Source organism: Harpia harpyja, chromosome 2 (assembly GCF_026419915.1).
Source record: "Harpia harpyja isolate bHarHar1 chromosome 2, bHarHar1 primary haplotype, whole genome shotgun sequence".
Classification (NCBI taxonomy): Eukaryota; Metazoa; Chordata; class Aves; order Accipitriformes; family Accipitridae; genus Harpia; species Harpia harpyja.
The window spans coordinates 63,183,662-63,241,259 of NC_068941.1; the positions used below are offsets into that span (position 1 = coordinate 63,183,662).

General features: G+C 37.8%; 1 protein-coding gene across 3 annotated transcripts; it reads right to left on the bottom strand.

Moving 5' to 3' along the window:
* Nucleotides 1–3,987: 3,987 nt before the first annotated feature.
* Nucleotides 3,988–47,182, bottom strand: SLC30A9 (solute carrier family 30 member 9). Of its 3 annotated transcripts, XM_052780163.1 has the most exons (18): nucleotides 46,916–47,179; nucleotides 44,840–45,016; nucleotides 41,270–41,332; nucleotides 37,626–37,725; nucleotides 36,136–36,228; nucleotides 35,669–35,751; nucleotides 34,196–34,254; nucleotides 33,313–33,380; nucleotides 28,491–28,593; nucleotides 25,048–25,103; nucleotides 23,314–23,449; nucleotides 22,864–22,903; nucleotides 22,353–22,424; nucleotides 21,786–21,893; nucleotides 20,327–20,492; nucleotides 14,574–14,703; nucleotides 11,954–12,067; nucleotides 3,988–10,422 (listed from the first exon to the last, which is right to left on the bottom strand). In XM_052780163.1, exons 1-18 carry the CDS (start codon nucleotides 47,010–47,012, stop codon nucleotides 10,378–10,380), a joined length of 1,710 nt encoding a protein of 569 aa, XP_052636123.1. In that variant the 5' UTR covers nucleotides 47,013–47,179; the 3' UTR covers nucleotides 3,988–10,377. The 3 variants fall into 3 exon arrangements, 1 of the variants encoding a protein (XP_052636123.1); XR_008234143.1 differs by lacking the exon at nucleotides 14,574–14,703 and having other exon boundaries at nucleotides 46,916–47,182; XR_008234144.1 differs by lacking the exons at nucleotides 3,988–10,422; nucleotides 11,954–12,067 and adding an exon at nucleotides 19,321–19,597 and having other exon boundaries at nucleotides 46,916–47,182.
* Nucleotides 47,183–57,598: the final 10,416 nt, after the last annotated feature.

Sequence of the window (57,598 nt, forward strand, 5' to 3'; positions counted from 1 at the left end):
GAAAAACTGAAAAGTCTTCTTGCAAAAGGATGTGAACCTGAAGAGCCAACAACTGAACTATTTATTGAACTGATGGAAAGATGCATTTTTTCCTAAAGGATAATCCAAAACAAGAAGCAGAGCAGCAAGCAGTTCTAACAGTCTCTTGACAAAAGGACTGTGAAGGAAACACCCAGGCTACCTTTCCTATCCACAGCATCAGGAAGACAGTTCCAGGGCAAGACTGATCTCCAAGAAACTAACCTTGGCACATTTTTAAACCCACCAAACGCTAGCCAGAGCATCGCTGCACATCTCCCCCAATGATCCAGAAGTGTTCAGTTGTCTACTGAGCAGATGGAGCTCTTGGAACATAGACTTTGGAATTCGTCTCCTCCACCCAAAACCCTTGTTTTCAACCACCTGGAGACTGAAGCTACATATTGAAGGTCAGAACCAAGGAAATCAGTGCAAGGCATAAAGCGGGACGAGCAGAATAGGTCCAAGTCCACAAGCTTCGCATAGGCCTAGCTAAAAGTAGCAGTCTTGTCCTTTGCCATGTTCTCTGTGATGAGATGATACAAGTATTTACCTATTTCCTTTGATCAAAACCTAAGCTCTTAGTGCAAGCAACAGATCTGAGCTGTTTAGAGAAGCTGGGGACAATTAGGTTCTAAGAAAGCTTGGCTTTCTTCAATGGCAGAAGAACAAACAAATGCCTGCATATTTATGCTCGGAGAGAATTAAGAAATGTGAACAGCATATCCATTCAGGAGCTTCACTCCAGCAATAGACATAAGTGTTTGGGGTCATAAATAGGCATATCATGGAAATTTTGCACAACCATAACTTGCAAGAGGAACATTTCCTCATTCAAATTCAAAAATTACCAAAGCAAATATTATTTCATGTCTATCACCATGGGACCAAATCTTAGAAGGCAGAGATCTTATTCAACATTGAGAAACAAACCACCACCACAAACGTGGCTCCTCCTCTCTCATCCCTCTCTGATTTTTAGCTCTTGTATTTGATAGACAAATACCTGCTGAAGGAAATGAAAGGCAGCAAAAAGACTTCTCCCATAAGAAACTTGTCCCCATGACTAGACTTGGCATGCTTTGCCAGTGCCTCAACCTTAAGCTAAGGCTCAAAGAAGACCATGCAAGAGGGAGGTATATGATTTTCATTGTTCTCTGCTCACTTTTGCTCTGCTGGGGATACATTATTTTGATCCTTTCTCCAGGTGGAGTGGGGCTAGAAAAAGGGCCGTCAGGAGAAACTGAGAGCTGCCAAAAGTATTCTCCCACCAAGGAATTCACCTGAGTTCAGCCCTGGATGTCTTGCTCAGGCATCAGATTTTGGTAAGGATTAGCACTGACATACCTTTAATTTAGCATACAGATGTCAAAATTATGCATCCTTGGCAAACAAAAGTGAGCCAAGAATGTGAAAAAAATCATACATCTCTGTCCAAGTCACTTGAAAATTGTTTATGTACGTTGGAGATTGAGGATATCAAAGCAATAAACTTTGTCATAAAACTATTCAAACTTCTCCCTCTTGTGAAGAGCATCCCTTCCATTTCTGTTAACTTCTTTAGCTTCCACAGTAACACGATGGTATACCTCAGGTATCCCCTTTGTAAGGTGTCTTGCTTAATATACTTCTGAAGTTAACTGTTTCATTGCTCAGTCTTCCCTACCTTCTTCCTCTAATGTCCATCAGTCTGAGTGGCTAAAGACGTAAGAGCAACCACAGTCTGTTAAACCTCTCTATGCTGTCTCTTGACAGCAGCCAGATGAAAACATAGGGCAGAACACAGAAAGTTTGGTCATCTCAAAGCCACAGCCTCACTGAAATGTCATCTTTTCATCAAGGTTTCCAAATTGTCCAAATTCATTAGAATCTTCTTCCACAGTATTTATTTTTTGCTAAGGTATCTGTTCTCTTTCATGAGAAACACCATCGGTGAGGTACAAATCTACAACCAAAGACACCTACATAGAATTATAACATGCAGAGACACAAGTTCCCATATGAATGTATTTGTGTGTGCATCAAATGCAAGATGCATTTTCTTTATTACTGCAGCTTGCTTTGGAAAAAACATTTCAACCCTAAACTTAATGCTTTGTGTATTCAGAGTGGCCTGATTTATTTCAATGGTAGACTGCTGTTCCATCAGTATTTCTGGAAAAAGAAAAAATTCTCTAACACTGAATATCAGTTTACACTAGAACACTGAATAACATTTAAGCCACCTTGTTTGTAGGAAAGAGGACCTAGAAAAGATCCTACTAAGCCCCAATTCAGCACCAGAAGAACTGAAGAAGTCTAAATTAAAAAACAAAACAAAACAAAAAAAAACCCAAAAAGCACCCAAAACCCCACAGTACAGAACTTGGGTCAGTCAATATAGGTAATTTACTAGAGGCTGAGCTGTGAAGGCAGAAATTATATCCCTTTGCTAAGGTTTTCAAAAAGTTTAACTCAAATGGTAAAGGAAGGTTTACTTTCCATGATCTTTTAATAAAGTCCTCCATAAAATATTTGGAAAGACAGACAAAACTGATTCTTGAACAGATTGCCTCCAACCAGCTGACTGCAAGGTCCCACTTCAACCCATTACCAACCATTTAACACAATTAAAGAATGGCCCTTCAACAAATGCCACAAATGGCAAATAAAGAAAGGATTTTGAAGATTCCAGGTTACATTATGCAAAAAGACAGAGCTCTCTCCCTCTTTCAAAGTGGCCGAGACCATCTGCCTGGTTATTCAGATAGCCCAAAAGACAGTCCAGTATTTGGACTTGACCTCAAACACACAAGGCCCTGAAGTCTGTCACTTACCTGCTCAAGCAGATTTTGTGCCATTTGGTTTATTAAAAAAAAAAAAACAAACCAACAAACAAAACCAAAACCCAAACCAAAACTGTTGGCAATGGTATCACCACCCAAAAATAATGTTGCTGAACGTGGGAGATGAGTTTGTGACACACAGCCTTTTGCAATCTGAACACCACACATTACTGCCCAGTGTCCCTCCAAGAAAATCCCTTGAGAAAGGGAGTCTCTTGACTACGAAATGAAACATCTTTAGCAATCAGGACACATGCTGCATATCCAAAATCTTTCCTGAAATATGTTACTTGATGTATGCAGCTTTCTGATAACTGGTACCATACAGACAAAAACTCCACAGTTTTTCAAGTTTCTCCACTTTATCACCCAGGCTTCTGGCATTTTTGTCTCTTCTTTCAAACCACATACAGATTTTTTTTTTAGCCAAATCAGTAGTTCTTTCCATAACTGGATAAATCACCAGTTTTCATCAATGTTTGTCACAAAAAGTGGCACTTTAATGAATCAGTATGTTAAATCCTTTCTGAGCTGACCAATTTCAAGTGAACGATACCTAGCTTTTTCTTAAGAGGCTTGGACAGCTTTGCTGGGATTGTCAAACTACAGTTATTATGTAAGTCTAATACATAAATCCAACCTCTTCAAGAAATTCTCCATACCCTTGACTATACACAGACATGCAACCCATCTGCCTTACTACCTTTCTTCACGTCATCCTTAGATGTGGATCAGGACTGGTAGTCCAAACTGGAGACAGTGCCAGCGGGTCGTCTGAGCAAGGCAGAAAGAGCTTACTCTGTACTGGGCAAGGAAGTGCACTCTTTGGGGGTGGGGGTGAATAGGATGAAAAGCACAGTTGCCAGTGAAGTATGGAGTATACATAAATACAGCTTGGCTACCCTAGGCAGGTTGCTCACGTACCAAGTGCATGCTATTTAACAGAGTGTGTACTGTCAACATCACAAAGGCAGATTGAATAACTAGTACAAGTAGATGGATATAACCTTTGGTTTGCATCCATAAAGTACTATTATATGCATTTTGAATTCAGAAACGTAGCAAATCATCAACTGCCTAAAGCCAGTGTTATTGGTTACCTTTACTGTATATATGCAATTGCTTGAATTAACAGAACACAACCTTTACCAGCGATGTAACGTTTTACTCAGTAATTACAACTTCCAGACATTTTACAGGATGTACCGAACTCAACTGTAATTACAAAAGAAAGAACACATGCAGAGAAATATTTAAATGTCTACACCTCACAAATCAAAATGACTTCCCCATACTAATATGGGGTAACCAAGACACAGAATGAAAAAGCCAATACACCAAAAAGCATGGCAGGGGACAGGGAGGGGGGCAAATACGTTTGATTAAAAGGCTGCATGGAAAAACATGTTTCAACTTTGAGATTGCCCTTTGAAAGTTCTACCACCGGTGAAAATCCTCACCGTTGACTTTCAGGTTTAATACAATTTGACAATAGCCAAAATGGTTTCAGCATTTTTCAAATGCTTCTGACATAGTTCTTCAGCATCTTTAATTTGAAGAGAAACTTACAAAAACCCCTTTATATTACATCACTTATACAACATTGCATATTTTTTTCTTCTATCTTCAGATCTGAAGCAGCTGCTCACAACATCAAAAGTTTTAAATATAGTCTAAATTTACATTACAAAAATCAAACATATGCTAGAGTGTGGAGCCGTATTCCACTATTTTAACAGACACCTTCTCCCCGTAACAGGCTATGAACACTGGCAATACAAGAATTTGACCAGGCTTACTGTTAGTATAACACTTATAAAAAGTAAATCGAGACCTTTTATTTTAATTGGTGGCTTTGATTTACATAGAAAAAAAAGCAATTGTCCTCAAGAGCCTCATGTAATATAGAACAATGTTCTGCCTATCTACTATAATCTGTTATAGTATCTGTCTGTGGTATTTAAAAAATGTACATCCTTTTCACATCATGCTTTGAATGTTTTCTTTAACTCCTTTTCAGAATGTGATGATTTAACTGGAAATTTTGCTTATCCACAGACATTTAAGCACCTTGAAGAATACGGACTAACATATTCACCAATGATTACAGTCCATTGCAAGAATTCTGTAGACCTTAGAACACACTTTTTTTTTTTTCCCCCATAACATTTTCAGTATGGTGCTTCAATCATTTTGTGGCTGAAAGAATCAATTCATTTTCTCTTTAACTCACGGCAGCTTCCTGTTTCCACATTTAAAATTACTCACCCTCCACTCACGAAATATATACCTCAAGAACAAAGTTCCAGACTGAGATTACACCATCACCCTTAGCAATAAGACTAAGTTTTCAGAGGGCAAATAGGTTTATAACTGCAAGACTGAACACTGTATTAGGAAACAGTTAAATGGAGGCACTGATTTTTCATTACAGGAAAAAAAAGATGAGTTTTTGCTGGGGGTGGGAGGGAAGAATCACCCAACTATCTGAATATTGCTAAAAGAAAGAGAATGTCATACTACATCATTTTATGCGTTCCAATCAAATATCACTTCTTACTGTTCTTTTCCTCTCCAATCACCGTTTCTTATTTCTGGCCACATTTTTCAGATTGTGTTCATCTTTTCCTATTGCCAAGTGCTCAACACCTTAGGTTTTTTTTCTTTCCTTGTATTCTTTTCTTTTTACCACACACTTTGTTATAGTTTCTTTTCTTTTGCTTCAGCAAAGCCTGATTGAATGCAGTTTCTATAGTCCATACAACCACTTAGAGCTCCTGGCACATTTTATTTTCCTCAAAGGACATGCATTTCAGAAATCTGACTATTGTGCTTTAAAGCCTGGATTCCCATTTCTTTTTATATGTAATAAAGATATAGTCTACTTTTGATCTTAATTATTTGTGTCTCACTTACAAGAAATGAAAAATTACTTATTTAAGCTATGCAACTCCTCTACAAAAAAAAAAATCTTTTTGGTACACCTCAACTTCTCATTTATATTAAGCAGGTAAACTGCAAAAGAGATGTTAGTTGTACTCTCTATTCAGAGCTAACAATAAGAACAGAAGCAGCACAATACTTAAGCTAGAGGAAAAAAAGCACACTCTCATTTTATATTCACTTCTGCAACGTAAGCCTTCAGGCATGCACAGAAGTTCAGTTTTTGTACAGGAATCAATATTAATCAATTGTTCTATTCTACCAAGCCAAAACACCTTAAGAACATACGACCATAAAATAAAATACTCTTCTTTCAAATCTTAAACAATATGCTTCTGTGGATTCTTTTGTAAGAAACACATCTAAATCAACTTTAGGAAAAGGATTACTTCATTGAGAATTTTCAAAAATTGCCACAATTTCAATACACAAAAGCCTAAAAACTCTTTGCAGGAAGCCTGTATTCAATGCACTCATCATTAGTAGAGGTACTTCCATAATGCATAATTTTTTCTTTGTTATGGAAAAAAAGTCTGCTAAAATGATAACAAATAAGGAGAACACAGAATTGCCATCAGTGTATTACCTAGACAAAACATACCTAAAACTCTTCCCCATACTCCCCCTTATCAAAGGGGGGCCAGTAAAAACCTCTCAATAAAAACTGAGTCTCAGGATACAGCTGAAAAAACTGCACCTGCCAGAATCAGAAAACTCTGGTAGTTTTGGCTAACATGACTTGTAGCTTTCAAAACAGCAATCACTATTGTCAACTATCAACAATGAAGTACAGTGCAAAATCCAGAGATCAAGAGTATTATCTAGCCCTGCTGTTAAAAACATAAGATGCTCATAATGGCTTCCTCCTCTAAAATTAAGAGTTATTAAAAAAAAACAGTAAAATCTGTGTGGGAATTCAAGGAAGGAGAAAAGCAGAGGCTAAAAAACCTTCAGCTTGAGTATGAGTCCCAGAGGATAAAGGATGCAACTTGTCCTTAAAAAAAAATATGTTCCCCTGTTCCCTAAGTCTCTGCTACTTCTAGACCAGAACACACAGCAAACAGTCTCTGTAATACAGTAGTCCACTAAAGTATTTACTACTACAATATGCTTAATAAATGCTTTGGAAAGTGGAGGGGTAGAGGGGGACCACATCAAATACTGAATTTCACAGTGTATAAAGGAGACAATTTAGACTTCAAATTGGTTCATGGGGGAAAGATGATCAACTTCAAAATTTTATAGAAAAAGAAATTCTACAGGAAAACATGTCTTATTAGTGTCCAGTCAACTTTGACTTAAAATATATTCAGATCACTCAGTGTATTGGAACATTAAGACAATTTTTTTCAAACATTGCAAGTTTTACAGAATTACGAGACATTGCACAACACATAAGCAATCGTTCACAAAGCAGAGAGCAGTAGTACTTCGAACACAATTTGAAAAAATAGAACCTGCAAGGCCAGTCTACAAAAATAAATTTTAAAAGACCACACCTTAATTGAAAAAATTCTAGAATATAACTTTGTTAGCTAAATCCTCACTCCTTTTCCTTAAAATCCTTTTCCTTAAAATCAATCTAAAGGAAACATTATGTAATAGCATTTGTGATAAAAAAAAATCCACTCCTCCACACTTTATAAGTTTTCTTTAATTTTGACGATTCTATCATGTAAATGTATTAGCTAAACATTTTCCCCAAAACCACTAAAACAAAAATAAACTAAGTACTGGACCCACATCACCTCAAGTTGTAGACCATAAATACAGTTAAGAAAAAAAGCAGTAAAAATGTCAAAACTGTTAAAAACAATCTGCAAGTTATAATATATATTAAAATTTAACAGCTTGGAATTGCTTTTCCTTTCCAACCTGACAGGCTCAATGAATCGCTATTTTCATTCAACTGCAAGACATGTAAACTTACAAGGTACTGCCAAAACCAGTCTGCCTGCCTTTTTGTGGTACATCACCATGCAGGTTGTTTTTGAAAATGGAACTGGGTCCTCAAACCATGCAACTGTTATGTACCCAAAAACATTCAAGTTCTGGCTTCTTAAATTTAACATATTGTGATGCTATAATCAATAACATTACTGGGAGACCAGGATCTGAATTTTATCTTGGAATACAAACAAAAGGTGCGTGAAAGGTATGCTTCTGACTCAGATAAGGAAATTAAGATCAGAATTCATACTAATTTCATCTCTGATAAATAAAAAAAATTTTAATAGGCTTTTGGAGCAGATGCCCTGTAGGAATATAAACTCATGCCACCTCTTAAACAAGACATGGGAACACTTCAGTATTGAGATAACATTTACTAACCTCTCAGTGAAATTTCTGCCCTGTAAAGTGCATATGAACACCACTCATTCATCAGCAGCTCCAGCATACAAACCACTTAGATCACATTGGCTATCTCCACTAACCTCCCCAGTAAGAACATTTTCCCAGTTTTACTTCTCTTCAGGTTTTTAAGATTTCTGGAATAACAGGTTTATTAAAGCATTTATTCAAATTCAAAATCCACATAAATATCCTAGGAAGAAGGAAAGAGGTTATGCATTATCAGATTCCAGTGCTCTTCATGAATAAGACTATCAGCAGACTGCATACTGAGATGAGATGAAATTTACATGGAAGGGTAAGGAGAAACATAATGATTTATAGTGTCCTAAAATATGCCTTATTTACTTGATACGATACACTTCCAAATTACCTTTAAACTGCATTTCAAATCATCAGGCTTAAATATACTAACTAGTTCTACAACAGGAGAAAACCAGATAAAGTAAGCCTTCTTTTGGATCAGCCATAATATGGCTAATATGCTACAAAGAAGCCGCCAATGAATAGGTATTATAGACAAGGGTACTAAAGAGACCCCTTCACCCACAATTACTGTATGTGAAGTCCCATCTGTAACTAAACTCTGGAATGTTTTTCTACTTAAAATGACCAGCATGCAAAGTGCTTTGCAGTTGTCAAAAGGCATGCTATTTCAAATTCTCATATTTCACTGGTAAGATACACTTGGTATGAAAAAAAAAAAAACCCAAACCCAAACATTCTAAAAAGCTTTTAGTCATACCTGGACATATTGGTCTCCACAATTATTATTTGCTGCAATGCTTATAATTTAATCTTAAATTTATTTTTGAAGACTTGTGTTTCATATCAACATTTCTTCTCTCAACAAGTCAGTCATTACTCAGCAGCTGGGTCACTACAAGGGTCTTATTACCACCTCTCACCCATGAACAATTCTCATTTTACTGAAATATGTTAAAGTGCATAAAGGATTTTCCTCAGAGTTATTTATGCAGTTATTTCACTTATATTTCAACTTGCATGATCAGTACTCATGGCCTTATTAATGACGACCAGGGCTCAAAGAATCTGGTACAACTTGGGTGCCTATGGCAGAAAGCCTTGAGGCTGATTATATACAGTGCTAGAATTGCACATTTCAAAGGTAGAAACTCTAAACACTTAGCTCAGGATTGCTGAGGACCACTGATAGAATTACTCTACTTTCCCAAACAAGCAAGGTGAATTCTTAAAAAATACAAGATAAGCAGTCTAGCATTCAGGTAACAGATAATGTCTAGAGGGAAATAAATTAAAAATACAATGTATTCATTTGTTTAATTATAAATAGTTCCGATACATTTTTTACTATTGTAACTTCCAACTATGTCTCCTACACCTTCTAGCAAAGGCCATATCTGGCAACACAGCCTATTAGAAGTATAAAAAGCCAAAAATGCCAGGTAACTTTTAATAAGCACTACCATAAATATCTCCCAGATTACATCTGAAGATACTTACAAATAAGAGAACAAGTGTCAAAGTAGGGAAAAAAGAACAAAATTAAAACAGAGGAAGTTCAGTGAAATCTCTACACAGTAATTTCTTCACAGTAACTTAACATACTCTGGCTAACGACATACAGCTGACTCCACTGAGTAGAAAAACCTTATTTTTCTGAAGTGCAGTTGGTAATCACAACAGTGGCAAAAAGCAGGTTTCCAGGTCATGGTACTTGAGAGAAGGCCAGCGCCTGTTTGAAAGAATTTATCTCATAGAAAAGAAAAACTGTGAAACAATCACACAGTTGAAATATTACAATTAGTTTAAGGTTGGCAGGTTCCACTGGAACAAACTCTTCCTAGCTAATCTTAATATCTCCCAAGAACCTTTAATGATATCTTGAAAGAAACTAAAGAAGTGCAAACTGACTGCAAAGGGACACAAATGGAAAAACTACGTGTGTTGTGTATTTTCAGGCAGCTATATTTGCCTAACTAAACCTCAAGTCTTAAGTTCTGAATTGCAGTAAATATACTCTGACAGACTCTCCTGTGTAATTTAAGTCAAGTAGCTTTTTAAAATTGATTTTGCCATGGAAATTTTTGTCTGCAAGTCTAGCGCTCTTCCAGAAACAGAAGCAGTGCTAAGTCCAGGAAGCCTACAGCAAAAGTAAGCAAGGTATGGTGCTGAGGTCACTGCAATTTCAGAAGCTTTTCAGCCCTTTACATGACTTCTTTTCAAAATGGTAGCAACCTGATTTCTTCTGCCAAGGCTATAGTATCTCCAAATCCACATGACGAACATCAGGATTCCGTTGCTGAAATAAAATTAAAAAAAAAAAAAAAAAACACACATTTTAATTGAAAATATTCAAACACATTTTTGCACATGGATACAACTAATGTATTTCTGGTACGATGTTGGCAACTAGGGATAACAAATCCCCTTTGCTGGTAACATAGGGAATACTTTAAAATGAGGAATAGCCTCAGCAAACATTGCCCATACTATAAGCAATTTTTTGAAGGCTACGTCATCTTTTTATTTGACAAATATTTTTCAACATCACAGATAAATTAGTTCTCATGCTTTATAAAGTATGAAGCAGCTCTCTTGATTTTAAAGACAGTTAGTTTTTATATAAAACTGTCCAAATAAATGTATATATATCTCACTTTAATAAAGTTTTAACAGACACTTTCCTGAATAAAGGATAAGATTGCTGAAATAATTTGCTCCATGACACTGAAGCTATTTATAAAGATTCAAAATACTGTTTCTCTTAAGAAATATGAATTTTCTGATATTGTAGAAATATGTTATCGTCATTACATGGATTGTGTAATCCACGAGAGGTTTACTGAAAGTCACCGACTTCAAAGTCATCCAGCATGTGAATCTGACTAGCATATTTAGTAAAGCATATTCAACAGCAACACAATCACTGAAATCCCTGCCTATACCAAAAAACAGTATTCATGTTTATAAAATAATTAGTCATGATCCTACTCCTCAAAAACCATGAAGAACTGGATCTGCTGGTGCAATTAAACTCAAAAATAATATTCTGATTTTTAAACAGCACCACTCTAGGGACAGAAACTAAAACTAGGATATTTATCAAGTATAATAAGCAAGGACAGACATGCTCTTGAGCACTGTCTCCTGATGATGACCAAAAAAGGCAGTCATGACAGGACTGTATTTGTCTGGCAGTCAGTATACTTATAGTTCTGTATTCATGCCAGAAAAGGTAAGATTAACAGCCACAATATAATTATAAAATTAAAAGTGGAAACAATCCTTTGTTGCATCAACCAAAGGATCTTTAAATCACAGAATGAAAAAAAACATAATTATAAGAAAGTTATGACGGGCTTAAAAATAAGTAAACACTGTACTGCTTCAAAAAGAGCAAAAAAATGTGGAATAAAGCCCTCATCACACACTGATATATTTGATACAATGCTAAGTACCAGATTTAAAAAAAAAAAAAAAAAATTGAAATTTGCTTCTTTACAGCCAAAACAGAATTCAACAGCCCGTAAATAACCTGACATTCTGAGAATACAGTAACAAAGACACAATCAGGTCTCATTTCACAAAAATATTGTCCTACAGTGGTATAAAATTGAACAAAATACATAACAAACAGATCAATGGCAAAGTAAGGGTTTGCTACTGGTCAGAACTTAATTAATGATACTATAGTAAGAAAATTTGCATTAGGATTATTGACCTCCTCCCCTCTCCCACATTTACAAACAAAATCCCAAAAAGTAGATGCAGTCATATTGTTTAAAGTATACCAGCGAATAAGGACTCCCTAATAAGCAGCTAAATTTTACCTTTAGGTCCTTCTCAAGTCTGTCTACTTCAGCTCCCAGTGTGTCAATGATATTCTCACCATGCTTAAGCATGAAGGCTTCTAATTCTTCAAGAGTTTTCACTTGTTGAATTTCCTAGGAAGAAATCAATTTTAAGAGGCTGAGATGAGGGAAAGAAAAGAAACGAAGAGGGTCCTGACATATTTCAAGTGGGGAAAAAAAAACAACCAAACAAACAAAAAAAACCCTCCCAAAAAAACAAACACCAAACACTTTTCAGCTTTTGCCATTTCCTTTCAAAATGTCATCTGTTCTTACATCTCATAGACACAGAAGAGTAGCATCTATTCAATGAAAACAGCTGGCTTACCATTACACCTGCACTTGATATAAAGCCTTCTCTCTAATGGATTTCCTCCTGCACTTGATATAAAATCACCTTCTATCTTTAATGGATTTTCTGCTTTATTTTCCAAGTAAGTTTAGAGAATTTCTTTCATTTTCTAGAAGTTTCTGGGGTATCCCTTGCTGACAGCAAGGCAAAGCAGGGTACCCCATGTATTCTTTCCTCATTTTCATACATTCTTGCTATTCCATTACACTGCTTACTCTGGGCGTCACATTATCAACTCATCTGAAAATCCACAAGGATTACTACGAATTCTGCTGTAAATACGGCTCCTCCATAATATCACAAAACTCACAAGATACTTGTTAGGAACTCAGACTAGGAGACCCACAGCATACAAGACTGAAGGAATGATGTTAAGGAAGACAAGATGCTACTATGCTCCTCCCTCCAAAAAAACCACAGACATCAGAAACACAGGTATTACAGCATTGTCATGAGCTTTCCCTAGAGGTCTCACACCAAGTTGGCCAGAAGCCATTTGCCCTGTAGTATCTCAGCCACAGTTTAGGCGATACAGCTGCAGTATGTTTAGAACAAATAGGTTACTGCTAATAGAGTAATTATTAAATAGCTAATTCTTCTTGTGTATATAACTACAACACAAGATCAATTTCTTCCCTCCCTCCCCATTACTCTAAAACTGAGGAGGAATAATGTAATTGAGAGAACTTAAAAGATATTCCAACCACAATAATCCATGACTATGACCACAGCAAGTCTAACAAGAAAAAGAAGTGAGATTAATCTGAATGACAGAATTTCAACAAATATTTCACAACTTTAGAAAGAGTAATGTTGATAGCAGTGCCAGCTGAATGAGCTAGTTATTTGAAAAACTATAGATCAAAAGGCAAGCACTATGTCTGCCCTTGACTTCGTGTGGCTGAGTCCTGCTAAAAGCGGCTATCTTTCAACCATGGTTTTATAGCTGACACGAGGTTACTACATGAAACTACAATGACCTGTGTAAGAAAACAGTTGCCAACCTAGAAACAATCAGGAAGAACTTTCCCAACAATACTAGTTGGAAGAACCAGGGAAGGCTGTATGCAATCGCCAAAGGGAATAGTGGGTAAAGAAAAAAAGCTAACAAAACCTTCGAAAAGAAAAGTAGCATATTAAACAGCTACAATAGCAAAGCAACTGAGACTTGGCAATATAAAACCAAGCAAACCTGCAGTGCCTCAGTTGTACAAAGCTGATGGCACTCTTCGTCTCAAAAATGTATTAAATTGAAATCCGACACATGAACAGATCACTTACTGCACTACATATATAACATACATACATTCTTATTTTGACGTTAAAGGGCGGTACTTTTTAAAAACTGGGACACTGACTAATGGTTTAAAAAATTGAAGTAATTTAAATGTAAACTCAGATAACTTCTAAGTAGCGTTTAACAGACAGACATAAAATGCAGACATCTGACATCTACTTTTCATTTTGAAAGCGCAGCAGAGAAAGAAATCTTGTAGGTACACAAGCAAACGTATATAGGCAAGTTACTGATGAAAGCAGGTAAGCAAGCAAAACATTTTGCCAACTTAAAACTCTCCTCGTAATTTAGACAATTTAGTCTTTACTTCATAGCTTTGCCATGTAGAATCCAGCTGAAAGCAGTTTTGCATTTCTATATTGAAGAGAGGGATTAAGAAAAGCTACTCTGAACAACACTAAAATCAGAGACAGACACTTACTTAAGGATGGTTAATTGTTAAACACTGTCAAAATGCTAAGTCATGTGATGCAAGCAATCCATATTCAAGCCTAGTCTGAATGGCAAAATCTGTAAACTGTAACACTGCATCTCCAGCACCCAAGGCAAATGGCTTTGCCAAAACAGATGATTATTCTCAGGTGACAGGCTTCCAGTTTTAACTAGGAATCTTGTAATTCAGTAAAAATTTATTGGAATAACTATGTTCTCATCAAAATTATTTTGGACAAATTTGTATTTTCTAACAAAAAATTGAATTAAAAAAAAAGATCGGTCCTCCTCCTACCCAGGCCCTACTCAGCCCAGAAGTGGCTCCATTTCAGCAGCACATAATATGATTCCATGTACAGATATTTAACACACTAACACAAAGTAGAAACATCTGCAATCCTTGAAAATTAAGAATTGGAATATATGTCACCTACTTGAAAATCTTGGGTTTAGACATACTCGAAATTGGAAAGTAAATATCAAATACTGGAAGTTACAAAATCATTTTTTAAACATACTTGTAGCAGCTGTTCAATGTCTTGTTTTTCCAGGTAAGAACGAGTAACAACCCGTCCATCAAAGTCTACTTCTGCCTTGAATCTCACTTTGCTCATTCCCATGTCTGTGGCTTTAACATCATGAATTGCTCTGAAACACATAATTTTTTAAAAAAATGTAGAACAACATAAAACAAACAACTAGCTAGTTCGACTTCCGATATTAACAATATCGTCACAGTAAAATGACCCTGTAATTTTAAAAGGCCACTGCCTTTGACTAACATATCCTCATTTTGCCACCACACTCTTCATTAAATACTGATTTATATTTAACTGGTTATACCACTTCCACAGGTATCCGCTACACCAAAACATCTATAAATAGCTCACTGTAATAAAAGACAGACTACAAGAAGCATTGCAGATTTAGAACTAGACCAATAGTATAAAAAAAAAAACAAACAAACATCACACAATAGAATGTGAGAACTTCCCTAGTCTGAGTTAAACTTTTAAGTTCAACTTACTTGCTACTACACAAAAGTTTTTGTGCATGTACATATACATGACACGGTAACAATCTTTAAGGACCCTCAGTTCTGAGGTAAGAAACAATAATCTATTGTCAATTACTGAAAGCACACATTGCAATTATCAAAGTGCCCTTTCCTAGATAACTACAATTTGTAAAGGCATGGCCTTTTGGAGAATTTTCTATCAAAGTTATATTTGATATAAGAAAGTTACGGATACTGTGTTTGGAACTCATTTTTGATCGTATTGAATTATTGATCACAACTAGTCACAATACAGCTGTTTGCAAATGCTGAACATACATATTTATTTAAAGGTTCCTAATAAATACTAGAACATGAATGTTGCAATATGTTTATCTTTTGGTCCTTTGAAAACTTCTGTTTTTCCATAGCATAGTTTTGTTCCAGTTTGTTAGATAAACTCCGTGATGTGTGAATATAAGTAATAAACAAAAAGCCCTCTATTTTTCAGGGATAATAAGGTATGAAGCAAACTCAGGACCCAGACATATTGTGGTACATTTCAACAGTGGAATGAATATAAAATAAAATAACAAAATAAAATACTCTAGGTTTTTTTCTGATTAGATTAACAGAAACTTAGTTTATCTTTAAGGCTAAGTAGAATTTAAAGTAGCCACTGCAGAGTAAGTTTCCACATTTTTCCATCAAGGCCAGGAAAAAAAAAAGTGGATACTAAAATATGGGACATAAATCACAGAGAAGTTCCAAATTTTTGAAACTATTTCTTCTGACATTTCCAAAGCAAAACAAGTATCTGAGGTCAACTATAAAATATTCCAAGGAATTCAGTTTTATTAACAGAAAAATGCAATCTTCATAATTTTTAAAATTCTAACACAAAATTTAGATTCAGCAATAAAGCTCACTTGATGGAAAGTTACTAAACTTTTTTTCCCCATTCATTTTACTAAGTTGTGCGTTTTCACAGCATCTTTAAATTCAGCATGCCCTTTGTCTTAAGCAAATTTACTCTTCCCAACTAGAAATGTTTCTTCTCATCTGAATGTTTATAAATCTGAACTAACTTCACAGGCGGTGCAGGAAGAAAGTGGAAGGCATATCTTTCAGAAGTAGCCTGCTAGAGTGAACAGCCGACAAAGAACAGGAAGCCGAAATTTAAGATGAACAGTCACAGGAAATCTTTATGGAATATTTCTTGTAATACTCAGGGTGGAAGAGAGGTAAGCACATTAAAAAAGAAATAGAACATGCACCAAATATAGAAACACCAAAAAATACATCTTAGTAAACATTTAAGCAAATTAAAAGAACTATCAGCTTACTGGTAGCAATAAAGAATTTCCAGCTCCAATTAAATTTACACAGCTATTCTGTGGGAAGCTACCAAATCATAACAGTATTAACTGGAGTAACCTAACTGGCATCAAACTACCTCCTCACACAAAGGGTATTTAGGGTAACGGATGTGGTCCAATGAGGGTTACTGAAGAGAATTTGAATCCATGTGATTCAAAAATGTTGAAGAAGTATCAAGTGCCTATCAGAGCTAAGCAATAAGATAACAAGAGATATTTGAGATTCTCATTAAGCAGTAACCTGATAGAATTCAGTTGAATGATGCATATTCTGTAAATGTGAAGAAAAAAATGTCTACCTTACTGCTTATAATCTGTCCAAGAAAGATAAGACAGTGAGTCAGGAGGAGAAAAATCACTAATAATTCAAAAATACAAATGTGTAGGCTAAAACTTAAGCTACAAAGCTTTCTTATGGAAGCTTCTGGATGGCTAGTAGGCAATTCAAACTAGGGAAAAGAGCAAGTTTCACATTAAAGAAAAATTTGTCAGAGGATATCAAGTTACTGGTTTTGAGCCATCAGTTGTAATATTTTTTTTTTCCTCCAACCAGAATAACAGATTTTCCAGCACAACAGTAGCACCATTACCCAATAGCTGTTACAATGAAGTAAAAATTAAAGATGGAACTGTCACTAAGAATAGTTTATGCCTAGGGATCCATGATTACATTCCATAAGAACGGAATCAGGACAGTCTGTACCACATCATATATTTTATTTCACAGTTCTGAAAGCCTAATCTCCTACAATTCAGTTAAGCTGAACACAAGAAAGAGACACCAAAGGTGTGAATGAGAGTTAAGAATGGAATGTTTGTATAGCAAAAAACAAAACCAAATAATTTTCCAGCTGAGAAAAACTCTGACTGAAAGCCCATTCTGGATCACAAATGAAATAAGGGCTACAACTAGAAATTACCAAGCAAAATGAAAAGAAAGGGGAAATAAATAGCCATGAGCCTAAGAAAGAAATTATGATGTCCAGCAAACTGATAGGAGAAGCATAAAAAAAGGCACTGTATGTGATACAAACCAACATTTTTTAAGTATAGCAACACCAAAAGATAACCTGGAAACAAGCCTGCTACTAGATGGAAATGGTAAAATTGTTACTGATGATACAGATTAGGCAGAAACATGCAATAATCATTGTCATCTCGATCTAAAAAAGCAAAACTGTATTAGTACAACAAAACATTTCCCTATTAGTAGCAGAGAAGCATATTGGATATTTAAAAGAAAGAAAATGCTTCTAATTCAGCAGGCTCCATAAGTTGCATTCAAGAGTAAAAAGAACTAAGAATAACTGTGAAGGCCAATTAATTTTTCATCCTGCAATACTGATGAGAATTCAAAAAAGAGTAGATTAACAACACTGTGCCAAAATTTAAGAACAGTAAATGAGGCAATCCATTTAACTAAAGACAGCTTCACCTGACAACCCAAGGAAAAACAGTGAAAAAGGTGGGGAAAAAAATTATATATTAAGAGCATTAATTCCAGTCATTAAGGTTTTAGGGAATGTAGGTCTTGTCAAACTGCCCTCTGTTGAAAAAAAAAAAAAAATAAATCAAGATTTAGCTGGGAAAAAAAATCAACAACACAGATTTATTTTAGTAGCACAGCAGTTACTATTGTCTGATAAATGAAACACTTCATAATTAGCAGCGGAACATGATGTTCAGGCAACCTACTGCTAGAACAGTAAGCTAAGTGGTGGTGGTGCTGACAGGGGCAGGGGAGAGTGGAAATCAGACCTTCTGGACCCTTTGGTCAATTTGGATCTAAAATACCTTCTGGTGAATACTAAATGATTCCCTAATATATCCCCTTCATATCTGGCAGAACACATCTGAAAATAAAGATTGCAAACCCTCCCTGAAAGAGCAAGGGAGGACTGTTCTGGGAAGCAGCAACTGCAAAAAGGATTGCATTGAGAACTCAGATACAGTTTGATAGCTTAAAACCCTGAAAGGTTGAAATAAAAAGAGCAAATATGAGTCACAGCTTCAGAAGCAGACCAGTACTCAGGAGCTTTTTCTTTTACATTTTGTGTCACTAGAAAAAAAATGTAAAGAGCAGGACATACTACTACACAACTCCATTTAAGAAAATGGGATTTTGAATGTACAAGAAAATGTTGAAACTCTTACAAGCCCAAAGCTATGTGATGAAAATGTACAAGTAGCCTTTTGAAGAAATATTTGAAGCTAAAAGACTTCCTCATTTCACAGGAAAAAGTTGAAAACAAACCAACCAAAAAACATAACTAACCAAAGGTTGGAATAAGAAAAAAAAAATTTAGAGTAGCTTTTTCCCAAAATTTTCCCTAGTTAAAAGCAACGGTAATATACATTTACACCTCAGAGAATTCTGGGATCAAGACCCAATGTCTTATTAGAAGATGTAAGTTAACCAAGTTCAAGATATTAGGCTTGTTACAACAAGAACTTGGTCAAAGATGAAGTGTACGCTAGAAGAAATCAAAGTGGATAACGTAATGGATCTAAGAAAGAGATCACTCAAGACAAAAGTGCATATACAGAAGGTCCTGCAAACAGTGTTATGAGAAGTACCTAAATGAGTTTCAGCTTCTAACCTTAAGAGAAACACGCACGTTTTTTACCAAGTCTTCAGTTTTTTAATTTTAAAAAAAGCAGGAAGAATAAAGTTACTTCTTGTTTTTAAAAAATGTCTACAGCAAGAAGGAGATGAAGTAAGTCTGCTCTGTTGAGAGGTTATAGCCATCTACAAAATGGAATATAATATAAAAGGGTGCTTGGAATAGGAGAAATTTTATGATTCCAGTCTGAGATAAGCAAAAGTCAACTGTGCACTTTGGAAAAAAGAACTACAGAAGTCATGTACAAATAACCATGTGAACTCACCTAGTCTAACACAGCACTGTTGACACATACTCCACCATTTAGACTAATCCAGGGCCACCACAAATACTTTAAAAGAGTTTAGTTACTGACACATGAAAATTCTAACACAATTCTGTTCCAAAATAAGAAAGGAATCTTGTTTAGCGTCTGGAATGAAGGGCATGTTGTTCAGACCTGTTGCTTGCAACTAAGATGATGCAGCACTTTGTTTCTTTCAAGTATTCTGGTGTTAACTAATGGGCTTGGTTTTTTTTTTTTTTCCAGAGCTCAGTAATGACTACAAATAAAAAAAAAGCACTAAAATATTCCAGCTGATTTACACAGAAATATATTCCTGAATATAGAATAAGAAGAAAACAAAAAGGGAGTTGCTTCTAAATTAAGGTTAATAGGGTTAAAGCTAAAATAGCTCCTTAAAAAGCATTTAAACAAGATTTCATAATTACAATGAGTTATAAGTTTATTTCACTACAAATTGCAGATTTCTAAAGAGAAATTAGCATTAAGTTCATTTTGTAAGCATCTACCATGCAGAATCTATTACATCATAATACTGCAGCACTTCACTGCCAACAGCTACAGAATTCCAGACACTGAATATTAACAGTAACAGAATTAAATATTTAAAGTGCTAATAAACTATAAAAGCAACATTACAGTATCATGTAAGCACTTGCACTTCATGCATTTGAAAATAGTTTTGTGATGGCTTTCTCATTAAGTCATTGTCAACTCCTGTAATTAGTGTAACTGTTAGAACATATTTGCAATTTTATTTCAGCTGTGGAACATGAGGGGTATGAGTATTCACTTATTGAAATTTTTATCGCAGAAATAGAAGTTAGTAATAATTAAGATTCTAAAATCTCAATACAGAAGAATCCACCCTAAAAATAATCAATTTCACCAGATTTCTCTCATTTAAAGTCCTTGAACTATTTTTTCCAAATGTTATTTGTTTGCTTTTTGTTGTTCTTAGTAGAGATTGAGCTGTAAAGATTCTTACCTTACTACAGGATCGCTTTCCAGTAACTCGGTGAGTCGCTGCAGTTGTTCAGGCTGAATGGATCGTCCCAGAAGGGCTTCAGTGTTAGTGTAGATTAGAAATGCTGACACAGTTCCTAATAAAGTTCCAACACCTAGAGACCCCACACTGTCATAATAAGGGTTTCCTAAACAAGACATGTCAAATTAGTTTCACAGAGCATTTATAAAACATAGCAGATAATTCAGATTTCACACTGTAAAGAGTACATAGTTTTGAGGGCTTTGGAGGGGGAGGGGTGTTGGGTTTTGGGTTTTGGTGGGCTTTTTTTGTTTTGGTTTTGGGGTGGTTTGGTTTTTTTAATGCACTGGCAATTCTTTCCTACTGAGGAACAAGATGAAACTGGAAGAAAACAAGTTATCTTAAGATAAAGTTTCAAGTCCCTCCTGTCCCTCAGCCACTCCTGTCTCCTGCAGGACTAATAAATGAATAAACTCATCAGCTATTTGGGTTTCTGTGTACAGATTTACCTTTATTAATAAAAAATTATATACACCTAAACACAGGTAGTAGCACAAAAGTCTGTGTTCTTTTATCAGTAACTCGGAAACTTGCAAGTATTAACCATTTCTGGAATACAGTACTTCGAAGTTTTAAACACGTATTCATTCATATTCAGATTTGTAGAAACAGTAAGGTATTTTTAAGTTTATGAAAGAAACTAGAGATGGAATAAAAAACTGCCTTCTATATAAAACAGAAACTTGCAACTAACTCATTAGAAGCCACAAAGAAACAAAATTACCACATTTGGTTTTTTAAACAATTGAAAAGCCAAAGCCAATACTTAAAAAGGGACAAATAAATAATATTTCCTCTTTAGAAAACTTAACTGTGCAGCAAAGACAGACTTTGAATCAGTTGCCATATAGATCATCCTACCTGCATGAGTTAGGTTTGCCGCACCGTTCAGGAGCAGCTGTTGTATCTGAAGATAACACTAATACCACTACATATCAAAAGGAAGGAAAGAACTGCTTCCTTAAATCCTCCCCACATGCACATGGAGCTGCACACCACTGAATAAGGAAGCTCAAATTATGTAATCCCACCGTGGCACAAAGTGATTTACCTAACTGACTACAATAAACACACCTTCAGTTAAAAAACCCTTAGTTTGTATTACAAAATAGCTCAAAAAGAAGTTAGACCCATCTGTGAGTACTCTTTCAAGCTTAACCCCACCAATAAGACATTAAAAAAAGTATGGGTTTTTTCATATTTTACATATTTTCAACTCAAACTACTAGAAATCAGATCAGAGAACAGTATAAACCTCCAGAAACTTACACAGTACAAGTATCAGAAAAAGAGTAGAGATGTATTTTACTCAACCAATATAAACTAAGTGCTCTGTGTTCATATCATGCACAGGAGGAAATTCACATCCTGCTTGCCTCAGTTTGAGGCAGAATTTTACCTGTTAAAGAAGTCAGACCCATACAGGTAGCAGCTACAGCCACGCTCAGAACTGCTGCAGCATCCTCCAGTAACACCACGTTTGTACTAGGATCACAACTCTGCACAACTGCATATACAACAACAAAAAAATAACACTGCTTTGGAAAGCTAGCTTTACTACATTATGCACAGTACTTAAACTATATTAACACCAGCAACTTAAAAGAAAAATTTCCGTAAGTATATAAGCGTAAACCAAATTTTTGCATATGCACACTTCTGGAAGCATTCATAAATACACAGAACAAGCCCTGTGCCAATTATGGAAGCTTCTCCAAAATGTTTGAAAAATTTTAAGGGGCATTTAACATGAAAAATGCAAGTAGTTTACTAAAAGTATCGAAGTATTGTTTCTTAACAGGTTTTCATCTAATTTGTAGAATGTATTTGTTACTAGAATAGAAAACAGATCAATATAGCAAGGGGAAAGGGAAAACAGACAAAATTGTTTCTATCGTTATGCAAACACTGGTAAATAGATTCTGTTTTAAATAACCACATACCTTATTGCTGTAACGACACATACCATATTGATAAAATGACAGACCCTTGGCTCGAGCACTTCTGCGAATTTCATTTATAGCAACAAGAAGGGTAGCTGAAACAACACCAAAGTAGTTGCTGAAAATGTTTAGAGGCAAAAAGACTTGTTTCCATTTTGAAAAGATGGAACTTCATATCATAGCAACATCAAGAAAGCTCTGTTATTGATAATTTGAGTAATGACAAAGCATAAAGTTATCTTCTTTTCTACATGCATCTCCCATACAAATCAGAACAATTATATCCGCTGATAGTTGAATACCAAAAAGGCGTTCTACATGTACTTCCCAAATGTGTTCTTCAACTTCTTATTATATAGACAGGTAAGAAAAAAAGTTTTCCCAACTTTTTTTTTTTTGTTTACAACACAAGTATTTGCAACAGAGCTCAAAACTTTACTGTGTAAGCAACTGCCAATTATTACTGTAATTACTCACACTGTACTCTTCGAGATTATGAATACTTAAATAGAAATATTTCTTGAAACTGCGTACCTCCTTCAGATACCAATGACCCTGCTAAAATGCAGTATGCCTGTATAAAAGAAAAGTCTCTATTACGTTATATGCATATTTGTACAGATCTCTTCACCATAGACTATTCAAACACAGCATTCCAGAACCTCATTACCCACTGTGTCATGTAGCTGTCCTTAAACAGAAGGCAACCAACAATATTTGATTTATGCAATATATTGCAAAATGGGAAAGGAAGACCTCTTCAGAGGTGTGAAGGGAAGATGCAGCGTTTAAAGAACAGCTCATTTTGCTATAAGATCAGCTATAGTTTAACATGATTTTTTTCTTAAAACACATTCTCATTTAGGATCATTTGAGTTAATTGTGTTGGGATTCAAACTGACTCAGAAAGTGAATTTCAGACCATGCCATTACTTTCTATTAAGTCACCAGCATTAGATACAATATCAGACAAGATTAGCTTACCCAGAGAAGAGATTCTATAGGATGAGGGTGGAGTAAACCTATGATCCCATGATACCAAGAAAGTCCTGCACCCATCATGAAAATGCCCACCCCACTAATAAGGGAGGCAATATAGCGCATGTTTGTGAAACCATACCTAGATGAAAACAAAGGAAGTAATTTAGGAAAATAAAATTCTTTATCTCTGCAAGCATATCTACAAGTTTTTTCCATTAATTTTTATATGTCTTCAATTATCATCACATGACTGGACATCTATTTAAGACAAAGCTGCCAAATCCAATACAACCCAAGCAAAAAAAAGCCACCTGGAAAAGGATATCTAGTACACACCAAGGATATCAAGCATAGATCTTTTTCTAATTCATTTTTAAACAAGCTATTTACACAGCTGTATCAGCTCCTGTGCACAGACTGAGGATTTTACTACTGTAAAAAAACCAAAACAAACAAAAAACCCCCCCAACATTCATGTTACTTTTACATTTCCTTGAAATGCTACTTCTAAATGAAAACTCTAGCCTTATAGGCAGCCAGCCTACGTATTTTATAATGCTAATTTAAAGGGATTAAAATTTGTGACATCTTTAAGTAGTTCAGCTAACTGCAGACGTTCAACACTTGCAGTTCTTAAGAGCAGTGGGAAGAGCTAAAGCAATATTAAAAGCGTACATTTATTCCCTTTTTTTTTTGGTATTAACTGCTACTACAAACACTATATTTCTTTAGCAACATTTAAAAACCAATAGTACAAAAGACTATATTGAAGAAAGGAAAAAAAGTGGGAAAGAGGAAGGAGACACAATGAATATTTAGACAAATTTAAGATTAAAATATTTTTCAAATTACCTGATGCTCTTAATGAAGAAAATCTTAACTAATTCTGTAAATTAGACATATTCTGAACTAGTGCTTACAGCATGAATGACTTGCCCAAACGTGTGAATTGTAAAGCAGGTCAACGCCAAGAAAACATCATGGAGAGATTAGCTTCTAACTTTCATGAAGTTGTAAGAACTTAACAATAATATCCCTATTACTCAGATAAAAACAGAGTAGTTTAAGTCAAACACATCTCCTTACAAGACAAGTAGCTGCCTTGCAGAAAAGCACTTTGTTGAAAACAGGAAGAGGACAGTATTTTTTAGTTTTTAAAAAATCTTGCCATTCACATGAACAGTGTTTAAAAACAAAGTAAATCTATCCATCGGAAGAGGTAGAAGAGCCTAGAATAACTTTGTACTGGGTTTGCGTGGCAAGGTTTCGGTAGCAGGGGGGTTACAGGGGTGGCTTCTGTGAGAAGCTGCTAGAAGCTTCCCCTATGTCCAACAGAGCCAATACCAGTCGGCTCCAAGACGGACCTCACTGCCGGCCAAGGCCGAGCCAATCGGCAATAGTGGCAGCACCTCTGTGATAATATATTTAAGAAGGAAAAAAAGTTGCAGGGGGTACAGAAACGGCAGCCGGAGAGAGGCGTGGCAACATGTAAGAGAAACAACCCTGCAGACCACAAAAAAAAAAATCATGAAATACAACATTCATCAAGCCACTGAAGCTACAACTCCTGCAGTTTGGAAGAAAACCCTTTTATTTTATCTATTGTAAAATCAGAAACAATGCATTTCAGAAACTATATGAAACAGAAGATTAAAAAGAACAAGGTGATGCACAAACAAGAACTGAACTTACTCCTATATATAATTACCAAAATCATTGTTTACTCAAAAAGCTTACGGATGACTAGGGTCAGGCGTCCTTGCAGACTGACTGATGCCCAAAGCTAGCAATGCCTATTTAGGATAAAAGGAAAAAACCCTTGTTAAAAAAAAAAAAATTTGAAACATTCTATATCAACTGAACTTGAAAGATAAAGGCACATGCAATTTGCTGATCTGCACATATGCTTTGTTACTGATATTTTATTAGAGTTGGAATATAAACCTCAAAATCTGTCACCTAAATCTACTGCCCCCCCAAAATTGTTAATTATACCTATATATATAATATATGGGCAATTATATAGTGTGTGTATATATATAATTACTGTTAATTATAATTTTAGAATTTCAACAAAAAACGAACATTACGTGCAATCACAAGTGTTGTTGCCCTGCTTCAATGTGAAGGAATGAAGTTGTTCAGGAAACAAAGCTATTTAAATAAATCCCTCTTGAAGAGAAATTATAGAGAGACTATGGTGATAGGATACTACATTTAAAGCAATAATTTTACACTGGAGCTTCTTTCAGTAGTGAACTTCGTACTCTCCAAACTAAAGAAAAAATTATTTTTTATATATATTACATAATATATATATTATATATCTATTAAAGAAAAACCTCTTGCTATCTAAATGGCCTATTTGGGATATATTTAATTAGGCATGTATTAAACTACTGATGCAGTAAGTTATAAATCTAGACCTCAATTTTGCAAAGCACATGCTTTGGTTTAGGACTATGAATTATTGAAACATAATAACGAGTATTAAAATTTAGACACACTGGTTTTCGCAGCAGCAAGCTGCTTTGAGGCAGCAAGGTTTCTCCTGCGTTTTTCCCAAAACCACATACTCGAATATTTGAGCAAAACCCCCCTGCATTTCCAGTGGAACATTTAACTTTCACATTTAAAAACCAGAATAGCTCTTCCACTTATAAGTGGTAGATAATACCACTATCAAACTTGGTTCACCTACAAATTGACATGCTTGGCCAAGTGAAAAATCACACATTTTAAGGCTGCCTCCCCATAAATTTCTTTAAGTATTATCAGTTGAGTTAGTAGTGCCCCTGCCTTCACTTTACAGCTGGAACAGCTGAAAGGTTGTGTAAAACCATTTACAGAAAAATAGCAAACAAAATGTGAATCCTCAACTCAGTCTTTCTGGACAGAGAAACATACTAGATACAACTGAAGCAAAAAGGTAGCCAAAATTACATTAAAATGCTTTTTAAGATATTAAGTCTGCTCTAAGGTTCCATACATTCCTCAAATTTGGAGAAGCACAAGACTTGCATTTTTGTATAAATCAGAAGCTATCCAAGGACTGCTGCAGGAGGGTTTCAGCCACTCATCTTTAAGTACTTTTTTTGTTTACAAAGCCTTGCTATATCAAAAACTGCAACATGAAAAATTCTTTCTACATTGGGAGAATGGAAAATTACAAGGTCTCGTAATGTATGCCTCAAGCACACTAGAGAAAATAGTGGAAAAAACATTAATTTTGTCCCTGCACACTAATATTACATGCCCAGCTCTGAGTCTGCCGCACCACCTATCAAACTAAATGTGCCAGGTATGTGGCTACTTGTACTATGAGAGGCTGCTAAGGCAGTCTAGGAATAGAAAAAGAAACAGAGATGCTCAAATTCTCATCATTATTCTACCGAGAGATGACAAAGCAACAAAGTCTGTCATTCTATTACAATAACTGACAGGAAAAGTATTTCAAGTTAACATTTAACCAAAATAAGAGAGAGGTATACTTTGTACATCATCTTAGTTTCCAGTCCCATTTATGATCCATGAAGTAGCTGAGCACAGTTCTGCTTACCAGAACTCCTCTCTTTCAACTCATTTCTAAAAAACACTTCAAAAATCTACATTCTGACTTGTTGCATTCTTACATTAATACAAAATTAAAAAACGCCTAATTTTAATTTTTTTATTATCTGGACAGGCACTCAATAATCCTTTAAGATGACCGACACATCATTCTTGTCCAGGAAGGGCAGGGAGCAAGACAGAGAGGAAGAAGCACGTAACCCAAATTACTGAGATTTTGTTCTGACACCATTTCCTAAAGATAAGGCTGGTCACATTACGCATATGCATTGTAACAAACAAAATTAAGCCTGTCCTGAGACTTATTTCCTAATGTTTGTATATTTGACTAATATTATAACCTGTTTAACCTTTTTTGGTGCACTTCCATCTTGATAGTTACAGGGAAAATAAATTGCAACCAAAGTATAGAACAATCTATTATATGAAAAAACAATAGTTTAGAAAAGAACAGAACTAATTGGGGCAGGCAGTTTGAAATAATGTAGATGTACTACAAATAATAGTATATTAGCAGAAATACTAGTCCAAACACCATTCAAACAGATTTTATTTATAATTACAGGTGACTCTTTCTAGATTTCTTCTGCATTTAAGGTTTCAAGACTCGGTCAGTTATTTTACTGTTAGCTTATAAACCCTCCATCAAATTACTGGCATCAATATAAAAAAAATAAGATAGCAGCTAGATAAAACTGCAGAAACCACTAGTTGAAACCCCTAGTTTTGTCACGTAAATTTCCAACAGAGCAACAACAGCTTTGCACTCACATTGGGGAACAGCAGAAACAACTTAGGGCTTAGCAGTATTTCTAAAGTAATGTGAATTTCTGACAAAATATGCCTTCATCTGCCTACAGTTTGATAAAAACTGTATATAACAACAACATTACTTTGTAAGTGAGATTTGCTTTTGTCTCTGGGAAGCTAAAAAATACACATGTATACTACATAACACACAGAAAAGAGTACATCTTCCTCCCACTGCAGGCACACAGAGCTTGTCACACTCTGGGCAGGCTTTGTAATCTGAATGACTGAAACCAGAAATTATTTAATAATAAAGTGAAACAAAAAACCACCCTCTCACAGATCAAACTCTTTATTTAAAAAACACCTTTAAGACTGTTTTGCCTCAAAATTATTTAAATGGTCATTAGATGAAGTACTAGCTCTTTTCCAACTAGAATATATTACTGTTAATTCTAGGAACCATGTAAACCATACAAAACAGTACAAAAATGATCACAGGTTATTGAATAGGAAAAGCACTATAAATACACACCACAGCAGAATCTGAGAGTAATTTTTAGTAAGAGTTGTGGCTAATAAACTTGGAACTTCTAGGCCTCTCTACAATGCCAATATTATCTATGAGCAAACTTTGTAAAGAAAAACAAAGTATTTTGCCATGCGCTTTAGTCCTCCTGAATAAAATACTGCTTTCATTTCTCTGGTGTTTACTATTTAGACAGTATAGGCAAACTAAGGAACACTAGTAGATTGAATTATTGCTTTCAAGTGTAATACAACTACTTACTATAAGTATGTCTTTATTCCTGAAAAATTATTACAAGTGCTAGCTTAAGCAGAATGGAAAAAACACTCACCTGGTTACATGTGTCTGCTAAAGAATGTATGGCTTCTGAAAACATACTTGCAGAACCCGTGTAAACCCAAGCAAGTAGCTTAAAGAAAAAATTCAACCCATTTCTGAAAACAAAGACAAGAAATAAGCTAAAGAACAACAGAGTATTTCCTCTAATATTTTCAGCAAAACCACAAGTGCTGTATAATCATGCATTACCTGCCAGTAAGTGGTAAAACCAAGTATCAGTTTAATCATTAGAGACCTGTACAGGCAGATAAGGCATACAGATTTTCTGCATGGTTCCTGTTAAAAAGCCCTTTCAGCTAACCTTTTTATGTAGAGATATACTATTTATTTTTCAAAAATTGTTAACGTCTAAGCAGTCCTGAATAAGCTGCACTTCCTGAAAACTTCCATCACATTCACTACTAATTGCCTACCAGTGGGAGAATACAAGCCTTAACGATTTCCTTCTCTCTTTCTTCAATCCTTTGCCTTCTATAAATCCCCTCCTAATACTGGAGTGCAAGGTTCCCCACTTCAATCTCAGCTTGGGCAATTCCCAGTAGGATATGAACACAAGACAACAGACAGGAAGACAAGGCTGTCATTAGATTACGCTGTAAAAATAATCTATGGAACTTTTCTATTAAGATGTCCAGTGTGACTTGTCAAGTCTTTTTTAGGTTACAAGCTCACTGGAGTAAACATTGTGTTATGTTGTACACAGAAAGGTAACTACCAGCACTAAAATCCAAGTCTACATTCTCACTTCAAACATTCATTATCAGAATCAGTAGGTTAATTGTTACAATCATATTGCAAAGAAAATCAGACTAGAGGATTGTAACATTCTCCTCTACCTTTTTTAATATATTTGAGCTTAGCTTATTGGCAATTTTTAAAAATATTAAAATGAAATTAAGTGTTATAAGTAAGTATTAACACCTTGTAGTTGCATTTTTGAACAACCACATGCCAAGAAATTGTATTTAAGTTAGAGGAAGCACAAGTCCAGCCCCTTGCCATACCCCAAATTATATAGCTGATTAAATAACATTAATTTCCAAGGTCATCCTTAAGAATTTCTGTGAGAGTACATCCACTTCTTCAAGCAAGAGGTAGCACTGTTCTCTATACCTCCTTCCATCCAAGGACCTGAACGTGCTTTACAATTTTTAATTTAGTCTCATAACCTCATGAGGTGGTGAAGCATCACCATAATTTATAGGTGGGAAGTAAAAAAATGCTTAAGTTAGTGGATAACCCAAGAAGAAAGTAAGGCTGTTGTAACACTAAACCATAATTTAAACTCCCTGTGTTAATTACAAGTTCTTCCAACTCACAGCATAGTGCATCTTTAGCATAGAAAGAAAATGAAATAAATTACAGTGGGATTCATGAGCACAGTCTCTTGACTTTTGTATTGTTCTTCTCAATGTTGTATTAATGGAGTTGACAGCTTATCTGAAGGTACAATTCAGTTGTGGGGCCCCCACCTGTTCAGATGACACAATAGGCACTCAGCTGATATTTTATTTCACCCCTACAAACTCCAAATTTGTGGGGGGATTTGACATCCTAGAAATCTAAAAAGAAACCATACTAAGATTTTCAAATGTCAGGCCCAGCAAAACCAATCTGTTAAAGATGTCCAGTAAGTTGGAGACATAGGATAGAAAGATGAAGAGTGCTACATGGGAAATTACAAAAACCTTGTGAGTCTACAGAGTCATCAAGGCTATTTGGTGTTTCCTGTCTGACTAGATGTTCACATTAATATAAGACAATAGACAAAAGTCAGTTGGGGGGGAAGTCACGTTTTTACCGCGAGTAAAATATGTATTGCTTTAAAAAACAAATTCACCACTGCATTTGAAAATAATAAGCCCTATGAAAGCCTAAATTCTGTTGAAGAGATACTACAAAGTTTTTAAACAGCAGAGGAAAAATACTCCAAGACCAGCAGATTCTGAGAAAACAGCTAAAATACTCTGAATCAGTTTGAAACAAAGTTATCTTTTACATCAGTGACCACCAATTCAGAAAGTATTTTCTCTATTGTACTAAAATGAACTGCCTGATTTAGCTACCTCATTTCTATCTGCATGGACTTCAAACAATAGGAAATCTTAACAGAACTCAAACCAAAGCTAGGTAAAGTCTGAAAAGGACTTTATTGTAATGTTTTGGACATCATGCCAAGAAATACCAAAAAAAAAAACCCCCAAAAAAACAACCAACAAAAAAACCCCCAACACCATGATTCATTAGGTACGATTCTCTTGCTTATTAAAGCTCCTACTATACAGCATTTTCTAATAAGCCTCTCTTCTGCACCTAGAAAATAAGCAGTTTCATTCAACAGAACTGTTCATAACTGTATTCCAAAGTCCCCATAGGAGGCAGACATTCACCAACAAAATGGGGGCAGGGGAGGTAAGGGGGGGGTTGGTGGTGTTGAAACAGATATAAATCTTCCTTGCGGTCAGAAGTCAATTTTAGTGTACAGTCTAAATTTAATTGGTAACTTTAAAATGTACAGATACATGAACAGAATCAGCCTTTCTTTGACCAAAAAAAAAAAAACCTCACAAAAATACACAAATGCAAAAGTAGATCAAAATCAATTATTCAAATCAAGGTTCCTAACTTAACTATTTAAATTAAAATTAAATCAAATTTAAATAAGTCTATCCTGACTGAACTGTAAACTTGAAAAAAATTAAAGGGCATTAATACTTGCTTTTACATATCTACCATTCCAAATTTGTTTCAAAGATAACCACCTCAAAACCCCAAGATGTATACGGGGAACAGGAATTACAGGGAATTGAGAAATATATATATAGGTAATTGTGCCATCATGTGATCGCCCTTTTTATACTCTACCTTACAGCATAAGATAATAGTCTAAAAGGACCTGGTCTGGTTTACACAACCATCCCTGTCTACCTCCATAAAATATTCAGGGTTTTGAAGAAAGGACATTAAAAAAAAAAGTCAAAATTAAAAAAAAAATCAAACTGAAATTATTCAGATCCATTATGAATCTGTGGAAAAAATCTTCTATTTAGGCTCTAGATTTGAGAACTAAACACATTTCATCACATCTATTTCCAAAGAAGCAGTAACATTACTAATATTCTTATAACATTTTTTAAAAAATATTATATACTGTGCAAACTTTATATTGTTCAAAAGGTAAAGCATTAGCATGACAATGAAATCACTTCAACCAGACTCTGAAGAGTGTTTTACTAATAATAGATTATTCCCTTTTTGATAAAAAAAAATTACCTTCCTGTTTTTCTCAAACAGAGCTTCAAAGTTTTCCCTCGCACACAGAATTCTATTAACAACATCGACTGTGCCAGTGCAGCTGGTCTATACCATCCACTTGGATCCATAGAGAAGAACTCTGCTTTTGACTGAACCACATTTCATCCTCACTGGGGGTGCCCGAAGTTTGTGAAAAGTCTACGAAATCATTCCAACTGGAGAAGTTAAGACAGATTGGCCTTTCTTGACCCAAAACCACAAGCCATTAAAAATCATGCTGATGTCAACAAAATCAGAGCCACCAACAAAGCAGCACTGATGGTGACCGTGACTTAATCTCTGAAAAATCACCAGGTATTTGAGGGCCACAAGATCCTTTAACTTCTAAAAAAGCTCCACAAAAAGATGACTGAGAAATACAACAGGCTCTACAAACTTCTGCTGGCCTGGCTGCCAGGCATTCATCTATAAAAATACCTAATCATCCAAATGCTATTTATGAAATAAAGAGAGTGCAACATTTATAGCAATGCCCTATTTACAAAGCAGGAGGAAAGGTCTGTTTTCTCTAGATCATTATAAGAAAGTGAAGGAGGTAGAAGTGACCATAGAACATTTCCCCCACCCACCCTTTTTTTTTTTCCCCATTAGAAACATCCATACTAGCAGTTCTTATATGTTTTTTAACTTGGAAAGCTCTGAGTAGTTACTAGTAGAATACTCAATAAAGAAAGGAGGAGGTTTTCAATCAAACAAGCTTTGTGGGTTTTTTCCCCCCAGGCAAAAAGCATATAGTTTTGTAGAAAAACTCAGTTACTTCCTGCTCAAAATGTTTCCTGTGCCAAAAAAGCATTTTCCCTATGCTTCTATTTTGCTCCCTTATATCCATAGTGTCTTAGCAAATAAATACCTTTTATAAAATCAAATTTATTTTAAAAATTACAGATTTTACAGCAAGTAAATTTTAGCCATCATCTCCCGAGAGAAACTTAACACACTTCTGTGTATTTCATGCCAGACAGTCTGTGTTCATTTGCTTCAAGTCAGGATCATTAGTTTAGTTTTGTTTCATTCAAACTTGTAAGACATGTGAAAGGCAAAAACCTCCTAAAATATCTCCTTCTCAGTTAGAAAGATAAAGAGCTGAGTAACAGCAGAAATAGAAAAGTGAATTCTTTTCTGTTGGTTATATGGAAGATTGTTCAAAACATATGAAAAGCTTCCTCTCAAGAAAGAGCAAGAAAAAAGGACAACTTTAAATGCCTGCCTCTCCATGTCCTTCAAAATTTTAGCTTTTACTTTAATAAACTGTTTAGCCTGATCAACTTAAAAAAATTTGCTCATCTCTGATCAGAGATATATTCTATCCCTGATCTCTATATATTGATGAATGTATTTACCTAAACTCTCTCCCATCAACAATGAATAAATATTAACTTCAGTTACAGAGACACAGATACCTTTAGCTTGAATACACAGACTGTTGTCATTTCCAGGATAATACAAATTAATTGTTTTATACTTGCATAAACAAAACATTTTTTTTTTTTTAAACTTACATGCAAATAGCTACCATTACCACCTTCCCTGGTCCCTTGAAAAACATAGCTGCTGCACTGGAGCGTGGCTACATAAAGAAATAAGAGATTATTAAAATAAAATAACCAAATCTTGACCTCATGAAGGACCTACCATACAAATTATTAAATAAAAACTCTGCATTGCCCTGTTATTGCAAAAGTGAAACTACAGTCCTTGAAGCCTACTAATTTACTACTGAATGCTCATCAAAACTGCAGCTGGGTCTTACACATTTCTACAAATGGATGGCTATAAAAAGAATAAACAACTAACAAAAACTCCAGCAGGGGCCACTGCAACCATAAGGACAGGAGCCAGCTGTGCAGCAGAAAGATTAAGAAATCATTCTACCATAGCAGAGCACCTGGATCTAGGCAATGGGTCCGCTTAAGCAAAGAGGAAGGGCCAGTAGGGCACAGAGCAAATGTTTTGGGTTTTGGTTTTTTTTACCTTAAGAAACCTATTTCATTTCTTTACATTAATAATGTATTTATTATACATGTTTATAGGCTATAGATGAAATCACAAATACAGCTGAAATTTTGTTAACAAGGTGGCAATTGACTAAAAAAAAAAAAACAAACAAAAAAAAAACAACAAAAAAAAACCCCAAAAAACCCAACCCACACACCTTACTGGTGGATTACATTGCCACAGCAGGAACCCATTTAAACTGGCATCATAACATTTACCACTGCATTACAATCAGAGACAGATCAGGTATATTACAGTGCAAATAAAACTTCCAATAATATTCAGTTAGTTAAGCTTATTCAACTGTTTCACAACTCTTTCCTTCAAAAGGTGTCACAGTACATGTTGTAGCATTTTTCCAGCCAAAAACTTTAAAACATCTCCTACCTTAGTATTTCCAAAGAACTCCTTGTATTCCCTCAACAGCCTTTGGTTTCTAAATAGATCTGCAACACAAAATCATTATCATGAATACATACTAGTAACCAGTAGTTTCAGGAACTGAAGTCTGTATTTTTTATGCAGCAGTCAACTTCCGGTAAGAGCTACATAGTCTATCTTTCTTTGTGAAAAACTCCTCTACTGGTATTGTTAATCAGAAACACATATTGTTATATATTCATGCAAAATGCCAAATACAATCTGTTATGTTCCTATACGTCATTGCCATTTCTAACAAAAAAGGATGATACAGAGGTGAAAAAAATTAAAATACACCATACTAATTCCAGGCATTCTACTGCCTCCCTCCCGTCCCTTAACCACGAGGGAGAGGGGGAAGGATGTTTCAAAGCAAGTCTCTTAATGTCAGTATTTTTCCATCCACTAATGATGTTCAGTAACTTCAAAATAAACATTGGTATACTACAGTACCTAGAACCTGTAGTGCTAGACTCTCCCCTGCAAAGTTATACAAAATATGTTTTACAAAATAATTTAAATAGATTAAAACAGTCAGTAGAGCATAAGAATAGTCTGCAAAAAAAAAAGGGGGGGGGGCGTTACCACTTCAAGTGTACAACATTTCAGTATGCTATTATAACTGAGCAGTATTTTTTTAAATCTCATTTTTTGGATTATGTCCAAGAATTATTCTGTTGCTCACTAAAAATTTTTAAGCTACTGACTGCACTCTCAGTACAAATCCAGGTACCTTAACAAGTGCCTGCAGCTCTAGCCTTTTTACTAGGAGGGTGTTCCAGTGGCACAACTGTTTCAAAAAAACCAAACCAAAACAAAAAACCACCACCACTCTAATTTTAAGGTGCATAATTGGAATAAGTACCTTGAATATTGCCTCTCCTGTGATTTCAACTGACTAGACAGATCGAAATCCATTACAAACTACTGATTTGACTGTACCTGTTATTGATAATACCAGCAAGGACAACAACAATAATTTTAAGCAAAAAGACAATTTGGGGGTGTTCCCGCCCCAAAGCACAAAGGTAAGCTGAATTCATCTCAGAGGAAAAATAAATGAGTAACAGTATGGTATCAAGGTTTGGATTGGTTTTAAGTCTTTTCAAAATTCTCAATTAAAAAAAAAAAATCCAAAACCATTGAAGATGTGAATTCTAATAAAAAAATTCAAAGCCCCCCAAAAATCAAAGTATGACTATAGATCTCAACTGAATGTATATTCTTGCTGTATCACATAGATGATAAACTGTAAGATAGTAACAGACTATATCTGCATAGATAGTAATGTGTTACTCTAACATTATGCTATAAAACCTTATCAGTAATTGCCAATTCCAAATTTGTATGTTCTCAATGAAGTAACACACCATCTAGTGGATTTCTAACAATCATACTTTGTTGTTTACATCTGAAGATATTTGAAAACTCTATACTCACTTTCTCTGTACTTGATCTCTGCCTCTTTACGTCGTTTTCTTTCTCTAGCAAGAGCCTCTGGACTACCCCAAACTTCAAGAGACCTGCACAGAGTAAAAGTAACTTAACAATGGTTCTATTTATGCAACTTCTTTTCAGTTTGACTACATTACAAATGCCTTTCCTAAAAGCAGAACATCACATCATTCTTTCTGATAAGAAGCCATGCAGACTACTTTACAGAATAAAAAGCTGGGCAAGAGGGGGCTGAGGACAGCACTTAATCTTTGGACACATGAAACATACCCTCCAATTTTATACAGACCATGTAATTACTACAACGATGAGGGTATAAAATGTGTTCAGATAGAAAATGGAAAACATTATTGCCCTTTCACACTGTAATGTTTTTGTTTGTTTTTTCCTCTCTCTCTCATATAATCCATTTTAAGTGATCCAAACATTTTCCTTCATAAAAACGGTCTTACTTTGCCTCTACATCCGATCTCAGGTACACAGTGAAAGTCTCGGTGTCATCATGAGGGCTTCGTCGTTTAATTTTCCTCAGCTGGTCTAAATCACTAAGGAAAGTGGACAGTTTAGTGCAAGAAACAGTTCATATTATTCTAATTTTACTTTTATGTCTTCCACAACTTTGATATTATTAATTTGCAGTACAAAAAACCAAAGTTGTTTACTTGAGACAAACAGAACATATACACAACATGAAGCAAGCATTCTCTTGGATGCTATTGAAAAACCACTGTGGTTTCCACACTCAAAAGTCCAAATCATATCCTCACACCATGAAATACTACACATGGACGACAAAGTAATAAAACATTGAATAATAAAACATCCAATGAATGATCTGCATGTAATTAATAACATGCACAAGTGCTAAACAAGAGGTTTCACGGCTTAACATTTCTAAACGGAAATCAGAAGTCACATGACATAAAAAATTAAGAAATTTAACTTCAAAACCCACATACCCAGCACAAGCTATAAAAGGTTGGAAATAACAAAACTATTTGGGGGAACAGGTAAGTTTCCTGTGCTGAGCTACACATTAGGGCATCTACATTGAGAAGCATCAGGGATTTTTTTTTTTTCTTATTTTATTTTTTAAAATACAACAGAACATTTCATTTTTAGCCCAACCAATTATCTAGTCCTTTTTTCTTCCTCCCCTCCTCTTCTGGTCAATCCAGCAAAACTTTAGCTAGTTATTTCTCTGCATGACAAGCCACTTATGATAAAAATATGGCAGAGGACTAAGCACAATTTGTCACTGGATTTTCAGCAAAGACCAAGTCTGATGACATACACTATATGTAAAAACAGGGGAGGTACAGTGACAGCATAGTAAATTATAAACAAAGCTGCTAAGCCTTTAGATTTAATATGGGTCACACACATAATATGCGTGAAATCTGACAGACACCTCAACTATAGCAATACTCAGTAAGACCTGCTGGCAGGCATGGCACATAGTGAAAGGCAGTAAATATGAATCAAGTAACAATAGTTAGGTTACAACAAACCAGATTATATTTTATTCCAAATTACAGATTTAACAGATAGTACATTACATAACATGAAGCTTCCACTGATCTTTTAGAGATGTTCACATGAAACCATCATGACCCCAAAATGCTGAAACAAGAGTTATTTGCCATTCCCCCCTGTAACTAGCTGCTTTAGAGGTGGACTCCCCCCAACTAGATTTATGGTCATGTAAGTACAAATAAATTACTTTAAGAAGCAACTACAGAAACATGCAAACTAAGTGCAAGTTCCTAATCCACTGTAACACTACGTAAATAAGAACTTCAGTCACTTATGGTTATGTATACCACAAAAGTATTTAGAAAAAGTTGCTGTGCAAAAATCACTCTACAATCACAATTACTTTTGAAGCACATATGAACAAACAAATATTCACAATTTAAATTTCAACTCAAACCCATCATACCTGGATTTAAGACAAAACTCATTTATTGCTCTGACTCCAGTGATGAAGTTATTCTGTGTGTATTTTGGTCCATACTCTCTTTTTTTAAGGACTGCTTTCACTTAAAAAGAGAAATAGATAAGCAAGTCACATCACTCGTGGAGACTACAGTAGAAACTTCAAAAGGTAATTCAATCTAGTGTCATATCATGATACCTCTAAGTGGAGATCTGAAAAATAATGCTTGTCAGTGAGACAGAAAACTTACATTTCTTTTTTTCCAATACTTAACCAATTCCATCTTCTAGAGATAAGATTTTTGACCTTTGCAGACCATACAGAGAACTGAGACAGACTGTATACTTTGTTTTTCTCAAGTATTACTTTCAAAATTAGCACACTTAATATTGGGCATCTATAACAATTAAAAATATGCATTCTTTATTTACAATGTTTTGTATGTCTAGAAGACGTACTCCTATCACATCAGATTTTCATGCACAAGGAAAAGAATACCACATGTATTCAGAAAAAGGATAAATGGAATTTTAAATTTATGCCATTATTTCCTGCTTGTCTATACACTCACAACTTCATCTTATTTTCAAATGTAAGTCACTATACACTCACTTCCATTAAAAACATTATGCTTATTGGAAGAAGAGTTACAACTGCTGAAGGATATAACATTCAAGAACACAACTGAAAACAAAAAGCCCAAATTGGGCAGGCGAGAAGACTTATATCTTCACATGAAGACACACAAACTTCCTGCATACCATAGGATTGATGTGATTTCTATAGTTAGTCCAGAACTTCTCCTTAAGTCACAGGATACTTACAGAAAGATACTAACGCTAGATACCAATATTTACCATAATCTGATTTCTGTCATCCAGTCTGAACTTAAATGATTTTTTAAGTACTTGAGTAATCATATTCATCCCACAATGCTCCTGAGCGACGGTGACAAAAAAATTAGAGCTTTCCTAAAAACAGTCTATCACTTACTAAAGTTAGAACAGGATGAACATTTTTAAACAAGAAGAATGTTTCCCATCTTTTCTTATTTAAAACATATATCCAAAGTGTATTAACCTTAGTAAAAGATAACTTGTGATTTATCAAACACTTACTAATCCATCTTTCCGAAACACAGGTAAATTTCACTAAAATAAAATACTACAACCAATTGTACGTTGCAGAATATCTCAACGATCCTACCCTTAGTTCAAATAACTGCATAAAATTGGCAATAAATGTGGAGGGGGGGGGGGGAAAATCAATTTAGTATTTCCAAGAGAAGGACAAAGCCCAATAAAAGATAATGTAAATAAAACACTTTAAATAGCACAAGTTTTTAAGACTAGTGATCCTTTAAAAATGTTATTGTCTTAGTAATACTTGGATCAATAAGTTTATAAGTCACAGCAGCATCTGAAGACTAAAATTTACTTTCTAGACACTATCAAATTCTTTAATATAAACATTCTTGCTTGCGCGTCTATAATCTACAGTGGCAAAACTCTTTTCTCACTGAAAGATATATCTATTTTTACAATAATTTCACAGTCTATCTGATTTCTCCTATGTACCTTGTATGTTCCCCTTGCATAGGTACACTAAATGACAATAGACCCAAAGAAATTGACATAAAGGATGTAGACAAAAGCGTACAGAAAATACACATACAGAGACCCTGATCTCACCTTGTTACTAACAAGTATTATTATTTGAGGTTTCAAATTTAAATTTGGGGAAAGACAGGAAGGAATTTTGATACAATTTATAGCCTGCTGAGTCACTTTCACTCCAGAGATTTTTTTTTTTTTTTGACAGACTTTAAAGAGAAATGGCAGGTTTTATTTCAATAAAGTTCTTTCCATACATATAAGGCTAGGAGTGATCAAAAGCACAGAAGTTTTTAATAGCGTAATTCCCACAATAACAAAATAGAAACTACCAGAGTGAAGATGGAATTAAATCAAGTCATGATAAATTATAAACATGAAAGAAAGTTATGCCCTTATTTTATCCACTTATGTTTTTAAACAATGTAACTAAAGACAAAAGGATGTATTTACTTGTATTGGGTTTCCATGGCAAGGTTTTGGTAGCAGGGGGGCTACAGGGGCGGCTTCTGTGAGAAGCTGCTAAAAGCTTCCCCCATGTCCGATTGAGCCAATGCCAGCTGGCTCAAAGACAGACCTGCCGCTGGCCAAGGCCGAGCCCATCAGCAATGGTGGTAGCACATCTGGGATAACAGATTTAAGAAGGGGAAAAAGTTGCTGCTCAACAGAAACTTCAGCCAGAGAGAGGAGTGAGAATATGTGAGAGAAACAACCCTGCAGACACCAAGGTCAGTGAAGAAGGAGGGGGAGAGGTACTCCAGGCACCAGAGCAGAGATTCCCCTGCAGCCCGTGAGGAAGACCATGGTGAGGCAGGCTGTCCACATGCAGCCCATGGAGGTCCACGGTGGAGCAGATATCCACCTGCAGCCCCGGGAAGACCCCACACCAGAGCAGGTGGATGCCCGAAGAAGGCTGTGAGCCCGCGGGAAGCCCGTGCTGGAGCAGGCTCTCGGCAGGACCTGTGGACCCGTGGAGAGACCCCACGCTGGAGCAGGTTTTCTGGCAGGACTTGTGACCCCGCGGGGGACCCACGCTGGAGCAGTTCATGAAGGACTGCAGCCTGTGGGAAGGACTCATGCTGGAGAAGTTCGTGGTGGACTGTCTCCCATGGGAGGGAGCCCACACTGGAGCAGGGGAAGAGTGTGAGGAGTCCTGCCCCTGAGGAGGAAGGAGCAGCAGAGACAGCGTGTGATGAACTGACCACAACCCCCATTCCCTGTCCCTCTGTGCTGCTGGGGGGGAGGAGGTAGAGAAAATCAGGAGTAAAGTTAAGCCCGGGAAGAAGGGAGGGGTGGGGGAAGGTGTTTTAAGATTTAGTTTTTATTTCTCATTACCCTACTCTGATTTGATTGGTAATTAATTAAACTAATTTCCCCAAGTCGAGTCTGTTTTGCCTGTGATAGCAGTTGGTGAATGATCTCTCTCTGTCCTTATCTCTACCCACAAGCCTTTCATTATATTTTCTCTCCCCTGCCCAGCTGAGGTCCCATCCAGCCAAGGTCAACCCACCACATTACTACAGGCACAAATGGGAACATTACAGGATTCAGATTAGGCAGTTCATGCGGTCTCAATATATTTAGAAGCAACACTGATTAGATTAACTTAGCAATAAGAAGGAACAGATGAAGACTTAGAACAAGGAACAGGGGAAGATCAAGTATTCAGCTTAGCCACATTAAGTCCAAGATGGTGAATGGACATGCCTAAAAACATGGCAGGAGGATAGATTGTGGTAACAGATGAGAAAACAAATTAGTCTTTTCCTGACAAACTCATCAGCTTAAATGAAACAATTAAAAACAGACACAGAGGAGTGACTAATTAGAAGGAACATTGCTACATTTGATTTTTTGGGAGTCATTTTCAAACAACTGCATACCAAACAAAGCTGACATACAAGTGTGTTTTAAAATGTTATTCACATAACTTGTTACACTATTGAAGAGGAACCACAGTTTCCTTACACTTATCTTTTTTGCCTACTAGCAGCAGACAACAGTAAAGTTTCAATACAGGAAGTATTTCTTTACCTTTTACTTGGATTGGCTCTTTAAGGAAAGACTGCTTTTGACCTGCATTGGTCGTATCTTGTCCTGTAAAATAAAAATAAAGCTCACTGTAAATATGGAAGTACCTACTTTTCTTTTTAGTAAAGAGTTTGGTTGACATAACAAATTAAGAATATATCTTAATGTTGCTTTCCACACTAACAATTAAAACAAATTTTTGCTAGATTTCCAACATTTAAAACTCTCAAAAGACAGAAATAGTAAAAAAAAAAAAAAAAAAAAGACATTTAATATAGCACTGATCAATAAACTCCTAGCAGCTAGCAGAAGAGCACCAACTTGCAACATACTTCAAAAAGTATCCTGAATTTTTAAAAAATATTTTAACAGTGCACTTACGGTGTGGGGCAAGTTTTATACAAAATTTTAGATTAGTAAATATAATGAATCCTATATAGCTTATGGCTGCTGATCAGCCCAGTCTCAGAGAGCTTTCAAGCTGTAATTCAATTTTAAGGGACTGAAGCTTTTTCACTTAGAAAAAGCAAGCTCCTTAAAATACAGAATATTTAAACTAAAATCCACAACTCTTGTGTCACAAGCTGGAGCTAGAATGAAAACAAAGTATTTTAGCTAGTTTTGAAATTTGAGGATATGACTCAAGAAAAAGCTAATAAAATACAATTTACAGCACTGTTAAGTGGAAAATAATAAATTCTAGTAATTTCAGTGAGATTTCTACTTAGAAATTAGAAGTACTCCTTGAAAACACAAATATTGCATCCTTACCTCACACATCTCGACATAGCTTTCAGAACAAAAACCTTATGACACTAACACGTCAAACCAACACACCCACTCTTTTGTGCCCTAACACTCTCTAACATGGGAGGTTTGCCACACATCCACAGTCATTAACAAAATTAAAACTGACCGTATTGGAAGTGATACATAAAAAAGTGAAGATTATTCAAGCAGGTTTGTATTAATTAATGAGATACTCCTAGCTTAACATGCTACTCAAATTAGTCAAAGGTCAGATATTCTTGAAGCTTGAACTACATAACTGTCTTTTCATCAGGCAATTAGTTATTGCCCTAACAGCAACTGAGGACTAAGGCTAATAACAATCCGAGTATACTTTCTTGGAAAAATAACACTTATAAATTTATGAAACTGATCTTATTACACAAAAAATAAGGCTGGACCACAAATAACTAGCATTCCTAAAACAGTCACCCCTATCCATTATTGACTTGAAAACAGAAGCAAAAAATAAAAGAAAGGAAAGGAACAGCAAAGGTTTATGTGGTTTAGAACACCAGGCAGCCGATCTATCAATAGTCATGATAAAAAACTTCAGCTAAGATTGCTTAGCAAAAACTGAGCAGTAGCTGCTTTTCAGAAACCGCGTGCAACCATTTATGTCATTAAAAGAAAAATCACCAACACTATTTAACAAAAGATTGAGTCATAAGATTTCAGAGGGGGGAGAAAAAGGCACAGATGTATCAAGATTTATATATATATGCATAGAGATCTATGTACATCAAGTACCCTTTTAAAGTTTACTATCTCAGCCTAGAGACTGGACAAAATCACAGTGCATCAGTGAGAAAAAAAAAATACAGAATACTTGAATTCACAATTACTGTTTTTCAGACTAGCAGCAGTTGATATGATAGAACTTTCAAGATGAATACGTTAATATTTTCAATATCACATTCAATATCACAAAAGCATTTCCCAAGTTTACTGATAAAGAAATGGAGGTCCAAAAGATATCCGTTATTTGCTAAATATTTAAGTTACTGGAAAAGTATGGCAATCTTTACAAGTAGTATATTACCTGTTCAGAATTCTATCAAAATCTCATGCTTTTTTAAATAAACAGTAGTAATATGTCCATAATGCATAAGAACATTCTACCCACTAGGCCCCAGAAAATACCCCCCCTTATGAAGCATGCATATAACAACATGAATTGCAAAATAAACTTCAAAGTGATTGTTCATCTATGCACAATATCTCTAGGCTGCAGTTTCCATATACACTTGCATATGTGAGACCCCACTCTCAACAAAAGGTAAGTATCATGGTGCCCACGTAGTGCAGTTCCACTCAAGGCTTACTATGACTCAAGGCTGCGCTGCCACAGAGGGCAGCATCTCTCCTCCAGCCATTCTAGAGACAGTGAGCAGGATCAGCTTACTGATCCATCGTACCTCTACCCTACCTCTGCAAAACAAGCAATTAGTTTTTTCACAAAACAGGCCTAAACGTAATTAATGCCAGCACAAGAGAGGAAATAATCAGACAGGGGTAGCAGAAGGCAGAAACACCCCTTCTGATAACAGTCAACAATTATATAAACTTAAGGCAATCATGAAAGCAATAGTCTAGACTGTTTTCACATGTCTGTTGTTTAACACCAGTAACTGCACATTAAGAACCCAGAAAACACCAATGACTAAAACTGGCTCTACAGTCTTTCACCGTATTCAAGCACACATTCTTCTGCAAGAATCTTACCCTCTAGCAACCATCTTCACCTTAAGACTCTCTTAGAAACATAAATGGTCTTAAGTATTATCCTCTTCTAAAATCCAATCACAGACTTAAAGAACAATATCTAATCGTTACACTCAGAACAACATTTAAGATCCACTTTTGTACTTCAAAACATCAGAAAAGTAATACTCTTAGCTGGCCATAGTTACCAGCTTTTAAAGACTGCTGCAAGCCTCAGGAATTTAAAAGTTACTAAAGAAAGAACAAATACCTGCTAACCTGACAATGAAGAGAAGGAAATTTTCTTTGGTAGACGACATAGTTTCAGACAAAAGCACACAGGAAGAGCATTTTAAAATGCATTTATCTCTTAAGCACGGTAGTCTTCCAAACATGTGTCTGTGCAGTCCTACACTTAATAAGCAGAAAAAAAAGAGGATGCTACGATGGAGCAAGGACAAGACAGTTGTGAATTTCACAAGCACCTAACTAGCACAGGATTGACAATCAAATTGAACAGCAAGGAGGGTCAGGTTATGACCATTGTATCCAGTGTCCAATGCGAATGCTGCAGTTCTGGCACGGGTCAGATTAGAAAGCTCTAGCAGGTGAAACAGCTCGACCTTCTTTACCAGTCATCTATAGCCTGACCTGGAAAAGTCACAGTGCTCAGTATTCACACTCATTCAATCTTTATCACTAGTTCATTTCACACAACAAACCTGCAATACTACAAAAAGAATCCAAGTAAGCAAGCAAAGTGGTTAAAGACAAGTAATACATTCCATTTCTTATCCCTTAAGTTACCCAATCCCTTCTGACATCCACATTTTATTATCACCACTTTAAATTTGATTACTCTAAACTTAAATCCTTTAAATACTGGAATGACAAAGAAATAAATTTCAGCATCCCTCCCTACTTATGCATTTGAAATTTATATATAGATGCCCACAAGCAACAAATACCAAGAATTCTGCAACCGTAATAGCAAACAATTGGGACAAAAAAAAGTTATCAATTGTTAAACACAAAGTTTTCACATTTATATAAATACTCTTTATTTTAGCTTAGTACTACCTGTTCCAACTTTATGCAGGGTTTTTTCAGGGGTTGATCCATTTGTATCTTCTGATCCAAGATCTTTTTTCTGACCATTGGAGGTATAAACTCTCACTTGACTCATCAACTGCACAGGCAGACGATTGCATGACAGAATGTAAGACAGACTCCCACTTTTCATTGAAGCTTGCCATCCTAACAGGGGGAGAAAAAAAAGATGTTTCAGGCAACCATTTTGGAAGGAAAAAGAAGGGAAAGTGGTCCAGCTATACCAGCATAAGTTATGGAAAGTGAGCTTTTAAGTACTGATCTATGCTTATTTTACCCATGTTTAGGAATTACAAAATGGGAGTACACAGCATGCTTTCACTGCCTCCCTTCAAATATCCACTTTTAAACTTTATTCTAACATTAAACAAAACAAAAAACAAAGCTATTTGATAAGATTGCCTTACTGACACATTAAGTCCCGTTCTAGTCATACTGCCTCAAAATCTTTAAAAAACAAGTATTGATAAAAGAACAAATACAGACCACTACAGAACTATTAGGCAGCGTTGCCATTTCATTTCACTCTGTGTATACTCTGTAGAAACCACAGCCTACCAATTAAGAAAATTTGAACTGTGTGCATTATGCATTAAGAGCAACTTGCTACAGAAATTACATAGAAAAGCACACATTGCTGTATAAAACATTTTATACAGAAGAATCTTAAATTTTGCAACATTTACAACAGACAAATTACAGGGTAAGTATGTAAAAAGCCTATTGAGAAATCACCCTGGCTAGGCAATCTTCAATTTCAAAAGCTAGCCAAAAGTAGAGTTGTATGAAGTACAGGCCAACCTGTAGTAGCAACTAGTTTCTTTTAGGCAGCATAAAAACTTCTGTAGAGAGGGTATATAACTCCTCCAACCAGAAATGCAACATGCAAACTGGCTGTTTTGGAAAGCACTCATTAAAAGAATAAATAAATTAAAAAAAAAAATTAAGCAGTGCTGGTAAATCAAATCATACAAAGTATGACTAATCATGTATGAATAACGCACCTCTCACAAAATGAAAATATTTTATAAAACTGTGTATTCCATAAGAGTTTGAACAGCTTTGCTTTTATTTTAGTCCTCTACAGTACCGAAGCATCTGCACCCGTGCACGTAGCGAACCGAACCTTACAGAAGACCAGTTTCACCAAAAAAAGTCGGATAAGCTCATACTAACTATTAGTTGTTGCTAATGTGAAAAAAGCCCAGAAAAATCAACTGAACGCAGCTCAGTCAACTTACTGATTATGACTCATAAAACACTACAGTAAACATATGGCACAAGATGAGCACTGCTGCTTCCTAAGCTTTGGTGATACTGGAGCAGCTGAAAAAGGGAAACTTGATCAGCATGTTTAGAGGATGTTTTTCTTACTAACCCATACATACAAAAGAAACCATTAAAGAGAAAGGGTATTTGCTGCAATTCAACCATAAGTAATTACATGAAAGAGGAAAAAGCTGGTCAGAATTTAAATTTCACGGGACCTGTGGCCCAAAGGAAAAGCCAGGGCTCGCTCCTCAGACCCACAAAAATCCTGTGAGGCCGCGCTTCGCTTCACAGAATTACTGCAAACTTCAACCCCAACACGGGCGTGACGTTATCAGTCTTACGTAAGACTGGGGCTGACAGGGCAGCGGGCCCACAAAGGGCGTGCGAAAACACCCGCGACAAGGCATTACGCACGTCCGCACGCGCCTCGCCTACCGAGGCACTTAACGACTCGAGCGTTCTCCTTCCTTTTCGGGCCGATACTCGGAAGGCAGCCCCCCGGCCCGGAGACGCCCCGCAGCCGGGGGCAGCGTCCCGGCCTCAAGAGGAATCCCTTCCCGCCCCTGCTGGCGCCCGAGGCCGGCTGCCACCCGCCGCCTGCGAGCGCTGACACTCGCTTTCCCCCACGCGAGCTCGCAGCTCGACTACACCTTCGTTACAGCTCTCTACGAGGCTCGACCGGGGTCCGCCGGCCCGGCCCGGCCCGCGGAGGCGAGCGGGGGTTCCCAGCAGCCCGCCGGCGCAAGGCAGCGGGCCGGGCCCTGAGGGACTCACCGTGGCAGGCGCGGGGGAGCGGCGCCGCCTGGCACCGCAAGTACAGGCGGTAGAGGCCACGGCAGCCCCGCCGCTGGGCGGCCAGGGCCGGCATCATGGCGGCGACCGCGCGCGGAGCCCGGCCGCTCCCCGCCGCACGGCAGCGGCCGGCGAGCGGGCGGCGATTCGCATCGGAGAGGCCCGGCGCGGCTGCGGCGGGACCCCCGCAAGCCCCGGGCGGCGACGGCGGCGGTAGCCGGGAGGCCGGCGGTGGGCGGGGCCTCGGCACCCGGATGTGCGGAGGGACCTCGGGGCCGCCGGGCGGGCGCGACGCCCAGCGGCCGCCGCTGACTCACCCGCCCCTCCCGCTGCGCCTGCGCGGAGTGGCCCAGCCGCGCCGCCTCGCCTCGCCTCGCCTCGCCTCGGCTCCGCGCCCGCGAGGCCTTCCCGGGGCCGGGGGAGTGACCGGGAGGCCCCGCGCCGGCCTGGCGCTTAAAACCGGCTCGGCCCTAACTGCCTCCCCCCCGCCTCGCCTGCAGCCGAGGCTGCATCCATCCGAAGTACGCGTTGGGAGCGCCTCCTGCGCAGGAACGGCTAATTTCGTGCTCGTAATAAAGAGGCAATATATACGTGCGTGTGCAGCATAGGCATGTATGCTAAATGCGTTAGCACAGATAAAAACATGTAAAGAGACATGGTTTTATCGGCAGTAACAATATTAAAACACACAAGCTAAACCTGTTAGCGAGATTTTTATGTGAAAATGCTCTCCCCTACCCTTAGGTCTCCCCTAAAATGTGCTTCCCGGATCAGTGCTGATAAAAAAAAAAAAAAATTAATTAAAAACCTGTTTCTTTCTGCAGAGAGAGAGTGCCCTGCGGGTGATGCTGCTGTCAGAGGGTTATGATGTCTTGTACCCATCCCAGCCCTGCTGTGACACCGCCTTCTGCTCTTCTCACCTACAGCCTGGCACAGGACCATGCATGCAATTAGTCCCACTGGCATCAGTTTACACACACACAAAAAAATAATTGGCAATGTTTTTCCAGTATAGCTTTGATATTAGTTTATGTGACTCTGACAAACTGTCTCTGGCTTCCTTGCCTTTATTTGCACACTGTGAGGAACGTGGGAGCTCACCAGAAGTTAGCTTGGCAGGGAATTTGGATAATTAATGTACCTGAAAATCCACAAAGCATTTGATCACTGAGGAGAATTATTATGGTGCCTGTCTTTAACATACCCGATTAGATTTTGAACAAGGTTTGCTGGCACATAACTTCTTTACCAGCCAGCTAGTCATTAGCATTGCCAATACAAGTTTTCGTAGAAGCCCAATGGAGGCAGATTGAAGTAAAATACTTGCATAAAATAATTAACACCCATCTTCCCAATAGTCCAATCACAGCCATACCAGGTGAATCAGGAGTATTGCAACAGATGCTGTATCATTAAGTAACAGATGTAGAGCAATGGAGTTAAATACTAAATTCACTGCAAGTTATAAAGTACCAAAGATGGAGTCGATTCACCAATTTTAGTTGGAGTCTAGCATGCAGCTGATGTATGTTTTGCTGGCTGCTTGTAATTTTGGCAAGACCCTAACAGTAAAAAAAAAGAAGAAACATGAGGTTAACAGAGTACCCTTTCTTTTCCCTGCATAAAGATATTTGAAAGAATATAAGCAGAAATTCTTGAAACATTTGTAATTCCTGAAGACTCTCTGCTATACTCTAGAAAAGGTGCTAACTGTTACGTTACTTCTACAAGTATTTTTCTTTAGGTTTATCATTTCCTATCCAAACCCAAATGGAATTACTAAACTATTTCATATGCTTTTATCCAGCTAAATAATTTAATTTGCCTTGTCTAGTTTTGTTGTTGTAAATATGAAACAGGAAGGAAAATAATAAAGCTGAAATACCATAGACATTAATAGATACTACCAGTGTGGCAGTCAACCAATATTCACGTGATCAAGGGCTCTGCATGAATCTTTCTATTGATAAACACTGAAACCTGAGGAAGGAGACAAGCAACAAGCAAAAGAGCATCAGTAGCAGCCTATTCGGTATGCGATAGCCAAGTACATGAAACAATTGATAATGAACTACCATGTTCATGGTATGTAGCTGCAGCATCCTAAGACAAAAATCTCAAATCCTTATTTATGAGCATCACAACCAGTAGTTATCACTAGCAATGAATGGAGAAACACCCTAAATAATAGGGAACTGTTTATGTATTTCAGCACATCCAAACTAAATTAAATGACTTTTTGCCTGTGGCAAAGACTACTATATATAGCCATGGTGAATAGGCTGTGAGATCTTGTTTCTCACTAAGTGGCAACATTTTCATTCAATATAGTTGGAATTGCATCCTAAGGTTTAATTTTGAATAATGGTTATTCAAGAGCTATTTTAAGCCCATATTTCATGAAATCAAGCCAGTTCAAAAAAAAAAAAAAGAAAAATCTCATTCACATTCAAGTTGCTAAACTCTGACCAACCTGATAAAAAAAAAATATTATTTATATGTCATGCTTGTGCAGGGGCTTCTGTACCATCTGAACCTCTTGCTAGGAGACAGAGGTTGCCTCTCATTTTCTGGCAGTTTACTATACAGTGAGGCCTTTTCAACACACATCACCTCCTCCTCTGGCAATACTTTGCCTTCTGGCCAGTCTGTGATCACTTCCACAATTCCTGGGTGACTGGGGTTCCCTATTCAAGCTCGTTGTGTGATCAGCGCAACCCACTTACACCACGTGGCATCAGTCGAGTGATGTGTAGAGGAGACCCTCCCTTTGAACATCCAGCCCAGCACCGGCAGTCGGGGTGCTAAGTGGAGCTGTGCTTCAGTACCAACCACTTCTGAGGCAGCTCGAACTCCTTCATGTGCTGCCAAAACTGGAGTATAGCAGCCTTGGATCCTCAGTATCCCTGACCCCAGAACCCTAGGGGTTGGCCTCAGGTCTCCCCAGGTGCTCTCAGCCAGAGACTCCAGGTAGGGCCATTCTCCTCGGCTGCAGTGTAAAGCACATTTTTAACATCTTGTCCTGCCCGGACTGGCCCAAGGGCTACTGCGTGAACAATCTCCTGTTTAATTTGTTCAAAGGCTTGTTGTTGCTCAGGGCCCCATTTAAAATCATTCTTCTTCCAGGTCACTTGATAGACAGGGCTTACAATCAGACTGTAGTTTGGAACATGCATTCTCCAAAAGCCCACAACACCTAAGAAAGCTTGTGTTTCCTTTTTACTAGTCAGTGGACACCTAGCTGCTCTTTTGTTGATCACATCCATTGGGATCTGACAACATCCATCTTGCCATTTTATTCCTAAAAACTGGATCCCCTGCGCAAGTCCCTTGACCTTACTTTGTTTTATAGCAAAACTGGCTTTCAGAAGGATTTGGATCATTTTCTTCCCTTTCTCAAAAACTTCTTCTGCTGTGTTGCCCCATACAGTGATGTCATCAGTGTATTGCAGGTGTTCCAGAGCTTCACCCTTTTCCAGTGCAGTCTGGATTAGTCCACGGCAAAGGGTGGGGCTGTGTTTCCACCCCTGGGGCAGTCGTTTCCAGGTGCACTGGACGTCCCTCCAAGTGAAAACAAACTGTGGCCAGCACTCTGCTGCCAAAGGGATTGAGAAAAACACATTAGCGATATTAATTGTGTCGTTCCACTTGGCTGCCTTTGACTCCAGTGCATACTGAAGTTCCAGCCTGTCCGGCACGGCAGCACTCAGCAGCAGCATGACTTCATTCAGGCCACGATAGTCTGCTGTTAGTCTCCACTCTCCATTAAACTTTTGCACTAGCCATATGGGGCTGTTAAAGGGTGACCGAGTTTTGCTGATCACCCCTTTGCTCTTGAGATGGGTTGACCCTGGCTGGATGCCAGGTGCCCACCAGAGCTGTTCTATCACTCCCCCTCCTTCTCAACTGGACAGGGGAGAGAAAATATAACAATGAGCTTGTGGGTCGAGATAAGGATAGGAGAGATCACTCACCAATTACCGTCACGGGCAAAACAGACTCAGTTTGGGGAAAAATTAACTTGATTTATTACAAATCAACCGGAGTAGGGTAATGAGAAATAAAACCAAATCTCAGAACACCTTCCCTCCACCCCTCCCTTCTTCCCGGGCACAACTTCACTCCCGGATTCTCTACCACCCCCCCAGCGGCACAGGGGGACGGGGATGGGGTTTACGGTCAGTTCATCACACGTTATTTTCTGCCGCTTCATCCTCCTCAGGGGGAGGACTCATCACACTCTTCCCCTGCTCCAGCGTGGGGTCCCACCCACGGGAGACAGTCCTCCACGAACTTCTCCAACGTGGGTCCTTCCCACGGGCTGCAGTTCTTCACGAACTGCTCCAGCATGGGTCCTTTCCACGGTGTGCAGTCCTTCAGGCACAGACTGCTCCAGCGTGAGCCCCCCACGGGGTCACAAGTCCTGCCAGAAAACCTGCTCTGTGGGCTCCTCTCTCCACAGATCCGCAGGTCCTGCCAGGAGCCTGCTCCAGCGCGGGGTTCCCACGGGGTCACAGCCTCCTTCGGGAACCCACCTGCTCCGGCGTGGGGTCCTCCACGGGCTGCAGGTGGATATCTGCTCCACCGTGGACCTCCATGGACTGCAGGGGGACAGCCTGCCTCACCATGGTCTTCACCACGGGCTGCAGGGGAATCTCTGCTCCGGCGCCTGGAGCATCTCCTCCCCCTCCTTCTTCACTGACCTTGGTGTCCGCAGGGTTGTTTCTCTTACATGTTCTCACTCCTCTCTCCGGCTGCCGAATACCGCCGTCCCAACTTTTTTTCCTTCTTAAAAATGTTATCACAGAGGCGTTACCACTATCGCTGATTGGCTCGGCCTTGGCCGGCGGCGGGTCTGTCTTAGAGCCGGCTGGTATGGGCTCTGTCGAACACAGGGGAAGCTTCCAGCAGCTTCTTACAGAAGCCACCCCTGTAACCCCACCCGCTACCAAAACCTTGCCACACAAAACCAATACAGCTCTCCAGTTGACAAATCAGCTTATGGATGGGAACCAGGGAGTCTTGGTGCGATATCGCCGCCGGTGCACCATTGTGGTAGCAACTGGCACTTCTTGTTCTTTAAGCCTCAACAACCCCATGCCGAAGGGTCCTCAGAGAGACCAGGCAGGGTAGACAGCTGTTTAATTTCCTCCATCTCCAAGGCAGCTATACCGAAAGCCCAGCAATACCCCTTTGGGTCCTTAAAATACCCCCTCCTGAGATAGTCTATGCCAAAGATGCATGGAGCCTCTGGGCCAGTCACAATGGGGTGTTTCTGCCACTCATTCTCAGTTAGGCTTACTTCAGCTTCCAATACAGTTAGCTGTTGAGATCCCCCTGCCACTCCAGAAATACAGGTGGGTTCTGCCCCTTTATAACTTGATGACATTAGAGTACACTGTGCACCGGTGTCCACCACAGCCTTATACTCCTGTGGGTCTGAGGTGCCGGGCCAGCAAATCCAGACAGTCCAATAAACCTGGTTGTCCCTGTCCTACCCCTGGCTGGAGGCAGGGCCCTCTAATCCTGGTCAGAGAATTCATTACTCACTTCTTGTAAAAATTACTTAGAAGTCCGTTCAAGAGGATCAGAAGTAAGATCAGCCCTTCTACTCTGTCTGGAAACTGGAGCAGCATTTTTCCTGGGAGAATCCCCTTTTGTGTTTGTTTTTCCTCTCATGTACCCATGCATCTAGGGTCGAGGTAGGTTTTCCATCCCACTTCCTCACGTCCTCTCTGTGGTCACACAGGTAAAACCACAGGGCACCCCATGGTGTGTACCTTCTATATTCTCTCTCTTGAGCAGAGGAACACTTGCTCCTGATAGCTGAGATACTGGTCTGTACAAGTGGGGAGTAGGACTTTTCAATCAGTTTGATCAGTTTTTCAGATTTTTTGGGCAGTTTTTCCACAGCCGAGACACAGGCTCATAGGGAGGAAGAGAAGTTTTCTTTGTATTGCCAGAGTTGGCAAGCCATTTCATCCACCGTCAGTGCCTCTTCATCCTTCCAGGTCAGTACTGCCAATGGGTTGTCATACGACGATGGTGCGCTCCATACAAACTTCTGCCACGTGGGTCGTGCATTGGACTTTATCTGGATCTCTGGGTAACTGTGTGTCATCTGGGTCATAACAAATCATCTCTAGCATGGCTAATTCCCTGAAGTACTGGATACCTTTCTCCATAGTGGTCCACTTGCCTGGTTGACATGTAACATCTTCCTTGAAAGGGTACCTTTCCTTCACGCTTGACAGGAGTCGCCTCGGGAGGCAAGGGCTTGTGCCCCTTTTCTGATCACCTTGTCAAAGGCCCCCTTCCCTAAAAAGGGATCCCGCTGCTTGGCTTCCCTACCTTCTAATTCCAGGCTACTAGCCCCATTGTCCCAGCATCGGAGCAGCCAGGTAACAATGTGCTCACCTGGATGACAGCTGAAATTCTTTCGCATATCCTACAGCTTGCTCAGGGATAGGGATCAGGTGATTACCTCTGGTTCTGCCTCTTCCTCCTGTTCTTGTGATGACCCTGGTTCATCTTCATTCCTCACTAAGTGAACTGGTTTTTTTGTATATTTCTTCTTCTGTATAGGGGCACCTGATACTGGCACAGGTTGGTTCTCTGGTTCAGCTGCAATGCCTATCACCAGGGTTGGAGTAGCTGCAGTGCCTGTCACTTTGTTTTCCCTCCTTTCCCCCTGAGGGTGCTGCATAATATTGAGCAGTGTTTGGTAGATGGTCTGGCCAGGACCCAGCACAGGGCAGTAAGTTGTGCCTCTTCAGAATAGCCACAGTATTTTCCTTTCAAATATTTTGTCACTTCATCAGGGTTCTGTAGTTGTTCAGGAGTGTAGTTGCAAACCATTGGAGGTGAGAAGTTCCCTAGATACCTGCCCATATTCTCCCACATGCCATGCCACCTGTGATTATCCAGCCTCAGGGCAGATCTCTGGGTTATATTCTTAAATAGTTGTTTAGCCTTATACAATAGCTGGAACACATTCAGGAGACATAGCAATAGGAACATGCTGGTTTGAACATCCCAAGGATTTTCAAAATTCTCAAGAGCTATTGTAATTTGCCTGGAGGAGAAGGGGAAGGTGGAGAGATGTGTCTCCCCACCTTGAATTGGCTCTCCGAGGAGAAAAGGTAAAAGGTGTAATTATTAATAGTTTCTGACAGATGGCTCCCGAGGTACGGAGATGACGGCAATGCTGAGTACAAATACCAGATTAGTTAGTTTCACAGCCAGCGATTCCATTGTATCATAAGCCAGTGTTACAAAGTACAACACAGTAACACTAGCCCAGTTCCCACAGGTGATAAACGCCACAACAGGGAGCATATACGCTAAGGTATTACATAATGCAACTTTAAGAACGAGCACGCTGACTTTGAGAGCAAATAAATCAACATTGTGACCAGCAACTATTGAACTAATATAATGAATGCTTACAATAAATTTGTTGTAAAGCATTCCAGTCAGATTTGTCGTTATCTCAACCCACTGGGCTCCACGCTGGGTGCCAAAAAGGACAGTTGTGGTTTAACCCCAGCCAGCAACTAAGCACTACACAGCCGCTTGCTTGTGGGATGGGGGAAGAATCGGAAAAAAGTAAAACTCATGAGATAAAGACACTTTAATAGGACAGAAAATAAAATAATAAAAATAATAAAATGACAATAATTTTATTAAATTAAATAATAGAATTGGAATATTAAAAAAAAAAAGTGATGCACAATGCAATTGCTCACCAGTTACCAACTGATGCCCAGTTAGTCCTCGAGCAGCAATCTGCCCCCCGCCCAGCCAACTCCCCCCAGTTTATATACTGGGCATGACATCACATGGTATGGAATATTCCTTTGGTCAGTTTGGGTCAGCTGCCCTGGCTGTGTCCCCTCCCAGTTTCTTGTGCCCCTCCAGCCTTCTTGCTGGCTGGGCATGAGAAGCTGAAAAATCCTTGACTTTAGACTAAACACTACTGAGCAACAACTGAAATCATCAGTGTGTTATCAAAATTCTTCTGCATACTAAATCCAAAACACAGCACTATACCAGCTGCTAGGGAGAAAATTAACTCTATCCCAGCTGAAACCAGGACAACGAAAAAGGATGTAGTACAAAGCCAATTTGAATATTTTTGAATCTGAAATTCATTAAATATTTCAAGTTCATACAGTGGAGGAGACTTGCAATGTCCCCAGATCAGCAGCAAGAGCTGAGGTAATGACTTAATGTAGTTTAAATTACTCTTTGGGATTCCCTTAACATCCTGCCTTATGTGTCTTCCATGCAGCATAGCAAGGTTTTTAAAAGGGAAAGACTGTTTTGATTTTGTACCTTTTATGATCCTACACACATATTGTTAACACCAAGCAAATACATACTGAGAGTTCCAAAAAAAAAAAAAAAAAGTATGAATACATGAAGTGTCCAGTGATCCCAAACAGCCTTTAAGTTTTTCAGGTAAAATATTTAAACTAACAGAAAAGGAGAAAATATTTCGTGGCAGGCAGGTGCATGAGGGGAATGACTCTTCCGAAGCACAAAATGGTGAGTCTACAGAAGTCTGCATAACACCACTGAGTCACGCAGGTCTGTAAACTTATTTCATGGTCACTAGGTCAAAGATCAACATAGACTAGAAGTAAATATCTTTCATTTCCAGCACGTGGATAAGTGTTTTCCATTATTCACATGCAGTTCATTCACCTGAACACCAGCAGAGTCATCTTCAGTTTCTTGAACTGCACGCAGCAGTGTTCAACCAGCCCTTTTGACCCCAGCAGCAGCCAGGCAGCTAGTGACCTCCTGCTGCTGCTGGAGCAGCTCACAGTCCTCTCATGGCACAGGGCTGGCAACCCCATCCTTTCCTCAGGAACCCAGGTGACACATGCCAGATCTTCTGGGAGGCTAAACTGACATCAGTAGTGCAGAACTGGTTGAAGTAGGAATACAATAAAGCAGAGGGAAGGAATTCCAGAAGAGAGAAAGGGTTTCACAAGAGCAGACAACAACAGGAGATAGGGCAGGTAAAGAAAGGAAGGAATATCAGGATAGAAGAAAGATGGGATAAACTTTGAGCGCTAGAGGTTGACAGCAGACACAGAGGCAGAGATCATTTGGCCCTTTATTTAGTGCTCAAAAGACGTGAGGACACTACATTTTGTCTCCATGGTTTCAAAGCCCTCCATCACCATGTGCACTTAGTACACACAGGAGAACTTGGCAGTAATGCAGCCCCCACACCGGTCAGGCCCTGTATCCCTGACAGAGACTGGAGCCCATTAGGAGTGAGCCTAGAGCAGACCTTCCAGTTTGGTTTCACAGTAAATGAGAACAATCAGGATTTTCTTAAAAAAAAGCAGTATGGCTCTGATTTAACATGTTAATGCAGGCACTCCTTTTAGCTACCCAATACTCTGTTTTCCTAAAGGGAGGCATTCCATTTTTAAAGAACTTGCTCTCCCCCTGGAGAGTCGCTTGCCTATTTCAACAAAAATCAATGAGAGTTATACTGGGATATATGCAGCTACAATCAAGCTAGGGAAAAGGGAAAGATTCATACAGCATACATTCAGAAATGTGTGCTTCATGGTCATGCAGGAAAAAGATGAAAATATTACTGTTCCTGGATCAATAATCCTACACATGTAGGAAAGACTTCAATTGTAAAGTAGCAACATCCTAAGCAAAAAGGAATCAGGATTCTGCTAATATAATTACCATGCTTTATGGCTGCAAGGATTTGACAATAAACATTTTAAGATCTTTATTATGGGATGCTCTCACAGATCATAGGGTCTTCCAGCTTTGCAATAACAACAACAAATATTTGGGCTTGTGAGTAGTTACTTCTTTAAAGAAACCTTAACCATAAATCTGGTTTTCTTTTGATCTCCTTTCTAATGCACAAGTCAGGTACTTGCAAAGCCGAAGTACAATAAATCGTGAAGAGACATTATTCTCCCAAGAAATGTAAAGGGAAAAAGACTCTCCGGTAGCCAAGAGACACATGAGGAACACATTAAATTACTAAAATGTTTTGCTTCGTAGTTGCAAACCAGCCACTAGAGGTCAGTGGTTTGGAATAAGTTTAGCACATGGAAGAAGAATTCCATTTCATTTCAAATGACCATATCACATTGTCAAACAAGCTTTCCAGCCTTTGAGTAAGGAAGAAGAACTGTTAGGGTTAGCAGCACTTATCTTCATCCTAAAGCAGAAAGCTAGTTTAAAATTCTTAAACACAATATTAGGTACATAATACATAACAGTGAAACAACTACTCCTATTCTCTACAGTAATTTGCAGACATGCATAGGAACATAGGACTGGAGGAAGCTTCCTGCATCATCAGGTCTAGTCTCCTGCCGCTCCACCTGTCCTACAATCTCTTACATAAACAAAGCAAGGACCAGCTTAAAAGCAGCTCGATTCTTTTGCTTGTAAGAAAAAAAAATTGATTACAAGAATGTGAAATAAGCTTGACTAGTACTTTTGAAGTGCGTAAAGGCAGTATATTAGAAGCACCTATGCAGTGCAAGAATCTTTATTTACAAGCTATCTCCCTTACAAATGTAACACTCTGCAAAGAGAGAAGGCTGGCAGAGGGCAGAAAGAGGCTTTTTAATCATAAAGAGCAAAGTGTATTAACATATCCAAATG

What these genes read in the sequence shown, in the direction of transcription:
- SLC30A9 (XM_052780163.1), bottom strand. Translation starts at nt 47,012, where the DNA reads ATGATGCCGGCCCTGGCCGCCCAGCGGCGGGGCTGCCGTGGCCTCTAC. An exon ending in AGAGCCAATCCAAGTAAAAG is followed by an intron (nt 37,726 to 41,269) that starts GTAAAGAAATAC and finishes TCTCTTTTTAAG; the next exon opens with TGAAAGCAGTCCTTAAAAAA. An exon ending in GTCATTGGTATCTGAAGGAG is followed by an intron (nt 22,425 to 22,863) that starts GTACGCAGTTTC and finishes GTGTTGTTTCAG; the next exon opens with CTACCCTTCTTGTTGCTATA.